The sequence below is a fragment of the Schistocerca nitens genome, chromosome 7 (assembly GCF_023898315.1).
Source record: "Schistocerca nitens isolate TAMUIC-IGC-003100 chromosome 7, iqSchNite1.1, whole genome shotgun sequence".
Taxonomy (NCBI): Eukaryota; Metazoa; Arthropoda; class Insecta; order Orthoptera; family Acrididae; genus Schistocerca; species Schistocerca nitens.
Genome location: NC_064620.1, coordinates 299,464,339 through 299,536,427, shown reverse-complemented (window position 1 = coordinate 299,536,427; position 72,089 = coordinate 299,464,339).

Sequence of the window (72,089 nt, the reverse complement as noted above, 5' to 3'; positions counted from 1 at the left end):
GACTTCTGGTCAGGTGAATACATGGTTATAAATACAAAATCAGATAGGGGTAACGTAGGAGTAGGTTTAATAATGAATGAAAAAACTGGAGCGCGGTAAGCTACTACGAACAGCGTAGTGAATGCATTATTGTAGCCAAGCCAGACACGAAGCCCACCCTACCACAGCAGTAAGTTTATATGCCAATTAGTTCCGGAGATGACGAAGAGATTGATAAAAAAAATCATTCAGATAGTGAGGGAGACGAAAATTCAATAGTCATGGGGGACTAGAATTCGATAGTAGGAAAAGGAAGATAAGGAAAAGTAGTAGGTGAATATGGACTGGGGGTATGGAATGAAAGAGGAAGCCGCCTGGTAAAATTTTGCACAGAGCATAATTTAATCATAGCTGACACTTGGTTTAAGAATCATGAAAGAAGGTTGTATACGTGGAAAATTCCTGGAGACACTGGAAGGTTCGAGATAGATTATGTAATGGTAAGACAGGGATTTCGAAACAAGGTTTTAAATTGGAAGACATTTCCAGGGGCAGATGTGGTCTCAGACCTCAATTTATTGGTTATGAACTGTAGATTAACACTGAAGAAACTGCAAAAAGGTGGGAATTTAAGGAGATGGGACCTGGATAAACTGAAAGCACCAGTGGTTGTAGAGAGTTTCAGTGAGAGCATTAGGGAACAACTGACAAGAACTGGGAAAGAAATACAATAGAAGAAGAATGGGTAGCTTTGAGAGACGATAAAATGAAGGCAGCAGAGGATCAAGTAGGTTAAAAGACGAGGGCTGGTAGAAATTCTTGGGGAACAGAAGAGATATTGAATTTAATTGATGAAAGGAGAAAATATAAAAATACAGTAACTAAAGCAGGAAAAAAGGAATACAAACGTCTCAAAAATGAGATCGACAGTAAGTGCAAATGGCTAAGCAGGGATGGCTAGAGGACAAATATAACGACGTAGAGTCATGTATCACTAGCGGTAAGGTGAATACTACCTATAGGAAAATTAAAGAGACCTTTGGAGAAAAGATAACCACGTATATGAATTTCAAGAACTCAGATGGAAAACCAGTTCTAAGCAAAGAAGGGAAAGCAGAAAGGTGGAAGGAGTATATAGAGGGTCTATACAAGGGCGGTGTACTGAAGCGCAATATTATGCAAATGGAAGAGGACGTAGATGAAGATGAAATGGGAGATATGATACTGCGTGAAGAGTTTGACAGAGCACTGAAAGACCTGAGTCGAAGCAAAACACCAGGAATAGTCAACAATCCATTAGAACTGCTGATAGCCTTGGGAAAGCCAGCCCTGACAAAACTCTACCACCTGGTGAGCAAGAGGTATAAAACAGGCGAAATACCCTCACACTTCAAGGAGAATGTATTAATTCCAATCCCAAAGAAAGCAAGTGTTGACAGGTGTTAAAATTACCGAACTATCAGTTTAATAAGGCATGGCTGCAAAATACTAACACGAATTCTCTACAGACGAATGGAAAACCTGGTAGAAGCCGATCTTGGGGATGATCAGTATGGATCCCGTAAAAATGTTGGAACACGTGAGGGAATACTGACCCTACGACTTAACTTAGATTAGATAAAGGAAAGGCCAACCTACGTTTGTAGCATTCGTAGACTTAGAGAACGGTTTTGACAATGTTGACTGGAACACTCTTTCAAATTCTGAAGGTGGCAGGGGTCAAATACAGGGAACGAAAGACTATTTACAGTTTGTATATAAACCATGTGGCAGTTTTAAGAGTCGAGCTGGCATGAAACGGAAGCAGTGGATGGGAAGGGAGTGAGACAGGTTTGTAGCGTATCCCCGACGTTAACCAATCCGTATGTTGCGCAAGCAGTAAAGGAAAGAAAAGAAAAATGTGGAGTAGGTAATGAAATCGATGAAGAAGAAATAAAAACTTTGATGTACCGTCGATGACATTGTAATTCGGTCAGAGACAGCAAAGGACCTGGAAGAGCAGTTGAAAGGAACGGACAGTGTGTTGAAAGGAGGATATACGATGAACATCAACAAAAGCAAATCGAAGTGAGTGGAATGTAGTCGAACTACATCAGGTGGTACTGAGGTATTTAGCTTAGGAAATGAGATACTTAAGGTAGTAAATGAGTTTTGCTATTTGTGGAGCAAAATAACTGATGATGGTCAGAGTAGAGAGGATATAAGATGTAGACTAGCAATGGCAAGGAAAGCGTTTCTGAAGAAGAGAAATTTGTTAACATAGAGTATAAATTTAAGTGCCAGGAAGTCTTTTCTGAAAGTATTTATATGGAGTGTAGCCATTTATGGAAGTGAAACATGGACGATAAATAGTTTAGACAAGAAAAGAATGGAGGCTTTTGAAATGTGGTGCTATAGAAGAATGCCTAAGATTAGGTGGATAGATGACGTAACTAATGAGGAGGTACTGAACAGAATTGGGGAGAAGAGGAGTTTGTGGCACACCTTGAGTGGAGGATGAGATCGGTTTGTAGGACATGTTCTGAGGCATCAAGGGATCACCAATTTAGTATTGGAGGGCAGCGTGTAGGGTAAAAAACGTAGAGGGAGACCAAGAAATGAATACACTAAACAGATTCAGAAGGATGTAGACTGCTGTAGATACTTCGAGGTGAAGAATCTTGACAGGATAGAGTAGCATGAACAGCTGCATCAAACCAGTCTCTAGACTGAAGACCACCACCACAACAACAACAACAACAATACAACTTAGTTCAATCACATTTGCACCTAGAATTATCGTAAATTTTGGAGAGACACAAATCAATAAGCTGACATATTTAGCATATTTTCATTCAGTAACGTGCTAAGGAATATCGTTAAGGGGTAACTCATCTCTAAGAAAGAAAGGCTTCATTGAGCTAAAACGTGCTGCAAAAATAATCTGTGGTGCACACTCACTATCATCTTGTACTGGGCATCTGTTTAAAAGGTGGAGCTTCTACTATTGCTTCACAGTACATTTATTCCCTAATGAAGTGTGTTGTAAGTAATCCACTTCAGTACAAAAGAAATAATTGTGAACGTAAGTACAATACCAGAAGGAAAAATGGCATTCATTACTCCCCATTAATGTTGTCTTTAGTACAAGGAGGAGTGCAGAATGATGCAACAATTTTTTTGTTAACTTACACACTGGTACAAAAAAAGGGTGACAGATACCAAAGTAAGATTTGAAAACAAACTAAAACAGCTCCTCCTTGAAAACTCCCTATATTCTGTGGAAGAATTTCTGTCACTATAATGCGTTAGAAGTGGTTGGTAGGATTACTAACACATATTACCAAATTATACTAATTTTGTGCGGCAGAAAATTCTATTGCAATAGAGATCATCGGCTCTTAATGGCTTCGTTCAGCTCTTCCAAGCCTGTCCCGTTACTGACAGCGCAAAAATTACTATCTAATTGCCAATAAAAGTTGTGGTACATGCCCTCTGCACGACATTCGTACGCTAACCTGGGTGTCTCGTTTACTGGTCAGATCCAACACCCTTTTGATTTGCCTGAGGAATCATGTTATCAAACCGATACTGAACAGATGGAAATTCTTCCAAAATTTTACCCTCGATTTTCTGCTTACTGGTGTAAAAACTGTTTCCGACCCGTTACTTTTGGGTATTTTCACAGTACGTGCGCCGTGGGCGGTCCCAGCCCAGTGCGCCCCTCTGCTTTTCACATTGTCATGCGGTATCTGCGTGATCGGATGTTCTGCTGCTGCTTACAGAGAATGACTATGCACGGGTTGTGATAGAGCATTCACTACAGCGGGACCTTTTGTCTTTGTCGTACCGAGATCATTGTCCCGTAGCTCACACAAAGCTACTCGTCCGACGTCATTCTACTCGGCGGACCACGGACGCCGAAATTCAGCGAATAACCTCTCACTGCAATGTTTGCGCGAAGCATCGATCCGGCCTGCCACAACGCCTTTTCCAGTCGGCACGTCCGCCCGAACTGTGGCAGTGCACACACTTTTGATTTCGGGGGTCCATTGTGGAACACGCAGTAGTTGTTGTTGTTGGTAATTTATTTCTGTAGTCCGCATGAAATCTGCTGCTACTGCTGTTTCCATGTTTGTCTCCACTTTCTGTCTCGAAGATGTTCCTCAGGTCCTTGTCTAGGACAATGGACCACAATTCACGTCAGCCGGTTTTGAACAGTTTTGTGCCGACGAAGGCATATACCTTGTATCTACTGCTCCTTTTCACACTCATTCTAAAGGTGATTTTGAATGGTTCGTTCGAACGTTCAAAACTCACATGGAGAGACTCTGTTCGTCGCACATACGGAAGCGAGCCTTAAGGGGACCACACCCTGCCTATCTAACCCATGTTAATTTGGGCAAGTATTTGACCTATTTAAGAAAAAAACTATTTGATGGAGGACCTTAATACTTTACTGTATGTTACATGATGATAATAGTCAACTGTACTAAAATCTACTTTATCCATTTTATAGTTTTTAAGAAATACTTTTTTAAATTTATTAACAAAAAATATTAAGTTTTTTCTGCAGAAAATATTTTTTTGTGAACTTCCTAATGGGGGAATATTAATGAATGTAGTACCCGAGGTGGCTTTTTATGTTATTCAGAGTCTCTGAAAATTTCATTTATTTATCTACGATAGTTTCTGATATAATGGTGCATATGTACCGAAAATTTTAGTTTGCGGGAAATTGACTTTTTAAAAAAAAACTTTTGATATTTGTTACATACAGTTAATTAAAACTGTTCTGCTGCATATGATGGCCCTTCTTTGGCCTCTAGCATGTCTTCCAGCTTCTTTTTCGCCTTCCTGGATGTTTGTCTTGCTTTCTTGTCCATACTAGATGCAGACCTGTCTGCATTGGCTATCCTCATTTTATCGCAATGTTGCAGCTCAGTGATCATATTTTCATCAGGATTAATTCCCAGCTTTTTCAGTTCCCAACGCTTTCCTATATTACCACAATTGAGTGTAATAAGAGCATCATGAACTCCTAGTTTTATTGTATGCATGCCTACAAATACATTTTTGGAAGGCGGTTCCAAATTATGCTGTTGAAACATTCATTTGGGTTCTGTGTATGCCCATGCAGACATTTCCTTAGAAGGTCACGATGAGCCAAGTCTATGAAAACAGGTTTAATTGCTGTAATAACAGCAGCAGGAATAGAATGCTGGTGAGATTGCTGGTGAGAATAAGATTCTCCAGTTGCCTGAGCCCTATTGTATTTGCACCACGAATTTTCTTCTGATGGACACAATCCATAACATGGCTTATTATCAGTAGAGGGCGTTAGGTATAGGCTTAACTTGCAGGAGCTTCTATATAAATAGCAATGAAAGAGGTGAGTACATTTGTAAACAAGCACTGCAAACGTAAGTATAACAACTACTCTCAATCACACTTGAACAATACTAACCGCGTGTTTGAAGGCGTGTTGTTTACAAACAGCAGCAACAAAAGAATACCGACTGTTGCATTCCAAGGATAACCAACACACTAGATAGTGAAAAAATCCATAACGTGCTATTTAGGGTATATAAAGATATAAAATATATGCATAAAAGTGGATGACAGAAAAGTGGGCGTGGCTCATAAACACACGTGGTAGGAAAAGGCTCTTTAAATCCTCGAAAAAAATTTTTTTCTGCAAAATACTTTTCGGAGTGCTTCAATAAAACCTTGATCTATCGAAATATGATCAAAACCGAAAATCTATTTGTTTCGACCTGAACGACGGTGTGGTCTTCTTCGGATATTTCATGCCTCTTACTGTTCCTTTCCTCGTGACGGGAAGTCGCCGGCAGTATTATTGCACAGTCGTCGTCACCTTTCCCCGTTGAAGCTTCTACTAAGGCCGCAGGAACATTTGTTCCGTCGGGTCAGACTAAGTTTCAGCGGCACGACGAAGTTTTCTCATGTTGGTGGCAAGAAACAGCATTGGGAGTGTAGTGTCTTCACATAAGTATCGAGTCATTCGTCTTTCGTCGTTCAGAGTTCCTCGGAGCTGCATCTGCGCAGTGGCGCTCTTATGTCAGTAATTCTGCGGCAGAATTTTCGCCCACAGGTCAAGCACGCCGCTGGGGTCTGCAAGAGCAGCGATCTCTGCCTCTCTGCCTCTCGCAGTTGGCGCCGTCCAGTGGAGATTTGCGTCCCGTGTCCGCAGCCGTTGTTAACGACTTTCCGTCTTGCAGCCTGAGCCCACGTCCGTGGAGACGCGGCACCCCGCACAAAAGACCACAACATCTCAGTCACTGCTCGCAGGCTGCACCCTGTGGCCTGCTTTTCCGCCGGTGTCCCTTATAATCACAAGGTGGATACCGCAATGCAGACACTGAATGTCGATCCACCGTCGTTTCATTCCCTGTCTCCTTGAATTGGGGGGTACGTAGAGCGGCCAAAATAACACAATGCGAACAGTTTCGTTTTCACCCAGTTTCACTTCTAAGGCGTAAAGCACACCCGGAATTGTAATTTGGCAAATACGTTTAGGAAAACATGAAATGTAAAGTATGTGCTTCGTATAAAAGTTGAAATGTAATTAACGTTCTTGAACACAGTGTAATCACCTTTTGTAACAATCTGAAATTCTCCAAAACATCCCACCACCATTAATTAATTTTGAACAATAAAAACTTCTGTTACACACTTCGTCAGTGGTGCACCATCTTTTGCCTTGAAACGGAACGTCTTTTTTATCACGGAACACGTGATATTTCCAAATGAACTGAGATTTTTTAATCCCTCAACAGTTTTTACTGTCTCGAAAGTGGGATTGGTATTAGTTGCCACTGAGTTCTGTTTCAAAATATTTTTATCTTGTAATTGATTTTTGATAATACTACTTCTAATTTGATTTCGCATATTGATTACTGGTGTATAGTACAATACAAATGTAACACACACTATTAAATTCATTGTTAGCAAGACTTTCTCGACTGCAACACGTTTAAATGCGATTAGAATATTTGTTTCTAGGTACATGACCATATTGTACCTTGGAACTATTTATCACATTCGCCAAAACCTACATATTTTCCGGAGAAAATTTTTGTAATTTCAGAATAAGACAGCAACACAAATAATGTGAATGCTATTATTTAAAAATGAAGAAAGAAAGTATATAAAACTTCCATTACAGGGCGAAAATCTGAAAAGTATTCCCAGGTACAGTACTCTCCCCTACTTATTCCCACCCACCAGTCTACGGCAATCTGCGTTTTTAGAAAATCATGTATGTCTTTCAGCTTTTCACGTCCTTTCACACCCAACGAATTCCCAGTATGGGAAACTGTTCTACGTCTTCCACGAGATGTTGCCATACGAACAGCCGCCTTTTTATCTAGTAATAAGACGCATACGAATTAAAAGATTTTGTGTGTGTTTATTCTCTTTCCGAAATTACTAGGGAGTAGTTTCTGTATTTTTAAGTGTATCCTTCGAGAGGACAACCTACTTGTCTTGTAAGTGGTTAGGCAGAAGATGATGCATCGAACTCGCCAGTCATAACAGTGGTGAACAATGAAATTTTTACAGAAGCAAAATACACTTTTTTTTTTAGTTTCGGTAAGCTAAATTAGAAAATGACAATAATGTTTGTTTTATAGTTGCGTATTTTGTGCTGTATAAAGTTTGTTAGGTATTTATATCTCTTTCTTAGACCCCGTTTTCTTGTTACATGAAGAGTGCCACTGATTATATCAGTGCCACTGATATCACACGTGACTGTTTTGTTTCACCCAGTAATAAGATAACGCGCATTGCAATGTGAGGCGACGACCTTGACCACATCCACAAATATATCGATCGGTGAACACATACTCCGCGCTATGTTACATCAGTGTTTCGATTCTTTATAACTATGATAGCTTGCCTTGGGGAGAGCTCCACTGCGTATAGTGATTTTTACTTGAGTTTCTGAGTTACAGCGTGGAATAGAAACTGGTGATACGTCCCGTTCATGTGTTAATACCTCAACAATTTTTGTTACATACGTGGAGATACAATTTTAGGACAAAGGAAGGGAACATTTTAGCGAAAATTTTCAGACCCAGTGAAAAAACCTTATTTCATATGTTTCGGGTGGCGTGTACGACACCAATCAAAAGCATGGGCACCTCTTGTTTGTTATACGAAATGTTCATCAAATCTAACTATAAGGAAGAAAGCAAAAAAAGTTTCCATACATTTTGAAGTGCCGGCAATTTGGTATGAACCTACAAATTACGTAATATATTGCTACTTCTGCTTGGTGCCTCTATTCAATAAAGGATTTAACAAGAAAAAGAAGAGTATCAGACAGTATCTTAATACACCAAGTGCGATGGGATCGGTGTTTCATGGAGTAGTCCTCCAGTTCCAGGTCGTCAAGTAGCCACAATAGAAATCTTCGCAAGTGGCATTGAATATGAAGACCAGTCACATACGTGCAATCTTTCCACCACTAACGATCCCACCTTTACGCAACGACACCTAGTGAAACACAAAATCATGCAAATTGAACTCAACGATCTTCCAGAATGAATTTTTCACTATGCAGTGAAGTATCCAATGATATGAAACTTCCTGGCAGATTAAAACTGCGTCCCAGACCGAGAATCGAACTCCGGATCCGTCCCTTCCGCGGGAAAATACTCCACCGACTGAGCTGCACAAGCAAAACTCATCACCCGTCCTCACAGCTTTACTTCCACCGGTGCCTTATCTCCTACTTTCAAAACTTCACAGAAGCTCTCCTGTAAACCTTGCAAGACTAGCATTGTTGGAAGAAAAGAAGCTTCAATCTCCCAGGAAGTAGTATATCACGCACACTTTTCGGTGCAAAGTAAAAATTTCATTCTTGAAACGTCCACCAGGCTGTGGCTAAGCCGTGTCTCCCAAATATCCTTATTTCCAGGAGTGTTAGCCTTGCAATTTTCGCAGGGGAGCTTCTGTGAAGTTTGGAAGGTAGGGGGCGAGCTACTGAAACAAGTAAAGCTATGAGGACGGGTAGTGAGTCGTGCTTGGGAAAATCATTTGGTAGCGACCTTGCTAGCCACAGGAAGAACTCCCTAATTTTAGTCTCGGTGCGGCACACACTTTTGATCTGCCAGGAAGTCTCAATAATTGGGTTACATACTTAGACCTTCCACAAAATAAAACCGGACTATTTGGCTTCTCGTCTCAAGGAAAGGAGGCTTCTGGATGATACAAGTGGGGTATGTATTCTTTGCCAATATCAAAAGCCACTCGAGAGGTTATTCAGCACAACAAACGTAATGACATATTGTAAGGCTGTTGAAGGGTTATGCAAGAACGAAATATCTTATACAAATAGGACGACTGGACACTTTTCATTGACGGTTAAAAAATTAATTTGGAAGTTGGGCTGGTACATAATGGCAACGTACTTTCTTTCATCCCAATAGTATATTCAGCCCTAGCAAAAGGAAAATAACATCGTGATGAGATGTATTTCACATGAAAACGATTATGATAAGCGTCAACAGCACACATGTGCTGATTTAAAAGTCATTAGTATTCTTATGGGCTTACAAGGTAGGTAAACTAAGTATTGTTGCTAAGTTTGTGGGTGGGCCAGTCGTGCTAAGGATTTACATTACAGACAGAAGGACTGGCTACAACAAAAAACTTTATTTCCTGGCAAGATAATTGTCTTGTGGGACCCACTTATAAAGCACAATGAATTCCCGTTCGCACTACTATGTGAGAAGTTAGGACTGATGAAGTAACTGGCAAAACCAGTTGTAACGGTAACACCGACCACCTGAAATGGCAATTGATGCTTACTTTATACCCCTGCGAGGGATTTTTGAGAATTTGTGACCGTGATATAACCTAATGGAAACAGACCAATCAAACTGGGATTCTTTTCCGAAGCACTCCGGCAGAGTATAACTAACAGTAAACAAGTGGGTCAAGGAACAGACGTTCTTCCAGCAGAAAAGCAAGTTGTAACATTATATATCCATATCGGTCGCCAGTATAATTACACATTCTTGTGTCAAGCAATATATACTGTGTGGTCAAAAGTATCCGGACACCGCCAAATTATACGGTTTTCATATTAGGTGCATCGTGCTGCCACCTACTGTAAGGTACTCCATATCAGCGACCTCAGTAGTCTTAAGATATCGTGAGAGAGCAGAAAGGGGCACTCCGCGGAACTCACGGACTTTGAACGTCGTCACGTAAATGGGTGTCACTTATGTCATAAGTCTGTACGCGAGATTTCAACACTCCCAAACATCCCTAGGTCCCCTGTTTCCGATGTGATAGTGAAATGGAAACGTGAAGGGACACATACAGCACAAAAGCGTACAGGCCGAGATCGTCTGTTGACTGACAGAGACCGCCGACAGTTCAAAAGTGTCGTAATGTGTAATAGGCAAAAATCTATCCAGAACATCACACGGGGATTCCGAACTGCATCAGGATCCACTGCAAGTACTATGACAGTTAGGCGGTAGGTGAGAAAATTTGGATTTCATGATCGAGCGGCTGCTCATAAGCCACACATCACGCTGGTAAATGCCAAACGACGCCTCCTTGGTGTGAGGAGCGTAAACATTGGACAATTGAACAGTGGAAAAATGTTGAGTGACGAATCACGGTAGACAATGTGGTGATCCGATGGGGGGTGGGTATGGCGAAAGCCCTGTGAACGTCATCTGCCAGCTTGTGTAGTGCCAAAAGTAAAATTCGGAGGCGGTGGTGTTATGTGGTGGTCGTGTTTTTCAAGAATGGGGCTTTCACCTCTTGTTGTTTTGCGTGGCACTATCACAGCACAGGCCTACACTTATGTTTTAAGCACCTTCTTGCTTCCCACCGATGAAGGGCAATTCTGGGACGGCAATCGAATCTTTCAACACGGTTGAGCACATGTTCATAATGCACGGCCAGTGGCGGAGTGGTTACACGACAGTAATATCCCTGGAATGGACTGGCCTGCACAGAGTCCTGGCCTGAATCCCATAGAAAACCTTTGGGATATTTTGGAACGGCGACTTCGTGCCAGGCCCCACCGACCGACATCGATACCTCCCCTCAGGCACCACTCCGTGAAGAGTGGGCTGCCATTCCCCAAGAAACCTTCCAGCACCTGATTGGACGTACGCCTGTGACAGTGGAAGCTGTCATCAAGGCTAAGGGTGGGCCTACACGTTACTAACAAATAAGTTAGACATTACCGACGGAGGGCGTCACGAAGTCATTTTCAGCCAGGTGCCCGGATACTTTTGATCACATAGTGTAATAAAGCAGGAAGCAGTGCTAGGGCTAATCTAACCTTCCTTGACACTCACACTAAAATCATTCTTTCTATCTGTTCATTGACTGGGTGTTGTCTTTGTTGTGGACTGGCCAGACGGCCAATCCACTATGACCGGTAGCCGAAAGGCACGCGTTAAGTTCACGCAGACTGGCGTGAGGTATGGAACAGGACAATGTCTTGAGACTAGCAAAAAAGGTACGTAGCTTCTGGAATACTTACCTTTAATCCATAATTGGTGAACATTGCTCTTGACGGTACATGCATCACAAGATAAATAGCAAATGATAATGGCGCCTTGCTAGGGCGTAGCAAATGACGTAGCTGAAGGCTATGCTAACTATCATCTCGGCAAATAAGAGCGTAATTTGTCAGTGAACCATCGCTAGCAAAGTCGGCTGTACAACTCGGGCAAGTGCTAGGAAGTCTCTCTAGACCTGCCGTGTGGCGGCGCTCGGTCTGCAATCACTGATAGTGGCGACACGCGGGTCCGACGTATACTACCGGACCGCGGCCGATTTAAAGGCTACCACCTAGCAAGTGTGGTGTCTGGCGGTGACACCACATTCCTCCCCCGAAAATCGGCGTACGGTTGTGTTATAAGGCTTCCGCTCGCCGTGGGGAGGTCCCCATGTTGACGTGTGCGACGAGGTGGGGAGCCTAACAACAGGCGAGGCTGTGCCACCCGCACCCTGCCATTCGGTCTGAGGGGAGCTAGGAAACGCCTGAAAACCTACTCCAGGGTTCACGCCAACATGCGGTGTATGCGCCCGAATAGAGACAGGAGGGGCCGAAGGGTCGACCTCCATCGGGTCGGGGCACCCGACGGGCGAAGACGCCATGTGGTCCGGAGCAGACAAGAGTTCCATGGCGGCGGACAACTGGTCACGGGAAGCGATCGGCGGCGCGTGACCCAGGGAGGCGCCCGGCGGTTGCAGCGACGCGCCCACTGCGGGCGGCGCCGGCGGGAGAACAGGCGGCGGCGGCGGCGGCGGCGGCGCGTCGCCATGGGGCAAAATTGAAGGCATCGTCGGTAACACCTGGGGCTGAGGCGAGCCAGTAGATGGGTCCCCAGGGCACTGACTGGACGGCACCGTCGCTGAAAGCAGACGGGGAGCGGCAGAACCCAGGCGACGACAGAGGCGCAGCTGATTGAGATGCCGATGCACCTCACCAGAGGCCCCCAAAACCAGATACATAGCGCGGCCGAGGCAGCGAAGAAAGCGCCCTTCGATCCAACGCCGTGAACCTCGATAGTTACGATAGTAGACAACGACGCCTGGAGCAAAAGCAGGTGTCTGCAGCTGCACAGGAACCTGATGCGGCGGATGTAGCAAAGACATCAAGGTTCGATGAGGGCGACCGTGGAGCAACTCAGCCGGCGAGCGACCATCTCGGGGCTGAGAGCGATACGAGGACAAAAAGAGCAATAACGCGTCCTCCCGAGAATGCGACTCTTTCAACTTGAACATCTGTGACTTGAAAGTCTGGTCCAATCGTTCAGCGGCACCGTTTGACTGTGGCGAAAACGGCGCGGACGTCAGATGTTGAATACCATTGGCCTTGCAGAATGACTGAAATTCTGCAGACATGAATTGTGGGCCATTGTCGGAAACAATAGTCTGCGGAAGACCTTCAATGCAAAAGATAGTGGATAACGTGTGGATGGTGGCAGAAGACGTCGTGGAAGACATCCGGACAACAAAAGGAAAATTACTGAATGGATCTACCAGAACCAACCATCGAGCATTCCAGAATGGACCAGCAAAATCGATGTGTAAGCGTTGCCAAGGGGAAGTGGCTGTTGGCCATGCAAAGAATTTCCGCGGTGGTGCGGATTGTTGTTCGGCACACGCCATGCAAGAAGAGCACATATTCGTAATCGCAGCATCGATTCCGAACCAAGTACAGTGCTGACGAGGAAGTTGTTTCGTTCGCACTATACCCCAATGTCCTTGGTGGAGAAGCCGTAAGACAGAGGACTGTAACGAACGTGGGACCACGACCCTGGACTGATCATTATCAGAACGCAACAGCAAAACACCAAGTCGTACAAAAAGTCTCTCCTTGTGAGCAAAAAATCGGCGAACCAACGGATCCCCGATCCGTGACTGTGACAAGGGCCATTGCGTAGCAACAAAATGCAAAACGGTAGCAAGGACAGGGTCAGAAGCTGTGGCTGTAGCTACACGACGAAAATCAATCGGAAACGATTCGACCACGTCATCGGTTTCCGAATCAATGAACATGCGAGCAAGTTCGGAAGAATCGAATGCTCTATCCTCAGCAACAGGCAAACGGGACAACGCATCGGCGTTTCCGTGCTTAGCAGTGGACCGATACAAGATATCGTAGCGGTACTGCGGAAGGAAAATAGACCAGCGAATGAATTTGTGCGCTGTACGTGGAGGTACAAGCTTGTTCGGATGAAAAATCGACGTCAATGGTTTGTGGTCTGTGATGATGGTAATGTGACGTCCATACGAGGACTAGTACTGGTGAAACAATAAAACGAATGCAATAAGGCTGAAAGTCGCGTGGCCTGTCACGTGACTCTCGCTCCGCCTGCTGCTCGATTTCATCTGCCACCTGCACTCAGTCTGCCCGTGGCGTCTGTTTTAAGTAGTTGACGTTTTGTCTGTGCGTCGGAAAATGTTGAGTGTACAGAAAGAACAGCCTGTTAACATCAAATTTTGTTTCAAACTAGGAAAATCTGCAAGTGAAACGTTTGTAATGTTACAACAAGTGTATGGCGATGATTGTTTATCGCGAACACAAGTGTTTGAGAGGTTTAAACGATTTAAAGATGGCGCGAAGACACCAGTGATGACACTCGCACTGGCAGACCATTGTCAGCAAAAAATGATGCAAACATTGAAAAAATCGGTAAACTTGTTCGACAAGATTGCCGTTTAACAATCACAGCAATGTCTGAGTTAACAGGAGTTGACAAGGAAAGTGTTAGGCAGAGTCTTCATGAAAGTTTCAACATGAACAAAGTGTGTTCAAAAATGGTTCCAAAGTGTCTCACAATTGAACAGAAGGAACGCCGAAGAATGATTTGTTCTGACATCCTGGAAAACATTGAAAGTGATCCCACCTTCTTACAAAATGTTATTACTTGCGATGAATCGTGGTTTTTTACTTACGATCCCGAAACTAAACGCCAATCGATGCATTGGAAAACTCCTGGTTCTCCACGACAAAAAAAAGCACGAATGTCAAAATCTAAATTCAAGGCAATGATGATTGTTTTTTTTTTTTTTGACATCAAAGGGATTGTGCACATTGATTGGGTACCAGAGGGACAAACAGTGAATCAGCATTACTACATTAGCCTCCTGGCTACCCTACGTGAGCGAGTACGGAGAAAACGGAACAATTTGTGGAGAAAAAAGTCATGGATCCTTCACCAAGACAATGCCCCAGCTCACAGTGCGTTGTCAGTGAAGACGTTTTTGGCAAAACACAACATTCCCATCTTAGATCATCCACCCTACTCACCTGATTTGGCCCCCTGCGACTTTTTTCTTTTCCCTAAAGTCAAGTCAGCTTTGAAAGGAACTAGATTTGAGACTGTTGAAGCAGTAAAAGAAAAAGCGACGGAAGTAATGTATGGACTTACCGAAAATGATCTGCAGCATTGCTATGAACAGTGGAAAATTCGTATGGAGCGGTGTAGAGACCGAGGAGGAGAGTACATTGAAGGAGATAACATGAAATTGTAAATAATTGTAAATAAATGTTTTTTCCAGCATCAGTCCGGTTTTCTTCTAGCCACACCTCGTACAAGAAATCATGAAACTTAGTAACACCAAAGACGAGAGCCAATGCTTCTTTCTCGATCTGTGAATAATGTCTTTGCGCAGACGAGAGCAATTTGGACGCAAGTGCAATAGGGCGATCATGTGATCCATCTTTGTGCGCAAGCACAGCTCCGATCCCTAAATCCGACGCATCTACCATCAACAAAAGGGGTTTCTGGGGATCGAATGGCGTAAGGCAAGTGTTGGAAAGCAACGCCGATTTCAACTGGCGAAAGGCGCGTTCGCATTCCGTCGTCCAGACGAACGGAACACCTTTACAGCGTAAGCGATGAAGCGGAGCTGAAATGGAAGAGGCGTGGCGCACATAGCGATGATAATAATTGATTTTTCCCAGCACACTCTGTAGCTGCTTCAAATTCTGCGGCGAAGGCAAGTCTTGTATGGCACGGAGGTGCTCGGGACTGGGATGTATGCCTTGGGCATTGAGGACATGTCCCAGATAGGGTAAGTCACGAGCAAAAAACACACATTTGTCCTTCCGCAAGCGAAGACCATTTTGTCGCAAGACCTGAAATAATGTTCTGAGATTGGCTAAATGTTGTTCTTCCGCCTTCCGGAGATCACAATATCGTCCAGATAGTTTGCTGCAGTAGGGACCAAGGCACAGACAGTTTGCAGATATTGCTGAAACAATGCAGGGGCAGATGCACACCCGAATGGCAGTCTTTTAAATCGATACAAACCAAGATGCGTGTTAACCACCAAACCGCGCTGGGATTCTTCGTCCACCGGTATTTGCAAGTACACATCTGCTAGGTCTAACTTCGAAAAATATTTACCCGGGCACAGTTTGTCAAAAAGATCTTCCGGGCGGGGTAAAGGAAAAGTAGCAATCACTAGTTGGGGATTCACTGTTGCCTTGAAGTCCACACAAAGTCTCAATTTTCCGGAAGGTTTTTGGAAAATTACTAAGGGTGATGCCCAGAGAGAAGCCTGTACACGTTCAATCACACCTTGTGATTCCAAATCGTGTAATGTTTTTGCGACCTCATTACGCAATGCGTGGGGAACACTGCGAACTCTGAAAAATTTTGGTTGCGCGTTTACTTTCAGTTCCAAATGTGCTTTATAGTTCTTAGCGCAACCGAGGCCCGGTGCAAAAAAGTCTGCAAATTCTTCACAGAGACGAGAAACACTGTCTGAAGGCACAGTCTGGTTCACTGAGAGGGCCTGATTTACTATAGACAAGTTAAACAACTGAAATAAATCGAAACCAAACAAGTTCACTGCAGAAGAAGAACGAAGGACGTAAAATGACACAAGTTTTGTTTGTCCCTTGTATGTTGCAAGAAGGCTGCACTGTCCTAACACAGGGAGCCCGTGACCTGAATGTGTAGTTAGCTTAACATTTGCGGCACGCAACGGAGGTGTGCCCAGCTGTTTGTACGTGTCTTGATTGATCAGTGAAACTGCAGCTCCGGTATCGAGCTGTGCCGTTAATGTCCAAATCCACAAAAAGTTTATTGTCCTGTTGACGACAAGAGCGACTGTCTCGTGCAACGTGAACTGACACTGGTAGAGAATCACATGCGACATGACGGGATTTCCGGCGATGTCGACGCACACTTTTTGTGGGACGAACACAGTCAATGAGCACTGGGCGGAGTGGAATGAACTACATGAATTTCCATGGGCGAAGGTTCACGAGCCTGAGTATTCTTGGTTCGATGCCGATACTGGCGTGAAGCAAAGGGCCTGGAATGGGTGTGAGTGTCCGTTCTGAGCTTTTTCTGGCAAACACTCTGAACATGTCCTTTTTTATTACAGAAAAAGCAAATAGCTTGGCGTGACGGGCAATTCTCACGCGAATGTCTAGTAGCACACCGCGGGCATGATTTCACTGCATTCCCATGCTGGCGCGGGACACGTGGCTGAGAGCCAGGCGGTTTTGGCGCGGTCGGGTGCGAGGACTGTTTACTGTTCCGTACAGCTCGCCCGACGGGCCAGTTAACCTGACACATGGGTGGCGAAGTTTCAAATGATTCCTGAGCAAAGTCAAGTGTGTACTGCCGATCCAATATGTCCAGCACTTGTTGAAGGGAGGGATTGACTAGTTTCAAAATCTGTTCCCATATACGAACATCAGAAACGTTCTGTGCAATAGCATCACGTACCATAGTATCTTAATAAGGGAGTCCACATTCACACTCAAAAGCACAATCCCTAGTAAGGTCTTGCAAGGTTGCAACCCACTCCCGATTAGTCTGACCTGCCGTACGTTTTGTACGAAAGAAGGTATACATTTTTGCAACTACATTGACTGATTCTTTGAAATATGCATCCAATGCAGACAAAATTTCGTCTTAGGACAGAGTTGCTACGCCGCGTCGGGGAAATAATTTCACTATCACACGGTACGTTTGGACGCGTACGGCGGAAAGGATAAAAGGTTGCCGCTCATTACCTTGAATTCTGTAGGCGGCGAGATGGAATCCAAATTGGCGTGACCACTCCGTCCAGCTTTCCAGTGCCGCATCAAAAGGACGAAAAGGTGGTGCCACAGCGTGTTGTGGCGGCGGTAGCGGTGAGCGGCGGCTGCCGCTTCGTTTTGCATTGACGTTGACCCCGGACGAGCTTTCCAAGGGCATCCAATAAGGCCTGCGTCTGCTGATTCTGCAAGCGATAAAATTCGGACAGTACATCTGGAGATTGTGGCGAAGCCATGACACAAGTAAATCAGGGCAATATCAATACGAACGCAAAATTCTCGTCGCCAACTGTTGTGGACTGCCCAGACAGCCAATCCACTATGACCGGTAGCTGAAAGGCACGCGTTAAGTTCACGCAGGCTGGCGTGAGGTCTGGAACAGGACAATGTCTTGAGATTAGCAAAAAAGGTACGTAGCTTCTGGAATACTTACCTTTAATCCATAATTGGTGAACATCGCTCTTGACGGTACATGCATCACAAGATAAATAGCAAATGATAATGGCGCCTTGCTAGGTCGTAGCAAATGACGTAGCTGAAGGCTATGCTAACTATCGTCTCGGCAAATGAGAGCGTAATTTGTCAGTGAACCATCGCTAGCAAAGTCGGCTGTACAACTGGGGCGAGTGCTAGGGAGTCTCTCTAGACTAGACCTGCCGTGTGGCGGCGCTCGGTCTGCAATCACTGATAGTGGCGCCACGCGGGTCCGACGTATACTACCGGACCGCGGCCGATTTAAAGGCTACCACCTAGCAAGTGTGGTGTCTGGCGGTGACACCACAGTCTTCATCGTCATATCATCCCCATCGACAGGCAAGTCACCCAAGTGGCGTAACCTAAAAAGACTTGCACGAGGCCACCTGTCTATCCAACAGGGGGCCATAGTCACACGACATTACATTTCACTCTACAACACAGTAACCTAAACTTGCCAATAAATGTACTACTAACTAATAAGTTAGACAAACAAATCGCCAGTGAGATGGCCAACGGTAACTTATGCGTCTCAAAAACGCTTACCTTAAATATACTGGATGCAGCAGTTTATAGGACCAATCACCAACACTCATGAAACTACTCACGGTACTGTACAGGAAAGAGCGAGAATTTATTCTGATTTAAATCAGGGGGTCTGTTAATGATCATACTCTTTAAGGTCATTAGTTAATACAGGGTCTGTATGCCTGTGAATTAACCAACTTGCATCAGAATAGCAAAAACAGTAAATATTTCTTTTCTTAAGCTCAGTCTGAAGGAATTAAACAGAATGCAAAACAAACTACATTGGCTCTGAAGGAAGCTTTGCTTTGCTTCATTAACTAACTAACCTAATACAGGAGGCCCTTAAACTGTCATGGTTTCAAGAATCATGCTAGTTAACGAAACTACACAAGTATGTATGAAAAAAGGATAAGTATCCTTATCAACAATGATTAATTAAGTAAATCACAACAAAATATAACTCTTTAAATAACAAATGCGATTTGATAAGCAAACTTTTAACCTACTCAAAATATATTTGGTTGTGCGAATGCCAACGCAACACAACAGAAAATTTAAGTTTAAACACTTTCTGATGAAATGAATTCTGATAAACTTTGTAATTCTGATCAAAGTGCGTAAATGCTATGATTAAGAATATTTATTATTTTCTGGTAGCTTTTCAAATAAGGCAAACTGTTTAAGAAAATAAATGCAGATTGGTCTAAAAATTCACTGGAAGTGGAGTATTTGTCGAAATATGAAACTGAACTTTAAGCACTACAACTCCATACATTAGAAAGCAATCATAACTATTTTCACAGCTGCCGAATAAGTCTTTCCATAATAAATTAGGACACTCGGAATTAAGTTCACTAGGATAGGATACCTGTCCAGGTTTCTGATTTGGGATAATCACGGGTGTAAGGTAGAGTTTTTAGTAACACCACAATTGTTATTAAAATCAACCAAATTTCACAAATACCTTGTCTATTTACAGAGTGCCAAATATAAATAATTTCGTGGAAGGCTGGTGGTACTGGTGATGTGATTTTCAGTAGCTGTTACCATGGATGCAGTCATGGTAGTACTACTGGCATCGCCCCCCCTCAAGTACATCGCCTTGTATAGACCCTCTATATACTCCTTCCACCTTTCTGCTTTCCCTGATTTGCTTAGAACTGGGTTTCCATCTGAGGTCTTGATATTCATACAAGTCATTCTCTTATCTCCAAAGGTCTCTTTAATTTTCCTGTAGGCAGTATCTATCTTACCCCTAGTGAGATAGGCCTCTACATCCTTACATTTGTCCTCTAGCCATCCCTGCTTAGCCATCTTGCACTTCCTGTCGATCTCATTTTTGAGACGTTTGTATTCCTTTTTGCCTGCTTCATTTACTGCATTTTTATATTTTCTCCTTTCATCAATTAAATTCAATATTTCTTCTGTTACCCAAGGATTTCTACTAGCCCTCGTCTTTTTACCTACTTGACCCTCTGCTGCCTCCGCTACTTCATCCCTCAAAGCTACCCATTCTTCTTCTACTATAGTTTTTTCCCCCATTCCTGTCAATTGTTCCCCTATGCTCTCCCTGAAACTCTGTACAACCTCTGGTTCTTTCAGTTTATGCAGGTCCCATCTCCTTAAATTCCCACCTTTTTGCAGTTTCTTCAGTTTTAATCTACAGGTCATAACCAATAGATTGTGGTCAGAGTCCACATCTGCCCCTGGAAATATCTTACAATTTAAAACCTGGTTCCTAAATCTCTGTCTTACCATTATATAATCTATCTGATACCTTTTAGTATCTCCAGGGTTCTTCCATGTATACAACCTTCTTTCATGATTCTTAAACCAAGTGTTAGCTATGATTATGTTGTGCTCTGTGCAAAATTCTACCAGGCGGCTTCCTCTTTCATTTCTTAGCCCCAATCCATATTCACCTACTATGTTTCCTTCTCTCCCTTTTCCTACACTCGAATTCCAGTCACCCATTACTATTAAATTTTCGTCTCCCTTCACAATCTGAATAATTTCTTTTATTTCATCATACATTTCTTCAATTTCTTCGTCATCTGCAGAGCTAGTTGGCATATAAATTTGTAATACTGTAGTAGGTGTGGGCTTCGTATCTATCTTGGCCACAATAATGCGTTCACTATGCTGTTTGTAGTAGCTTACCCGCATTCCTATTTTCCTATTCATTATTAAACCTACTCCTGCATTACCACTATTTGATTTTGTGTTTATAACCCTGTAGTCACCTGACCACAAGTCTTGTTCCTCCTGCCACCGAACTTCACTAATTCCCACTATATCTAACTTCAACCTATCCATTTCCCTTTTTAAATTTTCTAACCTACCTGCCCGATTAAGGGATCTGACATTCCACGCTCCCATCCGTAGAACGCCAGTTTTCTTTCTCCTGATAACGACATCCTCTTGAGTAGTCCCCGCCCGGAGATCCGGATGGGGGACTATCTTACCTCCGGAATAGTTTACCCAAGAGGACGCCATCATCATTTTATCATACAGTAAAGCTGCATGCCCTCGGGAAAAATTCCGGCTGTAGTTTACCCTTGCTTTCAGCCGTTCGCAGTACCAGCACAGCAAGGCCGTTTTGGTTATTGTTACAAGGCCACATCAGTCAATCATCCAGACTGTTGCCCTTACAACTACTGAAAAGGCTGCTGCCCCTCTTCAGGAACCACACGTTTGTCTGGCCTCACAACAGATACCCCTCCGTTGTGGTTGCACCTACGGTACGGTTATCTGTATCGCTGAGGCACGCAAGCCTCCCCACCAACGGCAAGGTCCATGGTTCATGGGGGGGGGGGGGGGGGGGGGAATTAATAATAGTTCCAAAAACTAGTAATATACAGCACTTAAATGTGTAAGGCCCAAATAATTTACAAATACTACGCAAAACACAACCTCATGATTAACAATGACCAAAACTATAGAAAACAATGGAAACTGCTTATAGCGGTCTATAATGCGCGCATCTATAAATGGTTCTAAAATCAGTTACTGAATTCGAGTGCCGACCACAATATACAGTTTGATCCTAGGTACTGTCTGGCACATTCCAAGGCTCTTTGCGAAAGGTGTTATCCATAGCTATACACAGATACATCAACAGGAAATACCATCGATAACAATGAAACTTGTTGTTGTTGTGGTCTTCAGTCCTGAGACTAGTTTGATGCAGCTCTCCATGCTACTGTATCCTGTGCAAGCTTCTTCATCTCCCAGTACCTACTGCAACCTACATCCTTCAGAATCTGTTTAGTGTATTCATCTCTTCCTCTCCCTCTACGATTTTTGCCCTCTACATTGCCCTCCAATACTAAATTGGTGATCCCTTGATGCCTCAGAACATGTCCTACCAACCGATCCCTTCTTCTAGTCAAGTCGTGCCACAAACTTCTCTTCTCCCCAATGCTATTCAATACCTCCTCGTTAGTTATATGATCTACCAATCTAATCTTCAGCATTCTTCTGTAGCACCACATTTCGAAAGCTTCTATTCTCTTCTTGTCCAAACTATTTATCGTCCATGTTTCACTCCCATACATGGCTACACTCCACACAAATACTTTCAGAAATGACTTCCTGACACTTAAATCTATACTCGATGTTAACAAATTTCTCTTCTTCAGAAACGCTTTCCTTGCCATTGCCAGTCTACATTTTATATCCTCTCTACTTCGACCATCATCAGTTATTTTGCTCCCCAAATAGCAAAACTCCTTTACTACTTAAAGGGTCTCATTTCCTAATCTAATTCCCTCAGCATCACCCGACTTAATTCGACTACATTCCAATATCCTCGTTTTGCTTTTGTTTATGTTCATCTTACATCCCCCTTTCAAGACACTATCCATTCCGTTCAACTGCTCTTCCAAGTCCTTTACTGTCTGAAAGAATTACAATGTCAGGTGACTCACCCTGTATAAATTATGACTTTTAACACTATTAAGATAAATACATTGTTTGTTCTCTATCAAAATCTTTCATTTGCTAACTATGCCTATCAGTAGTTAGTGCCTTCAGTAGTTTGAATCTTTTATTTAGCTGACAGTAGTGGCGCTCGCTGTATTGCAGTAGTTCGAGTAACGAAGATTTTTGTGAGGTAAGTGATTTGTGAAAGGTGTAGGTTATTGTTAGTCAGGGCCATTCTTTTGTAGGGATTAGTAAAAGTCAGATTGCGTTGCGCTAAAAATATTGTGTCACTTTAGTGTTGATCAGAATAAGTAAAGACAGTAATGTCTGAGAACGTTAAGTTTTGCTCAGCTGATTGAAAAACAAATAACGTAAGAGGTTTATCAGCTCAGTAATTCATTAATTTTTCTAAGGGGATGTTTCATATGTCGACCGTTAGCCTAGGATACCTCATTGGAATCTTCTGATTTTTTCTTGTGGTTTGTGTAATTAGTGTAGCTATTGTTTATTGCTAGCTCGTAATTGTAGAGAGAATCTCCTTTGTAGCTGCAGTCTTTCATTGTTGTACAGTAAAACAGTTGTGGCATGCATGTTGATTTGCACCAAGTATTTCGCAGCTGCGCTTGCAATTAAGTAGGTATTATTTTCAGTGCTATGTTAATGTGTTTTCTTATTTTGCTCTTCAAAAAGTGCTTTTCTGTGTCATGGTGTGAAATATTGTGACAATACTGGCGTGTGAAAAACGTAACACTAGGCTCCAAAGTAAACTGAGAAATAATAATTACGACGAGCGTAGCTTATCATCACCACTGTGTAGTGAATTAACAGACATTCAAAGTAGTAATTTGGTAAGTATGCATAGGGAAATGGAGCGGGCGGGAAATAATAGCGTAGACAGTGAAACAAATAGCGAACAGGGAAGCATTGTCGATCGATCGGTCGGCAACAGCACGCCTCAGGATTCCGAAATGACAGGACGCAATCTTGCAAATACTGTAGATTCAGGTTTTGCGTCCTCGCCGCTTTCTCAAATAAGTCAAGACACATTTTCTGCTTTTCAAAATGCGAATATTGCCGGTTCAAATGCACTGCCGAATAGCACTGAGGATCATGTTTCAGACACCAGTGCATTGTTATTACAATTAATGCAACAAATGGGACAAAAGCTTCAAAAGTTAGACACAATGGAACAACACCAGAGACAAACACAGCAACAGTTAGACGCAATGGAACAAAATCTTCACTCCACGCTTGAACAAACACGTGAAGATTTAACTACTGAGTTACACAAAATCGAATCGAAATGTCAAAAAGTCTGTAATGACGTAAGAACACAAATTTGTGAGCATTTCCTACCTATTTTTTAGTGGCATGAAAATACATTACAGAATCACGAAGCAACCATAAAAGAACTGCAAACTATTGTTCATGAAAATCATGAGACCGTGCAAGTTAAATTGACTCAGTTGCATCTACCGATTCGGTTACGCAACTTTCAAAAACTCAGGAAAACTTAAAGGACACAGTAGATACGATTTCAATACAAATGGACACTCTGACATTTGGTTCAGAAAAACACACTGAGGAAATAAGTACACTATCGGAGAAAGCAGGCGAACTTTCGGATCAGTTCACTAACTTATCTACAAAGGTAGATGATGATCTGAATGACACAAGACCTGTAGCCATCACTGACACAGAAGAGTATGAACAAATTAAGAAATTCAAACAGAATCAGAATCAAATTAATACGCAACACAAAGGAGAAATCCGGGAAGTACAAGATCAGTTGGCACAAGTAATACAAAAATTACATATTTCACAGGACACTCGCGCTCCAACACGGGAAGAGGGACTTAGAAATACGGAAAAGCCGCAAAATAATAACACAGGGCATTTCGGAAATTATGAAAGAAATTGGCAAGGTGCACCGAATTTTGAGATGTTACCGCCGACACGACGTAACAGTGACCGATATGCGACTCGCTGACACGATGATTTAGACTATAAGCTGTTCATTACTACACGTAAATTCAAAACATCTAAGAATTCTGGCAACGACATTCATCCACAAGCGTGGCTCCATCAATTCTCTCATTGTTTTCCTCCTAACTGGTCATTAGAGCACAGATTAGAATTTCTGTGTGGCTACTTTGAGAATGAACCAGCTGAAAGAATGCGATCGGTCATTCACGATTGTCACAGTGAAGGAGAATTTTATCATGCCTTCCTCTCAGCATATTGGTCTCAAGCAACACAAGACCGAGTAAAACATAGTATCATAATGATGAAACATTTCGAACAATCTGAATTTTCCAGTCTTGTGAAATATTTTGAAGACATGTTGCACAAGAATCAGTACCTGTCAAACCCTTACACTGGGTTTCCATCTGAGCTCTTGATATTCATGCAAGTGATTCTGTTTTCTCCAAAGGTCTCTTTAATTTTCCTGTAGGCAGTATCTACACTCCTGGAAATGGAAAAAAGAACACATTGACACCGGTGTGTCAGACCCACCATACTTTCTCCGGACACTGCGAGAGAGCTGTACAAGCAATGATCACACGCACGGCACAGCGGACACACCAGGAACCGCGGTGTTGGCCGTCGAATGGCGCTAGCTGCGCAGCATTTGTGCACCGCCGCCGTCAGTGTCAGCCAGTTTGCCGTGGCATACGGAGCTCCATCGCAGTCTTTAACACTGGTAGCATGCCGCGACAGCGTGGACGTGAACCGTATGTGCAGTTGACGGACTTTGAGCGAGGGCGTATAGTGGGCACGCGGGAGGCCGGGTGGACGTACCGCCGAATTGCTCAACACGTGGGGCGTGAGGTCTCCACAGTACATCGATGTTGTCGCCAGTGGTCGGCGGAAGGTGCACGTGCCCGTCGACCTGGGACCGGACCGCAGCGACGCACGGATGCACGCCAAGACCGTAGGATCCTACGCAGTGCCGTAGGGGACCGCACCGCCACTTCCCAGCAAATTAGGGACACTGTTGCTCCTGGGGTATCGGCGAGGACCATTCGCAAGCGTCTCCATGAAGCGGGGCTACGGTCCCGCACACCGTTAGGCCGTCTTCCGCTCACGCCCCAACATCGCGCAGCCCGCCTCCAGTGGTGTCGCGACAGGCGTGAATGGAGGGACGAATGGAGACGTGTCGTCTTCAGCGATGAGAGTCGCTTCTGCCTTGGTGCCAATGATGGTCGTATGCGTGTTTGGCGCCGTGCAGGTGAGCGCCACAATCAGGACTGCATACGACCGAGGCACACAGGGCCAACACCCGGCATCATGGTGTGGGGAGCGATCTCCTACACTGGCCGTACACCACTGGTGATCGTCGAGGGGACACTGAATAGTGCACGGTACATCCAAACCGTCATCGAACCCATCGTTCTACCATTCCTAGACCGGCAAGGGAACTTGCTGTTCCAACAGGACAATGCACGTCCGCATGTATCCCGTGCCACCCAACGTGCTCTAGAAGGTGTAAGTCAACTACCCTGGCCAGCAGGATCTCCGGATCTGTCCCCCATTGAGCATGTTTGGGACTGGATGAAGCGTCGTCTCACGTGGTCTGCACGTCCAGCACGAACGCTGGTCCAACTGAGGCGCCAGGTGGAAATGGCATGGCAAGCCGTTCCACAGGACTACATCCAGCATCTCTACGATCGTCTCCATGGGAAAATAGCAGCCTGCATTGCTGCGAAAGGTGGATATACACTGTACTAGTGCCGACATTGTGCATGCTCTGTTGCCTGTGTCTATGTGCCTGTGGTTCTGTCAGTGTGATCATGTGATGTATCTGACCCCAGGAATGTGTCAATAAAGTTTCCCCTTCCTGGGACAATGAATTCACGGTGTTCTTATTTCAATTTCCAGGAGTGTATCTTACCCCTAGTGAGATAAGCCTCTACATCCTTACATTTGTCCTCCAGCCATCCTTGCTTAGCAGTTTTGCATTTCCTGTCGATCTCATTTTTGAGACGTTTGTATTCCTTTTTGCCTGTTTCATATAATGCATTTTTATATTTTCTTCTTTCATCAATTAAATTCAATATTTCTTCTGTTACCCAAGGATTTCTACCAGCCCTCGTCATTTTACCTACTTGATCGTCTGCTGCCTTCACTACTTCATCCCTCAGGGCTACCCATTCTTCTTCTACTGTATTTCTTTCCCCCATTCCTGTCAATTGTTCCCTTATGCTCTCCTTGAAACTCTGTACAACCTCTGGTTTAGTTAGTTTTTCCAGGTCCCATCTCCTTTAATTCCCACCTTTTTGCAGTTTCTTCAGTTTTAATCTACAGTTCATAACCAATAGATTGTGGTCAGAGTGCACATCTGCCCCTGGAAAGTCTTACAATTTAAAACCTGGTTCCTAAATCTCTGTCTTACCATTATACAATCTATCTGATATCTGTCAGTATCTCCAGGCTTCTTCCATGTATACAACCTTCTTTTATGATTCTTGAACCAAGTGTTAGCTATGATAACAATGAAACTATCCTGCGTAAACACAAACGTACTAGTGAAGAGGATGCAAACGAGCGAACTGAAATACGACGGTTGATATTCGCATAATGTATCTACACAGTAATGCGATGAGCAGTTTCATTTTCATCAAACATGATGTATAGCTTTTTCCACAATTCTTAACCAACAGCTGATAAACAAGAGAAAATGTATGTCAGAGGTAAACAACAGATAATAGGTTTCCTTGATGAAAGATCTTATGTGAAGATTATAGGCATAAGTATAAAATTTTTCGTAAACCTACAACACAAAAATTATTCACAATTCTTCGTGTTATCTGTGTCGTAACACGACATGAATCGAAACATATAAATTTAGCACATGCTGAGATCACAAGTAACGATGCATTTTCAGTCCCTGTTTCTTGGTACACGAGCAGCTGTGTAGAGGAGTGAAACAGCTATGGCGTCAAGATGAGATTTTTTAGGTCTCAGCGGTTGGAAACACTAGAGAAAACTTGGATGTTACGCTAAGGAGGTATGTATGGTGTTGCTAGGGAAGAGAGATTCTGGGTTGACTTAATGGTCTGCTTTTTTTGTTTCTTCAGGTGCTTGACATGAACATGCAGAACACAGAATTTGGTCATAAAAACATAGATGAGGCTTCCTAGATTCTCCCATAAATTAGTAGAACAAAAGTCTGCCCCAGCCTATAACTTTATTAAGATTCGGATATATAGATTAGCATATGGTACTACCGACCACGAACCAGGAAGCGACAGATTCTATTGTTCTAATCGAATCCTTAGGTTCAACTGGTCGTCACAAAGAATGTGACATACAGACACTGGTACAAGTAGACAAATAGGCCTATACGATGGAGACCAGTAACCCTGGTCCAGAGGTACGTACAGAAGGCTTAGCGTACCAGCTCAACTGAAGATAATGCTCACATGGGATCCTCTGTAGCCTGTCGGCCATTCGAGAATGGAACTTTTCTGATCATTACACACTGTATTGTTTGACGTTTGAGGGCCTCTACATGCGGCATTTGGCGCTGCTCGGTTACAGAACGTTAAGGCATTGCTTTTTACCTCCAACTCGCAGACAGTGAGCATCAAATAAGCGGCTTCTCAATGCGTACTACCTCTTAATGGACTGACGAAAGCCGCTTGCACTGTATGTCTCTACAGAAATTTCAAGGCTTACATCTAATATTGATGCTTAAGCGATTTTTCTTTTTTTCTATGAGATCTTCATGATTCGGTATTACACCCGCAACGAATACAAAAGCTTATTTTTGTTTTGAGACAAGCAGCGTAATAAATATCAGTTCAGAACAAAAGCTATCTAATAAAGAGCCTCAAATACGTCACTGCATTACTACGAAGAAGAAATACGAGCCATACGTGATACGAACATCTTATAACAATAAACATTTTCGGAAGAAAGGAGTAATGAAAGATGAGATAACAGTGTTGAAGGTGAGAGCCGGCAGTCCATTCCCTATAACTTTTCTTAGATTTAATTTTCATTCACGAGATTGTCGTATAGGTTAACTATAATTTAATTTCCTATTTCGTTCGATATATCAATTTGAATGAGCACAGGACGAATGAAATTAGAATTTAGATCAACAGCTTCTTATTTTTCTTTCTCTTTCTACGATCAAACTTAATTCAGTCATTTCCTACATATTATACAAGCTTTAAGTCTACTTTGGTGAAGGAATTACGGGACAGAGTTACACGGGCAACCCTCTTGGGAAGTCTTTGAGTGCTCACCGCGAAGCCGGCGATTTGAACTACCGTTTGCAATGGTCAGCGCTGATCCTCTTACAACACTCAAAGCTGGCTCGGAGGCCGCCAGAGGCAAGACGGCTCAAGAGGTAGGTGCTCCTTCAGCCAGTAACTGTTTCTGTTGGCCTAGTGAGCGGGTTTTTGGAAGACGCGCTAACAACTTTCAAAACATCCTTGAGAACCACATCCCAATTTTTCCATTTGCTAATTGCTCACATGTTTTCGGCGGGCACTATACATTCCATAGCACATGAGAACGAAGATTCAGGCCCTTTCCCTTTGCACTAGCCCGTGCATTGGCTGGCTCAGATTTTATAAACTTGGTTGGAGCAAAAGTTACTACCATAGTTCTGTCGTAGGAGAGACGTTAATGCCACCTCCTGCTGCGGAAGGGAGAAAGTGCTTCAACAAAGTTTAGGAGAGCAGTTAAGGGAGATTCGTAAGGGCTCTACCAGCATCGCTGCAATCGACAGTGTGGTGGCGCTATTGGTCTCACATTTGCTTGGAGAGTTTTGCTAATGGTTGACTCATAGCGATGACTGTGTTTGGTAGGCTGTGTAATGCGACGAAACAGCGGAAATCTTGGGTACCAGAAATGTTGTAGAAATTTTGACAGAAGTATAATCATCCACGTGCAATCGTTCGTGCGCGTCACAAGAAGGCAGCAATGGTTCGCAAAATGAGTGAAATGAGTCAAGGGGAGTCGGATGGTTCTGTCTCGGCCATGTTAAATTATATAACTTTAGGAACATTTTTCTCCCTTACCAATTGACATATTATATTAATTTTTTTGTGTTCTTAATATCTTCATCTTCATTTTAAAATGATTAGTCTTAAAAATAATAAAAACTTATTTTTAAAAATATATTTTTTTGAAGTAGCCATAAAAACTGCAATTTTTTACTTTAATTAAATTTACACCATAGTTCTTTAAAAGATATTCATATTTCCTCAGTTTAAATCAACAACAAACAAATAGGGGACAATTTTTAAAAAATCATGTTGATAACATTAATAGTAGCCAAGAAAAATGTTCCTAGCCATTGAAAAACACAGTTGTCGGGGAAATTCAAATAAAGATAAGACTATTAAACGATGATTTTATTCTTACTTTAGTACATTCCAGCTTCATATGAAGGTCTATCTGGATCTTCTAGTTCTTCAAACTGGTCCTCAATCTTTCTTCTTGCTTGCTGTGTGTCCTTGCGACACTTTTTCTCAATTTCTGTGACAGCTTTGTCCACTTTTTTAATCCGAAGTTCGTCGTCCTTTTTCTAAAACTTGACACAGTTCTTGGCTGGAGATGTGCCAAGAAGACTCAAAATTTTACACTTGGTTATATTTCCTTCACTGAAACTTGGAATAGCTTCGTACACTCCCAACTGAAATGCAGTCATCAAAATAAAAGTTGCTTTTGGTAGCCGCGACCATACAACAATGTTGAACCACTCAGACGGATTTTGCGCTCCACCATGTAGGCACTGACGCAAGAGGTCAGGATGGACCAAGTCTCTAAATATGGGAGTTATTTGTTCCATGACAGCGAAAGGAAAATGAGTGTGGTCATTGTGGTCATAAGGCTCATTTTTCACTTGGGCTTTTCGGAATTTGCACCAGCTTGTCTCACCTTTGGTGCATAGTACGTGTCCATATGTGTCTTCGTTGGTAACTGGCTTCATGTCCTTTAGAGTTTTTGTAGCATTCCTTCTTATAGGTAGGCCATAATATAGTTGTATTTCATTTATAGCCTCACCATTAAGGCAGCCACGACCCCCGATGGTTCTGCCATCGGAAAGTTTTGTTTTCCCAAGTTTCTGTTTCAATTTCCTGAGGCGACTACCCATCCGCCTCTGGACGTGACCGCAACATTCCAATTTCTCAATTGAGAAGTCGGGACCATATGGTTTGGCCTCACAAACCTTAGGGTGAGAAGCACTGTCCCCGTCTCCTAAATAATACTTGTACCGCACTCCGTATTTCGGCAGCGATTCTTGGAACATGTCCACAACTCCTTTTACCTCCATTCCTCCACTTACTCCAGAGTAGTTAGCTAGCCAATCAGCATCATGATTGTTGGTACTTCTATTTTCGCATCTGCGATGCTTGGATAAAATTTTAACATCAATTACCTTGCCTGTGTTTTCTGCTATTGCAGTTACAATTCCACTGAGTGAAGTGTGACCCCTGCGTTGCCACGATCCGTCAAATATGGCTGTTAAGTCTTTATTACCATCATTTTCACCGACACTGTCTTCAACTGCAGCCTTCATACTCTCCTCACAGAACTCTTTTGCAGCATCTCGAAGCATCTTATTCTAATATTTGAAAGCTGGCGGAGTCGGCAAGTTCATTACACCACAGAAAGCTTTCGCCGATTCTTCACCTTTTCCAATACATCGGAATGCGTAGGTTCACTTATGATTGTTTAGAGTCTGGAAAGCATGAAGAATTAGTAGTGGACACTTCAAAAGAACAGTCACTGCAATTTATTATTATCGGTACTTGTAAGCATAGCCTGGTTCCAGAAGAAACGGTAAGGGATCCTTTACATTTTTCGCACACCGCAATTTGGCTAACTAGTCTACCTAAACTGTTGCTATTAACAATATCATAGCAAGCTTCTTCTTTTCCATATATCTCATATTTAGCTAAGTTACGGGTATGTTTCTTAGAAGAAGAGCTTGTTTTAGAAGCACAAGCAGCTTCAGTACTAGTACTAGGCCTAGGCTCAGCCTCGCAATGAACATCCGCTTCAGATTCACCACAATGCAAAGACTATTTTTGGTTACATCTCCCCCCACTGAACTAGCGTTTTCTTTTCTTGTTTTGTATTCGCGGCATTTTTACATTATATATATATATATATATATATATATATATATATATATATATATATATATTGGTAAGACAGACATTTAGGAACAAGGCTTTAAATTGTAAGACATTTCCAGGCGCAAATGTGGACTCTGACCACAATCTATTGGTTATGAACTGTAGATTAAAATTAAAGAAACTGCAAAAAGGTGGGAATTGAAGGAGATGGGGCCTGGATAAACTGACAAAACCAGAGGTTGTAGAGAGATTCAAGGAGAGCATTAGGTAACAACTGACAAGAACGGGGAAAGAAATACAGTAGAAGAAGAATGGGTAGCTTTGAGATATGAAATAGTGAAGGCAGCTGAGGATCAAGTAGGTAAAAAGAGGAGGGCTAATAGAAATCCTTGGGTAACAGAGGAGATACTGAATTGATGAAAGGAGAAAATACAAAAATGCAGTAAATGAAGCAGGGAAAAGGGAATACAAACGTCTGAAAAATGAGATCGGAAGGAAGTGCAAAATGGCTAAGCAGGGGTGGCTAGAGGACAAATGTAAGGATGTAGAGGCGCATATCACTAGGGGTAGGATAGATACTGCCTACAGAAAAATTAAAGAGACCTTCGGAGAAAAGAGAACCACTTGCATGAATATCAAGAGTTCAAATGAAAACCCAGTGCTAAGCAAAGAAGGGAAAGCAGAAAGTTGGAAGGAATATATAGAGGGTCTATACAAGGGCAATGTTCTTGAGGACAATATTTGAAAATGGAAGAGAACGTAGATGAAGATGAAATGGGAGATTGATACTGCGTGAAGAGTTTGACAGATCACTGAAAGTCCTAAGTCGAAACAAGGCCTCGAGAGTAGACAACATTCCATTAGAACTACTCATAGCCTTGGGAGAGCCAGCGCTGACAAAACTCTACCCATCTGGTGAGCATGACAGGCGAAATACCCTCAGACTTCAAGAAGAATATAATAATTCCAATCCCAATGAAAGCAGGTGAGGACAGATGTGAAAAATACCGAACTATCACTTTAATAAGCCACGGCTGCAAAATACTAACACGAATTCTTTACAGACGAATGGAAACAACTGGTAGAAGCTGACTTCAGGGAAGATCAGTTTGGATTCCGTAGAAATCTTGGAACACGTGAGGCAATACTGACCCTACGACTTATCTTATAAAATAGATTAAGGAAAGGCAAACATACGTTTGTAGCATTTGTAGACTTAAAGAAATCTTTTGACAATGTTGACTGGAATACTCTCTTCAAAATCTGGAGGTGGCAGGGGTAAAATACAAGAAGCGAAAGGCTATTTACAATTTGTATAGAAACCAAATGGCAGTTCTAAGAGTTGAGGGGCATGAAAGGGGAGCAGTGGTTGGGAAGGGAGTGAGACGGGGTTGTAGCCTCTCCCCGATGTTATTCAATCTGTATATTGAGTAAGCAGTAAAGGAAAAAAAAGGAAATTTTGGAGTAGGGTTTAAAATCAATGGAGAAGAAATTAAAACGTTGAGGTTCACGGATGACATTGTAATTCTGTCAGAGATAGCAAAGGATCTGGAAGAGCAGCTGAACGGAATGGACAGTGTCTTGCAAGGAGGATATTAGATGAACATCAACAAAATCAAAACGAGGATAATGGAATGAAGTGAATTGAATCGGGTGATACTGAGGGAATTAGATAAGGTAATCAGACGCTTAAAGTAGTAAATGAGTTTGGGGAGCAAAATAACTAATGATGGTCGAAGTAGAGAGGATGTAAAAGTAGACTGGCAATGGCAAGGAAAGCGTTTCTAAAGAAGAGAAACATGGAGTATAGATTTAAGTGTCAGGAAGTCTTTTCTGAAAGTATTTGTATTTAGTGTAGCCATGCATAGAAGTGAAACGTGGACGATAAATAGTTTAGACAAAAAGGGAATTGAAGGTTTCGAAATGTGGTGCTACAGAAGAATGCTGAAGAGTAGATGGGTAGATCACATAACTAATGAGGAGGTATTGAATATAATTGGGGAGAAGAGTAATTTGTGGCACAACTTGACTAGAAGAAGGGATCGGTTGGTAGGACATATTCTGAGGCATCAAGGGGTCACCAATTTAGTATTGGAGTGCAGCGCGGCGGGTAAAAATTGTAGAGGGAGACCAAGAGATGAATACACTAAGCAGATTCAGAAGGATGTAGGTTGCAGTATGTACTGGGAGATGAAGAATTTTGGACAGGATAGAGTAGCATGGAGAGCTGCATCAAACCAGTCTGTGGACTGAAGACCACAACAACAGCAAACTTATTTGCTGAGATCTAAACACTGAAATACGAATATAGTAAACAAACTTCACTTTCAATCACCACAAACAAAGAACTGAAAACAACAAAGTAAACAGGCAGATGTTTTCATCATTGTTGCTAACAGTATTTCATCAGTGCTACAGACTAAGCTTCCAAACAGCTGTACTATAAGAAGTAGTCACTAGCGAGTATAAAGAAGATTGAGTTCATGAAAAGTGTGCGTTGCAGGGTTTTACTGAAACGCTTGTAAAATGGAAACCACTCAACATAAATTAAAAAATTTTGTATCAATTTCAACCCAAATACATGAGTAACAAAGAAGTGCAAAATATAAAAATCAAAAATGCTTAACCAAAAAACCACCCGACTGGCATCAAAACGCGCGAGAAATATGAATTGATGTTTCCGCTCGTTTCCCGCACCGCGCCACATCAGAAATGAATTAACTACACTGCCGTGAACGTAGCCCTAGTGGATTGCAGTGGATGGATGTGATCCTGACCTCACAAATAACATGCATAGTGTGTGAGCAGTGCAGGTCTGTAAATGCACAAATATTAATAATAATCATAGTTGTACCAGTCTCGTGTGACATCATTCGGTAGTGAAGCACCCCGCTCCCCCCCCCCTTGCCACCATTCCACTCATGACTTGTTTGAACAATACAGGGACGTTGCACTTTCGTTTCTGTGAGGGAAGAAGCGAACGTTTCCTGGGAAGTGGTAGGTGGGTGGGAATTAAATAGATGTATTGGCGTCAAATCCCGCTCACCCCATCCTCAAGTATGTCCGCTTACACATTCTCTAAATCCTCCTATGACAACAAATTCACCCAACAGAATAGTTCCTCTGCCTTCCGGTGGGAATGCGGTTTGGGGTCTTGCGTGAGAATTTCCGTGGCCGTCAGCTTGCATTTGCAGCAGGCGTTCCCCACACACTCCTTCGTGCAAGGCTGGTGGCGACACTTGTAAGATCCATCTATGACCCTGAGTTCGCAGCCATCGCCACATCTCCGACTCTTTTAAGCAACGACGTGGACCGCCGCGAAGAGTCCGTTCCCAAGGCTTCTTGACAAGGTGGTCGGGCTAGGCAGTAAACGCGCCCGTCATACCTCCAGCCCCCCATACATCCATCTCTCTCTCTCTTGGCCCGTGTCTCTCTCGAAGACCACAGAGGCAATCCCTGCTGTCAGAGCCAGTGCGAAATTACTTTCGAAGCATTCAGCTCTACAGGAATGTTAGTATGAGGCTACACATACCAACAAATAAATGACTAATAATTCGATAACCCATCCTAAAATGTGATCCCATACTAAGCAGATATGAAATCTACTCTTTCAACGTTATTCATATATGGTATCAAAAGCATTTGAGATGTGGATGTGGAGGAGAATGGAGATAATAAGCTGGATGGAAAGAAAGTAATGAAAGAGTATTGGAAAGGGTAGGTGAGAGAAGATGTCTCCTGAAGGTTGTATGAGAATGGAAAAAGAATTGGTTAGGACATTCATTGAGAAGGGAGTGCTTGTTTCTAGATGCTTTGGAAGCATTGGTTTGTGGGAGAAGACTGAGAGGAAGAAGGAGATACAAGATGATAGACGACATAAAGGGAAGACGAAATCATGCAGACCTGAAGAGGATGGCAGAAGATCGGACAGCATGGAGAACTACCATGTGAAAACCTGCCTTTAGGCAGAACACTGATGATGATGATGATGATGATCATGGTATCAAATGCTTGCGCTGGGTTCAGAGTTCTGGGACGTAGCCCAATTTTGCTGATGGGTTGTGGAGGCATGGCGTACATCAGCCGTGCTGCAACAAATAAAGCGTGAATGTTTGATAAGATTGCCGTGTAATGGTAGGAATAACAAGAAACATTCTAACACTTTGCTTAGTTCAAATATTCAAACCTCTCATTTATGTTTGTGCCATCCACGCCAGTGAGCGATGTGACCGAACGCTAGAAACCCATTTTGTGACACTAGAATTTTTAAATAGTTCCTTGACACTGCTGATCAGATAGACAGGAGGAGACTCGAATCGGTATTCTGGAATAGAAGTCAACTGCTCTAGGGATTTATGCTGACCGCGACTCCAACCATGGCCTGAACAGATTGATGAAAATGTGTCATGTGATATCTCACTTCCTGTATGTTTCAGGAACATCAGTGAGTTAAGCAACTCTGTCATGATCGTGATCCACACCATCACATTGTGGTACAAGAAAAGAAAGAGATAAGAGAGACAACACAAAAAATGTAATATTTGTTGAGGCATGATCCACAGCATCACATTACCGTACGAGAAAAGAAAAAAAGAAAAGAGACAACATAAAAAATTGAATACTTGTAAGGCTCCTACCTATGCTCCGTGTGAGAATAAAACAGGCAAGGATATCAATTTAGGCTTTGTAATGTGTTAACGTAATCTACATCTCATGATGGAAATTCAAGGTAGAGCATGCATGATTTCATTCTTTTGTCTTAATCTACGGTAGGTGCTGAATGTAGAAAGTTCTTATGATAAATCCATTAAGTTTAATTTTTTTATCATTTGTAAGCAACCATTCCATTGTAAAAGTAAGGGTTTCCGTCACTGAATCCTTGTAAGAAAGTCTAAATTTACTTATCATTAGAGATTTAATGGACAGTAACTAAATTACGGTTGGCCTTGGTCCTTCAATTATGTATCATGCAGGGAGTTTCAGATGATGAGTACTTGTAATGTTTCTATTAGAATAGGGTATTACGCTAGTTGTCTTTAGTGCGCAGATGACCTGCAGAGAAGGGATCACGAATTCAGTGAAATTTGTGTTGTGTTGAAACGTATACCAGGTGGTTTTGTCGCCGGCAGGTCCTACGTGACCAACAGGTTCTCTGAGGGCTTAAGATGCGAGGGGCCAGGTAGCTGACAATGGATGTCTTCGCAGCGGCTATGGCTCAACGGAGGTAACTCGATCTTTGGTCCGCGTGCCGGCGACGGTAAGCTGGAGGAGTACAACGAGTGCAGGAGCAGCAAGGACACGCTGCACGTAATTAACATTCGCGACCGTGGGGTTCTCAACTCGGCGCCCACAAAGCAGGAGCTAGCCAACAAAGAGGTCAGGCTGTTGTGTTGCGCATGACCAGCATAAACATTCATTTTCTTCTGTTCGTGATACAGAGACCTATGTATCACTGGCCATACAGAATGACTACAGACTAGTCACATAATCTCTTTCTCGTAAGAGAAACTACCGTTTTACAGCGTTAACACAGTTATCCTCGGTGTGACACAATTGTTGTCTCCTCGTGAGATGAATCGAAACGTTACAAATGATCTCGTCCATGCTCAGTCGTTAGTAGATACCTTATACAAATGTCTTGCAAAATGCCTAATCTATGTACAACTGTCAATACTGACACTCCTCAACATTCGCTACCTTGCAAAAACAACACTCCCTACCAAGCCTGAGAAAGCAGACACAATGCTAGAGATGCCTCCACTTCCGGAAACAACACCAATGCACAACGCTTTCGATTATGCTTCATCAGTCGCACGAAATAACTTTTTCATGACGACTGTCAGTGAACAGTGTGAGGCAACGAGCGTAAAACACGTGACCATTACACACACAGTTTTGAATAGTAAACCTGAAAATAATTGCTAGGACCTCAATCACTGTCACTCTCCACTAGACATTCAAATCTTATGGCCAACTTTAAACTCTTGGTGTGAGATCTTTAAAGTTTTCAACAAGGCCACATACAAGAATCCACTGATAATATTTCTTTCATGCAATTTCCTATTTTATGTTTATATATGTTCCTTTTATGAGTTGTGTTAATTCTTATTCCATATTCAGCACAGATATTTTAATGCAGTATGATGGCCAATCTCTACTTGGGTCACTTGATAATAATTTATTTTTACTCATTATGACTTTCAATATCCCCTTGCAATCATAATTGTCTTTTTGGGGAAATCCTTAAATTGTCACAGGCGTAGTGAAATAACTATATTGATCATGAACTTTATGTTTCACTATGGTGTGAGAACACTGACATATATTAACAAGAAATTTTTTGAATTAGTTATGCCCTGTCCATTTAACTTGTAATGACATATGTGAAACCGTTCATTTCATTAAATTTTCTGACTAATGTTTGTAAACATTTCGTTTAACATTTTTAAGAGTTCGTTTGAAAACCAACTTGTCTCACACTCATTTTATGCTATGAACCACCAATGAATAGTTTGTCATATTGTAACTTTAATTCTTGCCTCATGATTTAAAGTTTATTTTTTGCAGATATATTTAAATTTTATTCAATATATTTTAGTCTAATGTTTATAAACATTTTAATATTTTCGTTGAATATTTGTAAGATTTCACTTGAAAACAAAAATAATGTTACATGTATTGTATGCCATGAATTATCGCCAAATATATTATCATGTTTTAACTTTAAATATGTTCATTTTATTTTAAGAACATTTTTTGCAGACATATCTAAATTTAATCCAGTACATTTTAATTATTGTCAGATGTTTAGTATTGATGTTTAAGTAAACTAAAGACAGATCATCTCTTTCCTTCCTGTACTTGTTCGATTATTTTCTTTAATTTTGGAAACTGACTGGATTTGATCACTCAATGTTCATCAGCACAATCTCTTCTGGCATCATTTTTGCTTCTGACTGTGAGGTGTTGAGAGGTGGAAGTTCATTCCAACAGCCCTATCTAATTTAATTTTCATTCAAGAGGGTTTTGGACAGAGTAACTTCCATTTAATTCACCACTTCGTTCTATATACAAACTTGAATGAAGCCAGGGAGAATTTAGATTAACGACTTCTTATTTTTCTTTTTCCATATACTATCATATTTCCTATAGTCACTTCCTTCATGTTATGGACCTTAACTCTGCTCTAGTGAAGCAAAAACGGGATGGGGTTTCATAGGCAAGCATTTTGGGAAATCGTTGAGTACTCACCGCTATGTCGCAAGTGGAGCTACTATTTGTAGTGGTTAACACTTATTCTCTTACAATGGATAGCTGGCTCGGAGGCCACCAGAGCGTTGTACCGCCTGTGAGAAACAGATCAACAGCTGGAAGTTCTGATAGCCAGGAACTCTTTCTGCTAGCCTAGGAAGCAGAATTCTGGAAAGCGGGATAACACCTTCGAAAACATTATTGGGAGTCACATCCCATGTTTCCAACTTGCTACTAGATCGCTTGCTTTGGCACAATGGGTACATTCTATAGCGTATTGGAACAAAGTTTCAGAGCCTTTTCCACTTGCGCTTGGGGCATATTATCTTTTTTTTTTTTCAAACACTTAATTTTTTGACAGAATTTTGTACATAAATGAACATAAAACAAAACATCTCAGAATATTTTAATTATTCTAGTTCTGTATGCGTTGAATCTCACAGTTGGCATTCTGTCAAAATTTCGTGTGTCTACCATCATTACGTTTTTAGAAAACGGGTCATTTATTGCAAAAAATGTAGTTCAGAGATATTGAGGTTTAAAAAATTTTTTAATTACAAATTCTTATATAGACTTATATTTCTGGATCTTTTATGCACTAGAATTGCCCTGGCCCATAGTCTGTGTCTTCTTCAGTGTCACAACAGCCCAGTGTCGGCGTCCTCCTTTTCTGTCTTGCTTCTTTTGTCATTTGTTGAGTAGCTAACTCAGCTTCACGTACACAAAGCTTATCCAGTTCCCGCAATCCTTTAGCTGTGTCCTGTCCAAATCTTACCTCTAATTTCTCCATAACCTTAAGTCTTTCGTAGTTCCCACCATTAAAATTTATTACAGCATCAGACACTGCTAACTTTAGTCATAAGGCCAACAAATACATTTTTTGGCACATGGCACCACACAACATTATTGAAGGACTCATTCACATTCAGGGACTTTCCATGTAACCACTTCTTTAGTAGCTCAAGATTTGCCAAATCTCTGTAAATAGGTTTGATTGCCTCCATTACTGCCAAAGGAAGAGAATGCTTATGTGTAAATTCATGCAGGGTGCCAGAAAATTCAGAAGTGACCACGCCCTCTAGTGCATCACTTCAGAAACATTATCGTGGTTTCCTTCACTGCTAGCACACGTGTTTTCAAGTAATTAAAAAGAAAATGCGGGTCTCATCTATCTGTTACCCGCCAATTTGCGTTTCTTGAAGTTACTTTTACGCTTAGTCATTTTATTTACGTATAAAAAGCAATAGAAGTTAGTTTACTACACCAATAGCTGATAATCACCCTACTTTCAAAGAAAACTAGTATCAGAAACAAAGGACTGATTTGTTTATTCGTAATGCCAAATACTGAGACGTAGCAGTAGGCAAAAAACAAATCAATTCACCGGCTTTTAGATTGTGTATTTCCGAAGTTATGACTGCTCAACTGTGGCAGTATATGCGTAGCTGCGAAATTTGACAGTCAGACATCAACATTCAAAATATTATTTGATCATCATCATCATCATCATCATAATTTAAGACTGATTATGCCTTTCAGCGTTCAGTCTGGAGCATAGCCCCCTTATAAAATTCCTCCATGATCCCCTATTCAGTGCTAACATTGGTGCTCTTCTGATGTTAAACCTATTACTTCAAAATCATTCTTAACCGAATCCAGGTACCTTCTCCTTGGTCTGCCCCGACTCCTCCTACCCTCTACTGCTGAACCCATGAGTCTCTTGGATAACCTTGCTTCTCCCATGCGTGTAACATGACCCCACCATCTAAGCCTGTTCGCCCTGACTGCTGCATCTATAGAGTTCATTCCCAGTTTTTCTTTGATTTCCTCATTGTGGACACCCTCCTGCCATTGTTCCCATCTACTAGTACCTGCAATCATCCTAGCTACTTTATTATTTGAAGGTCTCACTATTGTCTGACTTTAATGTATTATATACTAAAATTTTCAGGAAATTCCAGAGTACATGAGGGAGTAAAAAACAAAAAATGTCAAATTTCAACGGATTTCATGTACAATGTCTCCTTGAGGGAGATTCAGAAGGGTACTCTTGGCTCAGACTTCGTCCAGTTAACGAACATTGGTTCTACGCTTGAACTGGAGCCAGGTTCACAGTTGTGGGACATACAGACGAAATTTATTCGCAGATTAACTGCAGTAAGGTTACGAAGGCGAAACCAATACTAACTGATTTTAACCGAGGTTGTGGGTTTATTAGTGACACATAAAAATTTGAGCCCGACTGGGACTCGAACGAGGACTTCCTGCTTAATTGACGTGGCCGCCTTAACCATTTAGCCTAGCCGTGCACCCCTCCTGTACTAGTGAAAACCTCCACATGTCATAGTGTCCACATTCCTTAGAACTCGCACAAACAATATGTATCTCCCACAGGAATACACAATGTTGTTATTGTCATTTCAGTCTATCTTGGGATGTAATTTTTTGTGTAATATTGAGCAATGTAATTTAGACATGGATGATGCATAGCCAAAGTGGTTTAGGTATCCGCTCGCGTGAATTGGGATATCTGGGCTCGAGTCCCAGTCCTGCACAAATTTACGTGTTTCACCTATAAATTGTGGAGCTAATGGTAACCGTAATTTTGGATATGTATCTTCTATTTCACGCATCCATTGATCGTAACTGTGTCTGTTCCTTCAGACATGCATGCAGGTCTGAGGGATATTGCATAGTACTACTACACAAAGACTGTTAGATACAGATATTGCAAATTATATTCTGGGACTTGACAGAATATAGCTGGTGGGTCTTGCAGACACGATGTACGTCTGCCTTGATGCCACAAACATAGCGCGAGTGTCTGGTAAGATTGTAGAGCAGTGGTAGGAATAATGGGAAACGTTGTAATATCTTGGTTACATCAAAGAGGGAAACCTCATGTTGTCGATCGTTCGAGATACGCGACAGGCAGAGGTGTCACTCACAGAATCTTCTTCCACATTCTTCTTTCACGGTGTACTTAATCAGGTGGTGCTTCACTTTGTCGCATAATGTAAAGGCAACTCGCGGTCTTTTAATCATGTTTCGTAATAACATGTTTCGGTCAGTCAATCCTAAATTATTTCTGTTTTGTAACAGTTTTTCTCCCTCTTTTAATTTCTTTTATTATGTTTTCATCTTGGTTTTATGCTTTTCTCACTGCTCCCTTTTCCTAAATTCATGTAGAGTTTCATGATACGTCAATTCCCTTCAGTGAACTGAGACAATTTTCCAGCAATACCTCGCTGGTGGATACCCAGATGTTATCCTTCTTAAATTAAAATCAGTCTTATGTCACCCGTGTTTGTGATGATATTTTCTTTTGGATTAATGGTAATGAATTAACATTGCTACCAGATCAAGCTCTGCCATTCTCCATAGGCACGGTACACGTCAAACTCCCCCATTTTCACATTACGATATTTATAGAATTGTCTGTGAAACTTGTGAAAAGTTCTGTGTCGGTGACACCGACAGGATATTTAACGAAAGTTTTGTGCAGTAATATATTTAGAAGTTCTAATAATAATTAAATACTAATGACTAAATTATGCAATGAGCAAAACGAAATAGATCATCCCAGATTTGTCAGTGAAGTAATTTCCAGAATGAGATTTTCACTCTGCAGCGGAGTGTGCGCTGATATGAAACTTCCTGGCAGATTAAAACTGTGTGCCCGACCGAGACTCGAACTCGGGACCTTTGCCTTTCGCGGGCAAGTGCTCTACCATCTGAGCTACCGAAGCACGACTCACGCCCGGTCTCACAGCTTTACTTCTGCCAGTATCTCGTCTCCTACCTTCCAAACTTTACAGAAGCTCTCCTGCTTCTGTAAAGAGCTTCTGTAAAGTTTGGAAGGTAGGAGAGGAGATACTGGCAGAAGTAAAGCTGTGAGACCGGGCGTGAGTCGTGCTTCGGTTGCTCAGATGGTAGAGCACATGCCCGCGAAAGGCAAAGGTCCCGAGTTCGAGTCTCGGTCGGGCACACAGTTTTAATCTGCCAGGAAGTTTCAGTGAAGTAATTTATTTATTATTCTATTTTTGGGCACAATAATGCAATTACTAAAGTCATAGTTTTCATTAGGTGCAGTCATTACTCTTTCAGACCACAATCGTACGAGAAAGATTCCTAGGCCAGGTTGAAAAAGCATCATCAATCCCGATAGTAGCCCAAAATCAATTCCACAGTCACGCATGGAAAATTCCGTAGACTTTTTTAATTTACTTGCACAGTTATTTGCTTTCAAATTGTTGCTTCATCTTCTCAGTGAGATAATACATAAAGTTCAACTGAATCAGTTTGACTTTTACAGAATCCTTATTGTGTACATTGTTGCGCACTCTCTTTCGGCCACCACGCCAGTAATAAGACAAATAACTTGTTGAGCGTAGTTGCAAAAATTTTTAACCTAGTGTTGGCGTTCAAACTCATTTTATTTAATAACGTCTATCAATTTTATGCAGCTACTTTTCCATACTATTCCGACTGTATTATTTTCATGAATCATTTTTTCGTCATACGCTTCTATACTTTCTCCATTTCCTGCTATAGGCACCACACGCAAGCCAGGTATTTGTCGTCATATGCTTCTATACTTTTCCCATTGTTTACTGTTTTCCCGGCTCCAATTTTGCATTACCATACTGCTCTTTCTTTAAGTGAAAGTTTCTCAAGTACTTCTTGTCTCATGTGCTTCATCAACCTTTCATTCGAAATTTCATATTTTCCGTCAATTCTCATCGCTGTTTTTGCTAGACTTCCGTCTTTTTCATTTTTCCCACAGCTGATATGTTACTGTCCCACTATTTTGTCTTTCATTATAACAGTTTTAATCTCCTTTAATTTTAAGTCATTGTTCTATGGCAACACATTTCCTTAGTTCAAGAAAGCTCCTGGTGTGCATTGTAATATACCTCTCTGTTTTACCAAGAATATACCGTTGTAAGTTGTATATAGCAATAGTTCTTTATCTCCTCAAATAATTTAAATGTAACTGGGTTTCAGTCTGAAAGCCATATTATTGATCTACTATATGGGCTTACTGCACCTGAAATTGTATTATAATGGAGTGCTGTAAGGTCTGCATTTTGAATGCTTTGCATTTCTTTTCAGTGATTTCAAAATTCTACTTAATATTCATAAGGCAGAAATATCAGTAAGCCCAGCATCGTAGGAGCACTATTCTTAAATGTTTTCCTAAAGTGGAATGGGTTTCACTTTATCACCATGAGTAAATCATAAAAGAATTAACCATTAATGGCAAATCTTCCTTTCAGAACCCCATTATACAACTTCTTTACAACGTTATTCTGCTGTCTCTCAGCGTAAATATGTTATAGCTGTTTAAAGTAGAAACTGAAAGGAGGAAGTATATTTTAAGTTTTCGGAAATTCGTTGAATGCTACACAAAATTTTTAAAACATATCAGTTTAATATATTATCAGCAAATACCATGGTGACAGCATTCTGAGTATGCAACTCCACCGGATAATCAATGAAAATCGACAGCATAATTGTGGACCTGGTCATTTACTTTCAATTTCTTGTCTGTTATAATATTTATATAGATACAGCCACGAAGGTGAACACTTGTCCATGATTGAATAGTCCTTAAGTGACATGATAATAATTCAAGTGATATTCCTGTTTATGGACTCCATTGTAATAATTTCTAATGTTATTTCAGTTAAAACTGTTGCAGTATTATGGTAACTATATAAAATTAATAGTAAAAAAGCATCTCTTTTAACTATACTTATTAAGAAGCACAGTCTTTGGAAAATTAACATCGATAACCCCTCGTATGGTGCTGATCCTCATACTAAGAAGTTATAATTATTTTATGTATGAGAAAGCTACATTCCATTGTTTCCTTCTACCATTTCTAGCATCAGCTCGATACAGATGTAAATGTAGTCATTTTATCATTATTGGCAACAATAATTCGACAATTACGTTTAAAACTTGGTTTTATTTTATAAAATGACAAACCTTTCTGTTCTCCTGTTTAAGTATATACTGCAAATAATTCCTACCGATTCAAGTTAAGCGAATTGCTTGGTGACTCATAGGTCGAGCGTCGTAAGCACTCTGTTGTTAGTTATTTTATTGTTGGAACGCCTTCGCTACATCTGAATTCTAATTCCTATTCCTTATTTACAAAATAATCTCTTTTGTATGAACATTTACTATAAACATGTTCATTCGTCACCAACTGCAACATTAACTGACAGAGATTATTTGGGCCGGAATTTGATTTTCGTTTGAGGTAGTAAAGCTGATAGCATTGATTTTATTTAAAGGAAACAATAATGATTGTTTACAACAATTTCAACTGCAAATGACAATAATTGCTCTTCCTCCAGTTATACCGCCTTTTAAATGAATTCTTTTGCTTGAAGATTTATCATACACATCAACAGGAAACTTAATGGAATAATATGATAGGAAGTACTCCATGTAACTTCCACTCATACGAAGTTAAATATAAAGTTGTTGATTTTTCTGAATATACAAATTTTCCAACACGATATTTTCTTTGAAAACGATAGAATATACCACCAAACACGAGGTAAGAATATCATTGTTTATTCCTCTGTCTATACATATTATAAAATTTTGTCGATCTTATAGATAATTCGCATTCCATATTTTATTTGACATCAGTTGTCCTAATTTGTTAATCAATTATGTTATCCATAAAACTATCATCAACAAGATGGCCGACTTTCCTCGCAGCGTGATAATACAGAATATCACTATAATCTTGTTGCAGCATATCGATAATTTCTTGTTGAAAATTCTCTTTTTGAGCCACTGATACTTGGATATTTCTGTTTAAAATGGGTCTACAACATTCGTTACAACAATTTCAGTTATCTGTGATGTGGTAAAAACAGTGAGAATTACAAATATGGAATTATGTAAGACAGTGATAATGAATCAAATGCTGATTTCAGTGAACTTGCTCATCCAATGTAGAACCTTCAGTTGACGAAATAGAACTGCAAGGTCCAAATGATGAGTTTATTTCACAAACTAGCCACACTGAAGACCATTTCTTAGAGTTGTATAAGAGATTAGAAGCAATGATGAATAAAAATGTCGACCGATTATCATTAAAACAGGACACTTTTCAGTCCAACCTGGAAGACATTCGTCCAAACAGGGTGCCCTACCATCCAAAATTTTGAAATTAAAAGATTCTTACCGTGGCATTTCTAACGCTCTAAAAAAATTAACAGACGAAATAGGTTCAACGGAGTTAGAAAAATTCAACCTAAAGCGAGCTGTTCAGCAGCTTACTCGGAGAGTAAATAACTTAACAGGAGGTAAAGTTAAAAGAACAATTTGACGTACAGAGGCAGAAATTTTCTCATGAATTTACGAAATGGATATCTCATAAAGATGAATGGATTAATGAAAATGTATACAACAGTCTGTTACTGGAGCATCATCTGAACGAGATGCTTGAGGAGAACTAATTCTATATGAGTTATGTGAAATGAAAACCACTGAGCAGGGATATCCACGGAAACCAAAACAATTTGTGCACAAATTAATGATAAAAGAAGAGGTTTTCCACAGTCAAAGAAGTATTACTTGAGTCATTACACCTTAGTACCAGAGCAGGTGACACTTATAACACTCTGAGACAGTTTCATGCGATACATTGAAGAAAAGTAGATCCTAGTAGCCTTTCACCTAACTGTGTACCATACATGGTCAGTGAAGCCCCTACTTTGTTATTTTAGAGGAAATTTTGCTGATGCATACAGTTCCACATATTTTCACCTGATAAAACAACACGTATTTAGCAATTTTTATAAATTCATTTAAAGAACATTTACCTAAGATATAGGCTGATTTGTAAAAAAATACAGTTCCATACTGAATTTATCCAGGGTGAAACAGCACTTTTGGCAACTGAAACTGCCGAGTTTAGTCAGATATATGAACAATTTGAGAAGGCTTTTCTGTCGAAATATCGGTCTACGTGTGTACAAGAAAGGCTCAAGCAAGAAGTTTTTAATCCAACACCCGTCCATAACTGACAAGGTAGTTTACATAACTACTGTGAAATATATTTGAACACATCACCGATCTCAGAACCAGTACTGCAGATTTTAGAAGGTAACCCATCAGTAAATATCAGAAAAAAATTAGCACATCTTCCTAAAATCATCTTAGAGCATTTTATGACCATATTGAACTTAGCTAATCTGGCTTATGAAGATTCTAAAATAAATAATGTCTATGGCACCGGCCAGACCACCCTCTGCTCGGTAACCATTTCAACAGATAATGTAGAACCAACGACAGCCAGGACAGCTGTGTAGTGCCAATGCACCATGTGCAGGAAAATCATACGAAATAAAAGAAGAAGAAATAAAAGTAGGTACAATCCCAGGAACTTTGTTAATGGGGTAAATCAGTGACATAATAATCTTCACAATAGGTGGAATCCTAATTTTGGAAGTCTTGGCCAATCAAATGTAAATAATATTCACCAGGGTAACGATCAAGTGCGAATTCGCATTGTCGAAGTGAGCGAATTGGCATAGTCAGAATCCAACAGCTAGTGAGATAGAGGTGGCGGAAGACGACCGCCCAGTTATGCCAAATCCTGCAAACTGAATCTGACCTCATTATGCCCACCGATGTCATTCGTGACATGAGGTGAAGGCAAAAATGCCACATCCGTTAACCTGGTGCTATACAACGATGGAACAGGTATTAGAGACGAGCTGTGTACTGATCTTAACATGTTTAATGAACAGACTGCTGTTAATGCTGTAGTGGGAAACATAACTACAGCTGTTGTCCACAATGGAACTACTGCCAATCAACAGAATTAGATTATGGAAGAGCCTAGCATGCCAATTCAGAATTAAAAGGTTATCATTGTCGTGAGTTATAAGTGTGGAATGTCAATGCGCAAACGCATTTGTCTATAATCCCAGGAAACGGAGCCATTAGATTCACATTCCTACTAGTCGAAGATTTATTTGTGAATTGTATTCTTGATACTAAAGTTTTATGAGAGAGAGGTGTAATATTCGACCTCTCTAATGGTAAATACTGAATATGTGTTGATGGAAGTAATATTACTGCAGATGAATTGAAAACAAAAGCCAGACATGGCAAGTACTGTCAAAGGTCAAATGCGTTATAACAACAGTGCTGCATATCAGCAGTCCGCAATCTCATTACATGGATATGGATTCTAGTGAAAATCAAATTAGTGACAAAATGTGAGAATACAACTTTCCTAATTTACAGCAACAATATGAGGTAGTTAAGACGTATTTGCAGTAAAAACCAGGCACCATAAAAGGTTATGAACACCGTATGGAGCTAATTCTTTGCAAAACCTCTTGTGATGTGTCTTCCTCCATCTCAAGGTCAAGCGAGAGGGTGTAACCAAAGAAATATGTACAATTTTATCTTGTAAGATTATTGAGCCTTTATTGTCAGCATACAGGAGTCTGCTATTAGCTGTTGCTAAACCAGGTGGTAATGCTTGCCTTGTGGTTGACATTAGAACGTTAATCAAATTATTGTCCCTATCTGTGCCGGGCCTGAGAACCTGGATGAACAATTATACAAGTTTTGTAGTGTAAAATTTTTGACAGACAAAGATCTGAGAACTTCCTAGTACAGGGTCCTATTAACCGATGACTCTTGAAAATACATTCCATTTTATATTTGCATGAAGAAGTTACCAACATTGTATTCTTCATTTTGATTTATATGTCAGTTTGGGTGTATTTTTACCACACTAGACACATTGCTAGGACCCGAAATGATAGATAAGGTAACCCCAAATGTTGATTATTTAGTCATAGCAACACGTACATGGGAGGGACATCCTATTTTAGTAGAAAGGATATTACGGAAGTTTTTACAGATCTAGAAAAATCGGTATCTGGTAAGAATGTCATATTCTTGGACATGTCATTTTGTCTGTGGCAGTACTACCAGATGGTGGCGAAATCAGTGCAACAACAAAACTTCCTGCAGCTAGAACAATGGAACAACTTAAAGCATTCCTAGGCATAGCCCAGTTTTTTGAGTTTTATGTTTGATCATTTATTATATAGTGATGTACTCCTGAGTCTAATGAAAAAAATGAAAAGTGGTATCGGTATAAGGACTGTCAAATAGCTTCTGATTCTGTTGAGTAAGCCTTAGACAATTCTTAATTCCTGCACTATGCTGATATGATTAATGACCTCTGTCTTGTGACAAATACTTCCTGCTCTAGCTTGGGAGCTTGTTTATTCCATATCAGTGAAGATGAAAGCAAACATCTGCATTATAGGATTTGCTGTCTGTATTCTTTCTGAGTGTGAAAGATATACTCTGCCACTGTGTTAGAAGTTAATCTTTGTTTGGGCATTCAAAAATCTCGTATTTGTTGTAATAATTTCAACGACCTTTATGATCATCAAACTTCAAGTTTTCCTTTAAGCTACAAACTCTTATATGTCCAACTAGTATGGTGGTCTTTATTTTTGCAAAAATATAATTTTGAAATAATTGTTGTTAGTGGAGAAAGTAATATCCTGGCAGATGCCTTATACCATCTTGCCTAACAGCTTCCATAATTTTCAAAATGAACAAAATCCAGACTACTAGATCTTTCTTATAAATGACAGCATTTATAGACAGCATTATACAGATGTGTGTATGGAGAAACTCAGTAAGGCTCACCATAGATGTAAAAAAGTTAAACAGTTACTAATACAAAATCGCACTGAAAACTGTACCAGCCTACAGGATCCATAACATTGTGTTGTTCTATGTTTAGATTTTTATCCATCCTCAGCAACTATAGTTGCACATATGGGAACATGTATTAAGTTCTCTACACATACACATAGCTCTGACGTATATAGAACTTAGCTGCAGTACACTTATCGACAAAAAAACCTATACATCATTTATGAGAAAGAACAAAGGTTAGAAGTAAACCACAGTAATTAATATGACATTTATTTGTCTACATATTGTACATAATATATGTATATTTTACAGTTGTTTAATATGTAATTCAAAGAATATTCAGAAGCATTATTTGCCCCTGTCAATCAACAGTGTCAGTGAGTGACTAGCTAATCCTCTCCACATCTACTGCATTAGTGCAGTAATGAGAAAACACACTGAATAAAATTTTTTGAAGAATTTCAAATAGAAACAAGCCTGTGCTGTTAAAGGCCAACTATACTGCTGTTGACAACTTTGCCTGTGTTGATTATTATCAGCAGTTATTTGAGTTATGAATCTTAATAACATTATGAAGAGATGGAATGCACAGATCAACAACATTTTCATACGTTCAATTAGAAAATCTCAAATAAGTGCTAAAACGAAGGAAAGTATGTTTTACTATGTAAATTTTCATATGGTTTGTATTAGGATTCCGTTCCTTAATTTGTAGACCCTAACAGCATCGGTTTGTTGTCTGTTTCTCAATTAGACTGTTAAAAAATCTTTCTCTTGTGAACAGGTAGATTATCAAGATAAAATTCATGTTACATATTAAAGCCGATGGCAACTTGGAGGTGTAAAAATTTTATGCTCTAAGTCACTTCAATAAAAAGATACAGCCATTTATGTAACATATTTTGATACCCAAAAACTCATTCATCAAAAACCACAGGGAGCTTCCCGCTGACCTACAGTCATGAAATTTCGCATTAAAAATAAAGAAAAATCCGGAAAGTTTTAATTTTTTATTATCTAATATGGAAAATGTAATTGTCATTTTTTTATCCATCTGTCTTTAAGACTCTTTTGTCTGGAAGATTTAGGCCTATCAAGTTAAAATTTATGTCACATACTAAGGTCTATATTTCTTTGGCAATGTAATATTTGTAACCTTCTAAGTCGATGAAAAGATACGACCATTCATGTCTCATAGTTTCACAATCGAATAGTCACTCATCAAAATCTATAGGGTGCTTTCTGAAAACCTAGAATCAGGAAATTTTGGAAGAAGCAAGATTTTACAGTACACGTAACGGAAAAAAATACGAAAATCGTTAATTTGTAATAACGTCACACGGAAAAATATTCTTTGTCTGTTTTATCTGTTTGTCAGTCTTTCTGTCTGTCTTTTAAGACCCCTCCTTCTCTGGAATTAGTTGGTGTATCAACTTCAAATATATATCACATACTGAAATCTATGATTTCTTTGCAGTGTAAAAGATTCAAACTTCTAAGTCAAAACAATCAAAAGATTCGATTAATTATGTAACATATTTTGATACTAGCAAACTCATTCATCAGAGGCTACAGGATACTTCCCAATGACCTAGAATCATGAAATTCATCAACAAACATGTTTCACAGAACAAATAAACTAAAAAATCTGAAAATTGCTTAGCTGTAATTATATCATATGAAAATATCTTTCGCCATTTAAATATGCAATGTATTGAACCAACATTCTTCAAAAGCATATCGGACGATATTACTTTATGCAAACATAAAATGTAAATTATTGTTATGTTTTAGTAAGGAGATAAAAATGTTTTATTAAATCTTAGCTCTCTACATGTATAAAGTGAAGTTTCTGGCTCACGTCTTTTTGTATGTGTAGGTTAGTCTGAGGAACTGCTGTAGATATTTTGATATGCGTGTGTAATTCCCGGCACCGATATCTTACTACTATCGATACCGATAACAGGCAAGAGTCGTTGAGATTTTGGATTTACAGGATGAATGAACTATATATATACATAATTAAGTTTGTACAGGTTCCTCAGTGCTTAAGTCCTGCTAACACTTGGCCAATTTTTGCAAGTATATGTTTGCTAAGGTAGTGGTGCTTTACTTGAATCAGAAGGCGTTGCTATCCCTTATCTCCATGTCACCTCCTTCTTCTTAGGTATTCGTGTCATAGACGTCGCGTGGTACATTCTTGCAGATCTCCTGAGCTATTTTCTTCTCAGTAATGCATGTACAGAGGAGAAGCCTCCCTCCCGTTCCCATTTCCTCCGGTTATAATCCCGCTGCTTCGTTCACTGTCTTACCGAATTCGGTACTGAACATGCACTTGCATTTCGTGCTGTCGTGTATGAAGGATTTCATTTTACAACCGTTAAATTAGTAACCCTCGTCCTAAATTTTTCTTGTTTCAGTACATAAATCACAAATAATATGATGAGACTCAGTTTTCTCTCTTTTAAAATTCATAAATATTACCCCCTAATCTGCGAGTGGATCAATGCCACGAACAAGAACCTCTAACCGTTGTGAAGCCCCTATATGATTATCCCTTACCTGAGTAAACTTTTCATCGGTTTCCTTTGTGCAAGTTTTGTGGATGGAAATTTAGTCTCGAGTAGTACCTTGTTCTCCGTCGTCCATTGTACGTGCGAGAAAGTGATTAAAATTTACGTTTCCTCTCTCATATGCGGAGTGACGGCGTCTCCACAACGAGTCCCACGTACGTAACTCCGTTTAATATAGTTTATGTTAGGCGCACTCCCACGTGATTCTATTACAGCTCCGTCCTGGTTCAGTTAATGGATAGCGGTCATGACAGGCGTCACATATTCCCAAATCACTTTCTGCGAGGTGAGTGCACCTCTCATAAAATTCATAAAGAATATCCTACAGGATGAGTAATGACACAATATCAGGCTTGAATGTTTACTACACAGTATTGAAGATTCACAAGAATAGTAGTTAAAACACCTTACAAGGTCAAAATTATAATACCAAATTGAAGCAATAGTATAAATATTGTATCCATTCATAAAAATTAAGCAAGCAGATACTTGATAACTACATGAAAATCATCCACATGCAGCTCATTCAACATACATGAATGAAGCACACACACACACACACACACCATTTGGCATGGGCACTTCAACTGTGCACAGAATCGTTACAATACCGTACTATACTACAATGGGTTGGTTAGTTAACAATGTGCAGTGTCCTAAAAAGTCAGTACCCGACGCTACCATGTCCTACAGAGTCGACGCCTCAGGCTGCGCGCCAAAAATATAACTCTCATAAATATGTATATCACAATGGCCTCTAAAAAGTGTGAAATGGGAATTTTTGGTGGGCATATGAAGAATAATTGATTTCTCGTTTTATGGACTTCACGATTGATCAAAATTAATTAAACCCAAAGTTACTCTTTACTGCGTGTTTGCGAAACATTGAAATGACTGACAAGTAAACCGTCCGTCCTTTGATACCGGTTTGCGGAAAACCGATATATTTTCTGGAAGCTTATGCCACAAGAGGAAAAACTGTGAAATTTTAGAGACAGAGAGACAAGCTTTTAGGAGCTATAGGGCACACAGATTATCAATAAAGTGTATACAGAGGGACATATTCCCGTCATCACGTCTCTATTTCTAGTATGTTCCCTATGTTGTTGTCAAGTACTAACGTACTGTATGTCTTTTTCTCACACTGCAGATGGATCAGAAAGTTGTTGTGGCTGCCTTGGTCTCCTGATTCAGAACAAGCAATTGGTCTCCGAACACCTAGTAATCGGCGATGATAAAACACATAATTACAACTGGAAAATGATGCAGAGGTTGTGGAAGAAATCCGGACGTTAGGTTTTGCTGGAGACGATGGAGAAGAACGGTATGAGGAAACGGACTTCGGAGATTATAGTGTCGACACGGAACAGCAATGCTCGTAACAGTCGCCTTCCTCTACTTCGAGTTCATCGGCATCCGAGTATCTGCCTTCGCCCAAAAGGCTCCAGCAGATATGACGGAAGAGGACCGGACGGCATACAAGCAGCGCGCGTTAGTGTACTGGACCACAGATCCTACGACGAGCGAACCTCTGACAACACGTCTGTCGCAAGCGTCAGTAATGAATCAGTTCAATAAAATTAAGAACATAAACATTCGGTTCAATTTGGAGCAAAAAATGAACACTCCGTCGATCCTAAAAATCAGTCACGCTGTCTTGCAGAAATTGAAAGAGAAGGAAACAGAAGGAGCAATTATTCCCGACCGGACAATTGGAGTGTGAATCATCCGATGTAAGATAGCGATGGATCCGCAAAATACAATAGACTTTAAAGCTTCTGATTGCTGGGTATCTCGCTTCAAGAAACGGAATAACATTGTTGACAGGGCAGTACCTCACACAGTCCGTAGGAATTCGCAGGAATAAGGAAGCAAATTTGTCACAGGCGTGCGACGAATTCGTTGCAGTGATTTGCAACCTCATCGTTGCAGTAAACGTCCCACGAACACATGTCTTCAATTATGACCAGAGCAGATTTGACAGAGTGTTACATGGCCCTTAGACCCTACGAATCAGAGTAACAACAGTTGTTTGCACTGTTGTTGGGCCAGTTTCTGCAACATATCACAGTTTAATGATTATGCCTGCGATTTCAATAAAGGGTAAAATACTGTGGCCAACGTATGTACTCGTATCCGAGCTATCTGCCGGAAGATCAACCGAATACAAGATAGTGCGCTACATAAACAGCGAACATGTCAAAAGCAGATCCCAAACGGTTCTATAATGACATATTTTAGCCAAATATGTCTAATGGGTGGAAGAAAATTCTGCTTTTAGTGGATTGAAGGTGTTCTAACAAGAATCATGCATTGTCGTCTTCCGAAGTACCTGATGCTAAAGTCCTGCAAAAGAACTGGTAACTGAAGAATGTACAGGAAAGGTACAGCCCCTGGATATTCATTTTTTCAGGCACTATAAATTTTTTGTTCGTTACATAACGGACACAAACATAATAGAGACGCAGGAGCACATCTTACACTGCAATAGATTTCTGACCCTACAGTCCTTTTCCTTATGTCAGTTCAAGAAGTTGATTGAGTATGCTTTTTATTGGGGCGGAGTCCGTCCTCGGTAGCTGAGTGGTCGGGGAGACGGAATGTCATGCCTAACGGCCCGAGTTCGATTCCCGGCTGGGTCGGAGACTTTCTCCGCTCAGGGACTGGGTGTTGTGTTGTCCTTATCATCATCATTTAATCCCCATCGACACGCAAGTCGCCGAAGTGGCGTCAACTCGAAAGGCGACCGGTCTACCCGACGGGGGCCCTAGTCACACGGCATTTCCATTGGGGCGGATACGCGGACCACGAACCTGGAATGTGGATTGCGCCAATAGACTACTGCTTCGATTCATTGATAAATGGTGGGTGGGCAAAGTGTGAGGCTATCGCTTTTGTAAAATGTGCCCATTGTGAAGTGTCTTTCTTCCCGTCTCAATGTTTGTTAGCTGCATTGCACATTGATTGTCTCTGGTAATAGATTTTGTTTGAAGTCAATAACAAGTCACGTTTTCAACATCCCAGCGTAAATTGTTTCTTTTCAACGAGTTATTTGTTCTTTTATATTGAGATATCGAACTTCTTACCATATTATTAGTTCATATAAGCACGTGATACCAGCATTTTAGCAACTGTCGGTGTCATGTTTCCAACTCTTTACTGATACTGTGTGGGACCTGTAGATCCTAAAGGCTTGTTTCTCTGCCCCTAATATTTCACGGTCTTCTATTTGTGACAAAAGGTTTCAGAAAATATATGGGCTTCCAGGAAACCGTTATCAATGGAAAGATTTACTTGTGAATGGCGTACATGGACTGTACTGTCAAAACAATTTTATTAAAGCAACAAAGAGAGACAAAAAAATACATTGAAGAAACGGTCTCATGGCGCTTAGCCTGGGCAGACACGGCAGAAAGCTGAGCAGCAGGCTTGTCAGTTAGACGTCACCAGTGTTGAATCAGCCGTTACCAGTGCAGCGTTAGCTGTCCGTGGGCGTCTATCAGCTGTTGGGTGGGTTTTGGGCTGTCGTCTGTTTCATCTCTGCGAGCGGACAGTGCTCTGCAGATGAATGACAGCTGCCGCTGTTGTAGTGGTTTGTTCCCTTTGTCGAGACGATTGGTTCTGTGGTGGAGTAACGAGATACATACGGCCGGCAGATTTACCATTCAGATATTAGCGTAAAGAGGAGTCTGTTTTCCAAAGTGTTTTGCAGGGCCGGATTACAGAGGCGTAACCAAATGAATGACGGTTATCATGAGAACGATTCTTTGGTAGCAGAATGAAAACTGGAATCAGGCCGCAAAACCAGCGTTAGTTGAGGGACTGAAGGCTGGCTCATTACAAGGAACAAAATCGACTGCTCACCGGAGTAAGTGTTACACTGAAATGAAATTCAGTAGCTGCCGAAGTGGAACTGTGAACACTGTGTAGGGACTGAAGACGTCATGGGATCGGATTAGCACCAAGGGGAAGTTCAGACCGAGATCTGACTACCAAGCCTATGGATGAAATCTCGGCATCAAGCATCTCTAAAGAATTGTCACGAAGACTCACTGCAGTCTCCCGAAAAGAAGGGCCACCGAATGTCATCACTATAGCTACAATAGACCGCTCTACTCTGAAGCTTGCCGTGTTTGGTGCATGTGTCCCGTTACTAGCGCTCCAGAGAGCTGAAGTTTTGTCATTACATCTTATCATTCGCTGACGATATATCATTAGTAGTTAATAGACGATTACTCCTGGGCGGCCCTTCTCGTCTTCACTCCCCGTTCCAGGGGCTCAATGTTACGTTGCTGTTGACAGACTTTCATATGCACACGTCCAGCAATCGCTCTCACGTTTTTGCCTTCCAGGATGACGGCTCGCGACAAGCTGCAGACAAGCTTACCCTCTCAGGCAGCTTTTTCGTGTCATCAGGGCGGTAGCCTGCCTGCAGGGCGGTTAGCTCACCCTTTACCTTTCTCACGGAGATGCTGGTTTAGCGAAAGTATGTTATCATGAAAATATAGTAACGAATATACTAGATCCACAACAAACTTTATTTCTCGTCACAGATCAGGTATCAACAAAAATCAACAAGTCAGACACATTCCTCCAAACAATAAACATATCGTATCTCAACTGTATGAAGTATCTCATTCCAGACCATTCTCCCTACCCTGGTCGACTTCTAAAGATATGACGAACCGCACAGGACGACTGACAGTGTGAGCTTCCGGTGTACGGAACATATTCTTCTTATCTTGTCATCTCTCCCTGGTAGTGCTTCCTCCGTTCTGGCCTTCCTCCACACTTGTAGTGAGCGGATGTCGTGTTACCAGAACTTCACCATGACGGAATTTGAACCTTTACCTTCATGGAAGTTCCTCAGCTCGAACAGGTATTCTTTCTTCCAACGATTCCAAAAGCTGTCTGTGATTTGATGCCTCACCCGGAATTCTTTTGAAAAGTTCGTTTCCGAAGTTGGCCCTGGTCCTGCTGGAATCGTTAGGAGTTTCTCTCCAGTCACAAAGTGGGAAGGGGTCAGCGCATATTTATCGTCTCCTTGCATAATGGACCTTTAGGTCACCACGGATTCAATATAAATCAAGGTGGTGCTCAACTGTTCGTCACTGAGTCTTGCGAGTTCCAATAACTTCCGCAGGCCACGCTATTCTTTCCCACCATCTTTCCCACCGACGTGCTCCTGAGGTGATGAATTTCCACGTAATACCGTGGTACGCAAGGAATTGGTAAATCTTTATGCTGATTAACGCCTTAATGTTAGCGACGTGGAAGGTTTCCGAGTTGTCTATGTAAATCGTATGGGGCAGTTCACGTCGGCCGGAGAATCGCTGAAGTGGAAGGGGAAACTTATCTCTTGACAAGTCTGTACAGAGGTCGAGGTGCGTGGTTCGTGTGGCAGTACATGTCAAAAGAGCGATGTGTGACTTGTCTATTTCTCTTCCCACTTCAATGAATAACCGTCCAAGGAAGTCTATTCATGTTACAACAAATGTGTTAGCAGGCGTAACTTGTTCAAATGGCAGCGGTGCTTCAATTTGTTGCCCTCATGATCTTACATGCGAAGCAAGAATGTAGGACTCTATTGATAGCCTGACGAACTTTGAGGATCCAAAATTCTATTCGGAGTTCGTACAGTATAGAACGAACGCCGAAGTGATGGAGGCGCAGCCGGTCGTTGTGGCCGAGCGGTTCTAGGCGCTGCAGTCTGGAACCGCGCGACCGCTACGGTCGCAGGTTCGAATCCTGCCTCGGGCATGGATGTGTGTGATGTCCTTAAGTTATTTAGGTTTAAGTAGTTCTAAGTCCTAGGGGGGACAACCTCAGATGTTAAGTCCTATAGCGCTCAGAGCCATTTGAACCATTTTTTTAATGGAGGCGCACGCGTTTATATCGAATAGGTAATTGGGTGAAATGGTTGGAATTGTCAAGGAGCACCGAATGTTTTCTTCCCTATCGAGGCAAGTGCACTGCAGTTGACAACCGAGGTGCATCAGTCGGTCTACCATAAAAGGGTTATACCCCGTGATCTTTAACTCTTTTGGCAGTGGTAAGTTATTCTGAATCGCTTGTAATTCTCTGGCGAAGGCTTCTCTCTCGATTACTCGTGTCCAGTACAGTCAGCCAGCTGATATTTTAATGGCTGTAAGCTCTTCCGAAGATTCTCATTCTGACGAATGTTGTGTAGAAAACGGAGAGTCCATGCATTAGTACGAAAGACCCTCCAGTATGAGCTGAATTGAGATAGGTTCACGTGGCTGGTCAGTGTGAATATCGACAGAACTTGTCTATTGTTTTTCTTCCGGGGGTAGTCGGACCACTGTCATAACTTCTGATTGCCAATGCTCAAAGGGGACATGCAAGCCATGGCGGTCCAACTTGCGATATTTTCAATGGAAGTATTTGACCTCCGAGACGAAAAATAATCACCTGCGCTGTCTTGACCTGAGCAGTGTCTTCATTTCGTGGGAGTCGTGCGAGTCTGTATCTCCGTTAAACGACTACGAACGACGGTCTTCCACCTCTTCGGATCGCTGTGAATCCAGCTTAGCGTGACTGTAGCGTCCGTCCACAATATCGCATGAGCGATTTAAATTTTGTTGGGCGACTGAAGTAACACAATTGTCGGATACTTACTTCTCCCGTTAAAAGTATCTATTGTGGCAAGATGACCTTCTTTAATAGCAGTAACTCTTTTCTTGCTACGGGCTAAATGAGCGAGGACGTTATTCTTTAAGACTACACGAATGAACAGAACTGCTCAATACGCTTTTTCGGATGCGTCACAGAATACGTGCACCTGAGTGTTTTTTCCATGAGCTGTGGCTGGCCATCTGACGACACATACCTGTGACGGTGATGGTAAGCTACACATCCAGTTGCATCATTGTGCTCCTACATCTCAGGGCATTAGTTCATCTCAGCAAGTTACAATGAGCGACGTGTCTTGGAATAACAATTTTCCAACATCAGGGTAGAACCGTCCAAGTGAATCATACAGCCTATCCGTAAACTGCAAGAGCTAACGTTTGATGGCTGTCTTCCGATGTCTTTCGGTGATTTCGATGAGGTCGATACCGAAGTAGTCATCCTCGGTGTCCCAGCGTACACCTAAAACTTGAGCCTGTGAGTAGAGTTCCAGCCCTTCAGTTTTACAGATAGTTTTAAGTTAATTTCGATAAGGACAGGCTGATTAATTTCATTAGGGCTACAAGTTCATAGTATATAGTAACCGCCAAATTATCACATTCTATTGTGAACCCAAAGTCGTCTATGTATGTATTCCTCTTTATAAGAGGTGCCACAATCTAGGATCTAAGCTAGTAGATTCGGTCCTGTCACTAGTACTTCGTACAGAGACCCTCGAAGACTACTCTCCACTTCTACACTCAACTTAGAGTTCCTACGTTTCTCTTTCCTCATTGCATGATGAGGGAGATAAAAATGCGTTCCCTAAGAATTGAGGAGGATCGATCTCTAATTGCCCCTTCGTAATGTGGTTTAGCATTAAGTAGTAGTACATTTACTTAATGGCTTCTTGTTGAAATCTTGCCCTCAGGTGCTTAAATCTTTTCTCTGCATTCAGTCTGTTTCTCAGAAGGGTTTTATTCCGTCTTTTGGGAACTGCTCATTTACACAGAAATATGCTCTGAACTTCTCAATAAGTGTCATGTCCTTGTTACGCTTAGATCTTGATTGGCAGTAATCGCAATAGTCTGCAAGACCCAAAAGTGCCTGAAGTCGTTATCTGACGGCAGAGAGAGAAAGAACAGAATTTACCACAGTTGAAGGTACACATGTTCCTGATCACTTTCCACTAAGTATCCGGCCAAATATAGAAGTTCTAACATTCTGCGTGGTATCTGTTTGTTCTATATCGTGTCTCCCTACCACTTTCGCGCAACGACGCTCTGAGCGTGTTTTTTAGGGAATTGACTAGTTTGAACCTGGGACCTGTTTCTGGTAAGGAGACGCTAGACCACACATGACATGTAGAATTCAGAAGAGTTCAGTGAGACTAGCGATGATATAACCCAATACCTAATGATTTCAGCGTCACCTCCACTGCACTCCCTGTAAAACAATCTTAATACTAACTAAATTTAGTGGAAGGGGTTCAAGGCTTTCCTATTTTTAGTTAGATGGTAAAATAACGTCGAAAAAGCAGTTAAGTTTACCATTGGAAATTTTATTCTACTCACAAAACATTGTTCATAAATTGCACTATTGATATAAGGAAATGTTTTAATACAGGATGGTAAAAACCAACTGCGTTCAACAAAAATGTGAACGAATATTCCCTGAATGGGTTTCCAAGTTCTACAACGGATCGAAGGATGACCTATGCCATATCACATCTGTAATCTAGGTTTAAATGAAGTTTCACGAAAGAGAAAACTATCAAAATGGTCTACAGTGATCCTCAATTATCTTTAATTACTTATCTAACTTTTCGAAAATTACAGTGGCTGATGTGGCTTCTCAATAACTATATAACAGAAAAATCATCGCGTTTCAGATTTTTACTTCAAGTGGCAAATGTGAACATCATGAGCTTTAATTGACGATCGACACTAGTATTACGCAAAAAGGGGGTGTAACAGATGAGACTTCTGCAGTTCTGAGTGAAGCTTTATGCGCTGTTTTGTGGCATCGCGTGCGTTCATTACCTTGTCGGTGTTCGTCAGGGGGCGGCGGGCAGCACAGCTCCGCTCACCTCGCCGCCTCGGAAGCAACTCTCTCCTAATTTCTCCTTACTACAATTTACCGAAGTTGATTTAAAAAAAAACTATCTGGCTGTGTTTTCATCTGACCAATCAGGGTCTCAATGTTAACCTTAAGCTCTGCCTACAAAAATTCTGTCCATCCAATGAGAAACGTTATACTTTTCGTGGTGGGGCAATGTTTTTAAAGTTTACAACGTAACAGAGACGCGAAAAAGTCTCACGCTAAAACTTGCGGCTGGGGTGGCCCTTTTTGTGTTATCGAAAGATCTATACTGTTCTTCTGGAGGGCTCTATTTTTTAACATGGGCTGGGGGTGGTCCTAGCGTAACAGAGACGCGAAAAAGTCTCACGCTAAAACTTGCTGCTGGGGTGCGGTCCTAGCGGTTAGCTGGCGACGTGGGTGTCCGTCCCTTATCGTAGAGCCTTCCAGCTTAACACGGTTCTGCACTTGGCTTCTGTCCTCGTTTCTCCCCTCGGAACTGCATCTGTCTCACGGTGGGAAGGTATGACATGCATTTAGGCATTCTTGTGTTTTATTATCACGTATTATCACGTAATAGGGGAGAGAGTGTGGCAGATATGATACGCGAGTTGGGATGGAAGTCATTAAAGCAAAGACGTGTTTCGTCGCGGCGAGATCTATTTACGAAATTTCAGTCACCAACTTTCTCTTCCGAATGAAAAAAATATTTTGTTGAGCCCAACATACATAGGTAGGAATGATCATCAAAATAAAATAAGAGAAATCAGAGCTCGAACAGAAAGGTTTAGGTGTTCGAATTTCCCGCGCGCTGTTCTGGAGTGGAATGGTAGGGAGATAGTATGATTGTGGTTCGATGAACCCTCTGCCAAGCACTTAATTGTGAATTGCAGAGTAATCATGTAGATAGATGTAGTTTCCATAGCTCCGCTAATTCTTTATCTGAAACAATATTAGGAACTGCTACGTATCAGACGATAACCAGGAATACCACTTGACATTATTATTGTTATTTCTTTCTTTTCTCAGACGTTATATCTGATCAAAAATGGAAAGTGACGTGGACCTTGATCAAGCGTGACTTCCTTTTAACTGTACGGTATATGTTGTATTGCATTTAGGAACTTTAGTGTAATTGAACATGTATCAATAATTACGGATTTCTGTAGTTGTATATTTAAGTTTCGATGTAGCTGTGTTGCATTGATGTACTGGTGGATATTGTGTGGTATGACTCCTGTAGTTGATAGTATAATTGGTATAATGTCAACTTTATCCTGATGCCACTTGTCCTTGACTTCCTCAGCCAGTTGGGTGTATTGTTCAATTTTTTTCTCCTGTTTTCTTTTGTATATTTGTTGTATTGGGTATGGATATTTCGATTAGTTGTGTTAATTTCTTCTTTTTATTGGTGAGTATGTTGTCAGGTTTGTTATGTGGTTATCTGTTATAATGGTTCTGTTCCAGTATAATTTGTATTCATCATTCTCCAGTACATTTTGTGGTGCATACTTGTATGTGGGAACTTGTTGTTTTATAAGTTTATGTTGTAAGGCAAGCTGTTGATGTATTATTTTTGCTACATTGTCATGTCTTCTGGGGTATTCTGTATTTGCTAGTATTGTACATCCGCTTGTGATGTGATCTACTGTTTCTATTTGTTGTTTGCAAAGTCTGCATTTATCTGTTGTGGTATTGGGATCTTTAATAATATGCTTGCTGTAATATCTGGTGTTTATTGTTTCATCCTGTATTGCAATCATGAATCCTTCCGTCTCACTGCATATATTGCCTTTTCTTAGATATGTGTTGGATACGTCTTGATCGATGTGTGGCTATGTTAGATGATACGGGTGCTTGCCATGTAGTGTTTTCTTTTTCCAATTTACTTTCTTCGTATCTGTTGATGTTGTGTGATCTAAAGGGTTGTAGAAGCGGTTATGAAATTGCAGTGGTGTAGCCGATGTATTTATATGACTGATTGCTTTGTGTATTTTGCTAGTTTCTTCTCGTTCTAGAAAGAATTTTCTTAAATTGTCTACCTGTCCATAATGTAGGTTTTTTATATCGATAAATCCCCTTCCTCCTTCCTTTCTGCTTAATGTGAATCTTTCTGTTGCTGAATGTATGTGATGTATTCTATATTTGTGGCATTGTGATCGTGTAAGTGTGTTGAGTGCTTCTAGGTCTGTGTTACTCCATTTCACTACTCCAAATGAGTAGGTCAATATTGGTATAGCATAAGTATTTATAGCTTTTGTCTTGTTTCTTGCTGTCAATTCTACTTTCAGTATTTTTGTTAGTCTTTGTCTATATTTTTCTTTTAGTTCTTCTTTAATATTTGTATTATCTATTCCAATTTTTTGTCTGTATCCTAGATATTTATAGGCATCTGTTTTTTCCATCGCTTCTATGTAATCGATGTGGTTATCCTATAAGTAATCTTCTTGTTTAGTGTGTTTTCCCTTGACTATGCTATTTTTCTTACATTTGTCTGTTCCAAAAGCGATATTTATATCATTGCTGAATACTTCTGTTATCTTTAGTAATTGGTTGAGTTGTTGATTTGTTGCTGCCAGTAGTTTTAGATCATCCATGTATAGCAAATGTGTGATTTGTGTGGGTATGTTCCAGTAATATTGTATCCATAATTTGTATTATTTAGCATGTTGGATAGTGGGTTCAGAGCAAGGTAGAACCAGAAAGGACTTAATGAGCCTCCTTGGTATATTCCACGCTTAATCTGTATTGGCTGTGATGTGATATTATTTGAATTTGTTTGGATATTAAGTGTGGTTTTCCAATTTTTCATTACTATGTTTAGGAACTGTATCAATTTAGGATCTACTTTGTATATTTCCAATATTCGTAGTAACCATGAGTGGGGTACACTATCAAAAGCTTTTTGGTAATCAATGTTTGCGTAGTGTAGCGACCTTTGTTTAGTTTTAGCTTGATATATCACCTCTGCATCCATTATCAGTTGCTCTTTACATCCTCGAGCTCCTTTGCAACAGCCTTTTTGTTCTTCATTTATAATTTTGTTCTGTGTTGTATGTGTCATTAATTTCTGTGAAATGACTGAAGTTAATATTTTGTATATTGTTGGTAGGCATGTTATGGGGCGATATTTAGCTGGGTTTGCTGTGTCTGCTTGATCTTTAGGTTTCAGATAAGTTATTCCATGTGTAAGTGTATCAGGGAATGTGTATGGGTCTGCAATGTAACTGTTAAATAATTTAGTTAGATGTGAATGTGTTGAGGTGAACTTCTTTAGCCAGAAATTTGTTATTTTATCTTTTCCAGGGGCTTTACAATTGTGAGTAGAATTAATTGCTTGGGTGACTTCATGTTGTAAAATTATCACTTCAGGCATTTGTGGTATCATCTTGTATGAGTCTGTTTCTGCTTGTATCCACCGTGCATGCCTGTTATGTTGTACCGGGTTTGACTATATGTTGCTCCAGAAGTGTTCCATGTCTGTTATGTTTGGTGGATTGTCTATTTTAATGTGTGTGTTATCTATTGTCTGGTAAAATTTCTTTTGGTTTGTGTTGAATGTTTGGTTTTGTTTCCTTTTATTTTCACTTTTTTTGTATCTTCTAAGTCGTTTGGCCAATGCTTGTAATTTCTGCTTCTTTTCATCTAATTGCTCTATCGATTCTTGTTGTGAGATTTTACCTAACCTTTTTCGTTTTTTTTCTGACATTTCATTTCTTATAAATTGTGTTAGCTGTCCGATGTCTTTTCTCAGTTTTTCTATTCTGATCTGTAGCCTGTGTTGCCATGCTGGTTTTGTGGGTTTCTTCTGTGTGTTGGTTGGTTCTGATCTCTGCCTAGTGTGTATATTTAGTGTAGTGAGTGCTCCTATATAAACCAGAAGTTGTAACCCTTTCATAGTTGTGTTTTCATTTATTTTGTTGTGTATGATTGTGTTGATAGTTTTTATTGTTGTTTCGACTTGTGGGTTATTTGGCGGTCTATGCAAGACTGGTCTAATGTCTGTATTTGTGTCTTTGTATTCTATATATGTCAGCTGAAATTTTTCTTCTATATCTAACATGTGTGTCACTTCGTGTTCTATTTGTGCTTGTTCTGGTGGCTGTCTTAAGATTTCGTTTTCCTCTGATTGTTTAATTGATGTGTGTTGTCCTTTGTTTGTTTACTCTGGGATGTTTGAGTCCATTACTGTATTTTCTTCTTCTTCTGATTGCACATTATTTTGTTCCAGTATTTGTTGTACTTGTTGTTTGATGTTTTCTAATTCTGACTGGGGTATCCTGTTATGTTTGATTATTACACGGATCTGATCAGCTAGTCGTTGTTATTATAATTATAATTATAATTATAATTATTATTATCATCATTTCTCTTCAAGATTATTCAATCAGGCTGACGAGTTAACCTTAGCGGTTTTATCAAAGGATTACAGCCCCCTCGAGTGCTGAAGGCAGTGTTCATTAGCGTAACGTGGTTTCCACCGTTAGTCAACATACTGTTTACTTCATTTCTTACGAAAAACCCGAAAAGCCACAGTAAACGTTAGTCACTTAGCTACTGTGATTGATGACATAGGTTTAGTAGAAAGAAAATTATTTGACAGGACAAAGGTAGTTGTCGTTCAAACATGGCTTATTAGAATCTTTCTGTGCCATGTGTCATATTAGCTACAGATCCGATCAAGTATAGCCAGATAATTAGAAAACAAAGCGTATGGCTAGGTAGAAAAAGAAACAGGAGTCGATATACGGGAGACAGGGGACCTTGTATCAAAAAACTGAATTTAAAAGAGCTTCAGAAGACATAAGATCAAGTAAGTTAGAAGGGATAGACAACAGCCCACCAGAATTTCTAAAATCGTTGGGGGAAGTGGTAACAAAGACTATTCACTTTGGTGTGTAAAATAAATGAGTCTGGTGAAAAATATCATCCACACAATTCCGAAGATTGCAAGAGCTGAGAATTGCGAGAACTATCGCACAGTCACCCTAACAGCTTATGCATACAAGTTGCAGACAAGAATAACACATAAGAGAATGGAAAAGAAAGATGAGGATGTGTTAGTTGAGGGTCAGTTAGGCTTCACGAAAGGTAAAGGCATCAGATAGCCGATTACTAAGGTGCGGTTGATAATGGAAGCTAGACTAAAGAGAAACCAACACCTGGAAAAAGCTTTCGACACTGCCAGATGGTGCAAAGACGATCGACATTCTGAGATAAGTAGGGGTAAGCTATAGGGATAGTCGTTTAATATACAATATGTACAAGAACCAATAGGAAACAGCAGGAGTGGAAGGTCAAGAACGAAGTGATTGGATTGAAAAAGGGGTAAGAGAGGGATGTAGCCTTTGCCCGTTGTGTTCTATATACCCATCGAAGAAACAATGAAAAAAGAATAAGGACTGAAGAGTTTAATATAATTCAGGTTGAAAGGATATAATGATCAGATTCGCTGATGACATTGCTATCTTCCGTAAAAGTGAAGGATTTTCTGAATGGAATGAATTGTCTAATGAAAACAGAATATAGGCTGAGAGTAAATCGAAGAAGGATGAAGGTAATGAGAAGTAGCAGAAATGAAATCAACAAGAAACTTAACATCAGGATTGATGATCACAAGTTAAGAAATTCTGCTACCTAGGCAGCAAAATAACCCATGACGGACAGAGCAAGGAGAACATGAAAAGCAAAGTAGCACTGGCGAAAAGGCCATTTCTTGCCAAGTGTAGACTACTAGTGTCAAACATAGGCCTTAATTTGAGGATGGAATTTCTCAGAATGGAGATTTGGCGCACAGCATTGTATGATAGTGAAACAGAGAGCCGCGCGGAGTGGCCGCGTGGTTTGAGGCGCCATGTCACGGATTGCGCGGCCCCTCCCGCTTGAGGTTCGAGTCCTCCCTCGGGCATGGGTTTGTGTGTTGTTCTTAAGATAAATTAGTTTACATAAAGTGCAAGTCTAGGGACCGATGACGTCACCGGTTTTGTCCCTTAGGAATTCATGCACATTTGAACATTTTGAAACAAGGATTATGGGAAAAGCGGAACAGAAAAGAATCGAAGCATCTGAAATGTGGTGCTAAAGAAGAATATTAAAAATTAGGTGGACTGATAAGATATGCAACGAGGATGCTCTCCGGAAAATCGGCGTGGGAAGGAATACATGGAAAACACTGACAAGAAGAAGGGACAGGATGACAGGACATTTGTAAAGACATCAGAAAAAAAACTTCCATGGTACTAGAGGGAGCTTTAGACGGTAGAACCTGTAGATGAAGACAGAGATTGGATTACATCCAGAAAATAATTGAGGACATAGGTTGCAATTGCTACTCTGTGATGAAAAGGCTGCTGGCGTAGGTGAGGAATTCGTGGCGGGCCGCATCAAACCAGTCAGAAGCTTGATGACCTAAAGAAAAATAAAACAGGTCGAAAAGAAGCATGTTGTGAAAGTCTGGATTATTCATCAGTGCTCAGGACAATATTTAACATTTTTGCCCGTACATTCTATCGTAGTTCACGGGAAACCTGAGATAAAATTCAGGATAGGGCGTTTAAGTTTAACTTCAGTCATGTCCGTATGTACTATGGATCAGGAGGTGCTACTACACAAGGCTTGGAAATTATTTTATATACAACTGATAAATAATTTGTTACAGAAAACGTGTACAAGTACTTCGTTTTGCGCATCAAACTTTATTAGTAGCAGTACAGCGATTTCGGAAAATTTTGAAATTATTATCAATGAGAGAAGAGCATACAGTTGTTTTCAACAGATTTTATCTAAGTACAAATAAATAAATTCTTCGCAGTTCGTGAGCTCATAAGAACCCTTGGAGAAACATCATGCGTGCACATAACGTACGAGTAAAAGGAAAAGTTTCTCTTCGTTCTGTAGAAGAGATGAGTTTAATTTTGGCAAAAGTCATACACCTTTCTTGTTGTTGTTGTTGTGGTGGTCGTCAGTCCTGAGACTGGTTTGATGCAGCTCTCCATGCTACTCTATCCTGTGCAAGCATTTTCATCTCCCAGTACCTACTGCAACCTACATCCGTCTGAATCTGCTTGGTGTATTCATCTCTTGGTCCCCCTCCACGATTTTTACCCTCCACACTGCCCTCCAATATTTAATTGGTGATCCCTTGATGCCTCAGGACATGTCCTACCAACCGATCGCTTCTTCTAGTCAAGTTGTGCCACAAACTCCTCTTCTCCCCAATTCTATTCAATACTTTATCATTGGTTATGTGATCTACCCATCTAATCTTCAGCATTCTTCTGTAGCACCACATTTCGAAAGCTTCTATTCTCTTCATGTCTAAACTATTTATCGTCCTTTCTTCACTTCCATACATGGCTACACTCCATACAAATACACTCCTGGAAATTGAAATAAGAACACCGTGAATTCATTGTCCCAGGAAGGGGAAACTTTATTGACACATTCCTGGGGTCAGATACATCACATGATCACACTAACAAAACCACAGGCACATAGACACAGGCAACAGAGCATGCACAATGTCGGCACTAGTACAGTGTATATCCACCTTTCGCAGCAATGCAGGCTGCTATTCTCCCATGGAGACGATCGTAGAGATGCTGGATGTAGTCCTGTGGAACGGCTTGCCATGCCATTTCCACCTGGCGCCTCAGTTGGACCAGCGTTCGTGCTGGACGTGCAGACCGCGTGAGACGACGCTTCATCCAGTCCCAAACATGCTCAATGGGGGACAGATCCGGAGATCTTGCTGGCCAGGGTAGTTGACTTACACCTTCTAGAGCACGTTGGGTGGCACGGGATACATGCGGACGTGCATTGTCCTGTTGGAACAGCAAGTTCCCTTGCCGGTCTAGGAATGGTAGAACGATGGGTTCGATGACGGTTTGGATGTACCGTGCACTATTCAGTGTCCCCTCGACGATCACCAGTGGTGTACGGCCAGTGTAGGAGATCGCTCCCCACACCATGATGCCGGGTGTTGGCCCTGTGTACCTCGGTCGTATGCAGTCCTGATTGTGGCGCTCACCTGCACGGCGCCAAACACGCATACGACCATCATTGGCACCAAGGCAGAAGCGACTCTCATCGCTGAAGACGACACGTCTCCATTCGTCCCTCCATTCACGCCTGTCGCGACACCACTGGAGGCGGGCTGCACGATGTTGGGACGTGAGCGGAAGACGGCCTAACGGTGTGCGGGACCGTAGCCCAGCTTCATGGAGACGGTTGCGAATGGTCCTCGCCGATACCCCAGGAGCAACAGTGTCCCTAATTTGCTGGCAAGTGGCGGTGCGGTCCCCTACGGCACTGCGTAGGATCCTACGGTCTTGGCGTGCATCCGTGCGTCGCTGCGGTCCGGTCCCAGGTCGACGGGCACGTGCTCCTTCCGCCGACCACTGGCGACAACATCGATGTACTGTGGAGACCTCACGCCCCACGTGTTGAGCAATTCGGCGGTACGTCCACCCGGCCTCCCGCATGCCCACTATACGCCCTCGCTCAAAGTCCGTCAACTGCACATACGGTTCACGTCCACGCTGTCGCGGCATGCTACCAGTGTTAAAGACTGCGATGGAGCTCCGTATGCCACGGCAAACTGGCTGACACTGACGGCGGCGGTGCACAAATGCTGCGCAGCTAGCGCCATTCGACGGCCAACACCGCGGTTCCTGGTGTGTCCGCTGTGCCGTGCGTGTGATCATTGCTTGTACAGCCCTCTCGCAGTGTCCGGAGCAAGTATGGTGGGTCTGACACACCGGTGTCAATGTGTTCTTTTTTCCATTTCCAGGAGTGTACTTTCAGAAACGACTTCCTGACACTTAAATCCATACTCGATGTTAACAAATTTCTCTTCTTCAGAAACGCTTTCCTTGCCATTGCCAGTCTACATTTTATATCCTCTCTACTTCGACCATCATCAGTTATTTTGCTCCCCAAATAGCAAAACTCCTTTACTACTTAAAGGGTCTCATTTCCTAATCTAATTCCCTCAGTATCACCCGATTTAATTCGACTACATTCCATTATCCCCGTTTTGCTTTTGTTGATGTTCATCCTATATCCTCCTTTCGAGAAACTATCCATTCCGTTCAACTGCTCTTCCAAGTCCTTTGCTGTCTCTGACAGACAATGTCATCGGGGAACCTCAAACTTTTTATTTCTTCTCCATGGATTTTAATACCTACTCCGAATTTTTCTTTTGTTTCCTTCACTGCTTTCTCAATATACAGATCGAATAACATCGGGGATAGGCTACAACCATGTCTCACTCCCCAACCACTGCTCCCCTTTCATGCCCCTCAACTCTTACAACTGCCATTTGGTTTCTATACAAATTGTAAAAAGCCTTTCGCTCCCTGTATTTTACCAACTGCCACCTTCAGAATTTGAAAGAGTGTGTTCCAGTCAACATTGTCAAAAGATTTGTCTAAGTCTACAAATGCTAGAAACGTAGGTTTGCCTTTCCTTAATCTAGCTCCTAAGATAAGTCGTAGGGTCAGTATTGCCTCACGTGTTCCAATATTTCTACGGAATCCGAACTGATCATCCCCAAGGTTGGCTTCTACTAGTTTGTCCATTCGTCTGTAAATAATTCGTGTTAGTATTTTGCAGCTGTGACTTATTAAACTGATAGTTCGGTAATTTTCACACCTGTCAACACCTGCTTTCTTTGGGATTGGAATTATTATATTCTTCTTGAAGTTTGAGGGTATTTCGAATGTCTCATACTTCTTGCTCACCAGATGGTAGAGTTTTGTCAGGACTGGCTCTCCCAAGGCCGTTAGTAGTTCTAATGGAATGTTGTCTACTCCCGGGGCCTTGTTTCGACTCAGGTCTTTCAGTGCTCTGTCAAACTCTTGACGCAGTATCATATCTCCCATTTCATCTTCATCTACATACTCCTCCATTTCCATAATATTGTCCTCAAGTGCATCGCCCTTGTATAGACCCTCTATATACTCCTTCCACCTTTCTGCTTTCCCTTCTTTGCTTAGAACTCGGTTTTCATCTGAGCTCTTAATAATCATACAAGTGGTTCTCTTTTCTCCAAAGGTCTCTTTTATTTTCCTGTAGGCAGTATCTATCTTACCCCTAGTGAGATAAGCCTCTACATGCTTACATTTATCATCTAGCCATCCCTGCTTAGCCATTTTGCACTTCCTGTCGATCTCATTTTTGAGATGTTTGTATTCCTTTTTGCCTGCTTCATTTACTACATTTTTATATTTTCTCCTTTCATCAATTAAATTCAATATTTCTTCTGTTACCCAAGGATTTCTACTAGCCCTCGTCTTTTTACCTACTTGATCGTCTGCTGCCTTTACTGCTTCATCCCTCAATGCTACCCATTCTTCTTGTACTGTATTTCTTTCCCCCATTCCTGCCATATTTTCCCTTACGCTCTCCCTGAAACTCCGTACAACCACTGGTTTAGCCAGTTTATCCAGGTCCCATCTCCTTAAATCCCCACCTTTTTGCAGTTTCTTCAATTTTAATCTACAGGTCATAACCAATAGATTGTGGTCAGAGTCCACATCTGCCCCTGGAAATGTCTTGCAATTTAAAACCTGGTTCCTAAATCTCTGTCTTACCATTATATAATCTATCTGAAATCTGTCAGTATCTCCAAGCTTCTTCCATGTATACAACCTCCTTTTACGATTCTTGAACCAAGTGTTAGCTATGATTAATTTGTGCTCTGTGCAAAATTCTGCCAGGCGGCTTCCTCTTTCATTTCTTAGCCCCAATCCATAGTCACCTACTACGTTTCCTTCTCTCCCTTTTCCTACTACTAAATTCCAGTCACCCATGACTAATAAATTTTCGTCTCCCTTCACTATCTGAATAATTTCTTTTATTTCGTCATACATTTCTTCAATTTCTTCGTCATCTGCAGAGCCAGTTGGCATATAAACTTGTAGTAGTGTAGTTGGCGTGGGCTTCGTGTCTATCTTGGCCACAATAATGCGTTCACTATGCTGTTTGTAGTAGCTTACCCGCATTCCTATTTATTTTATTCATTATTAAACCTACTCCTGCATAACCCCTATTTGGTTGGTTGGTTGTTTCGGGAAAGGAGACCAGACAGCGAGGTCATCGGTCTCATCGGATTAGGGAAGGACGGGGAAGGAAGTCGGCCGTGCCCTTTGAAAGGAACCATCCCGGCATTTGCCTGGAGCGATTTAGGGAAATCACTACCCCTATTTGACTTTGTATGTATAACCCTGTATTCGCCTGACCAAAAGTCTTGTTCCTCCTGCC